This window comes from Pristiophorus japonicus, chromosome 24, assembly GCF_044704955.1.
Source record: "Pristiophorus japonicus isolate sPriJap1 chromosome 24, sPriJap1.hap1, whole genome shotgun sequence".
Classification (NCBI taxonomy): Eukaryota; Metazoa; Chordata; class Chondrichthyes; family Pristiophoridae; genus Pristiophorus; species Pristiophorus japonicus.
The window spans coordinates 826,971-897,642 of record NC_092000.1 but is presented as its reverse complement, the minus strand read 5'-3'; the positions used below and the strand labels follow the sequence as shown (position 1 = coordinate 897,642).

Genomic DNA, 70,672 nt, shown 5'->3' with positions numbered 1-70,672 from the left:
AGTATGTTAGTTGAGGAGGGAGAGAGTGTGACAGTTGAGGAGGGAGAGAGAGTGTGTTAGTTTAGGAGGGAGAGAGTGTGTTAGTGAGGAGGGAGAGAGTGTATTACTTGATGAGGGAGAGAGTGTGTTAGTTGAGGAGGGAGAGAGTGTGTTAGTTGAGGAGGGAGAGAGTGTGTTAGTTGAGCAGAGAGAGAGTGTGACAGTTGAGGAGGGAGAGAGTGTGTTAGTTGAGGAGAGAGAGAGTGCGTTAGTTGAGGAGGGAGATAGTGTGTTAGTTGAGGAGGGAGAGAGTGTGACAGTTGAGGAGAGAGAGAGTGTGTTAGTTGAGGAGGGAGAAAGTGTGTTAGTTGAGGAGGGAGAGAGTGTGACAGTTGAGGATGGAGAGAGTGTGTTAGTTCAGGAGGGAGAGAGTGTGACAGTTTAGGAGGGAGAGAGTGTGTTAGTTGAGGAGGGAGAGAGTGTGTTAGTTGAGGAGGGAGAGAGTGTGTTAGTTGAGGAGGGAGAGAGTGTGTTCGTTGAGGAGGGAGAGAATGTGTTAGTTGAGGTGGGAGAGAGTGTGTTAGTTGAGGAGGGAGAGAGTGTGACAGTTTAGGTGGGAGAGAGTGTGTTAGTTGAGGAGAGAGAGAGTGTGTTAGTTGAGGATGGAGAGAGTGTGTTAGTTGAGGAGGGAGAGAGTGTGTTAGTTGAGGAGGGAGAGAGTGTGTTCGTTGAGGAGGGAGAGAGTGTGTTATTTGAGGAGGGAGAGAGTGTGTAATTTGAGGAGGGAGGGAGTGTGTTAGTTGAGGATGGAGAGAGTGTGACAGTTGAGGAGGGAGAGAGTGTATTAGTTGAGGAGGGAGAGAGTGTGACAGTTGAGGAGGGAGAGAGTGTGTTAGTTGAGGAGGGAGAGAGTGTGTTATTTGAGGAGGGAGAGAGTGTGTTAGTTGAGGAGGGAGCGAGTGTGTTAGTTGTGGAGGGAGAGAGTGTATTAGTTGAGGAGGGAGAGAGTGTGTTAGTTGAGGAGGGAGAGATTGTGTTAGTTGAGGAGAGAGAGAGTGTGTGTCAGTTGAGGAGAGAGAGAGTGTGTTAGTTGAGGAGAGAGAGCGTGTGTTAGTTGAGGAGAGAGAGAGTGTATTAGTTGAGGAGGGAGAGAGTGTGTTAGTTGAGGCGGGAGAGAGTGTGTTAGTTGAGGAGGGAGAGAGTGTGTTAGTTGAGGAGGGAGAGAGAGTGTTAGTTGAGGATGAAGAGAGTGTGTTAGTTGAGGAGGGAGAGAGTGTGTTAGTTGAGGAGGGAGAGAGTGTGTTAGTTGAGGAGGGAGAGAGAGTGTTAGTTGAGGAGGAAGAGAGTGTGTTAGTTGAGGAGGGAGAGAGTGTGTTAGTTGAGGAGGGAGAGAGTGTGTTAGTTGAGGAGGGAGCGAGTGTGTTAGTTGAGGAGGGAGAGTGTGTATTAGTTGAGGGGGGAGAGATTGTGTTAGTTGAGGAGAGAGAGAGAGTGTGTTAGTTGAGGAGAGAGAGAGTGTGTTAGTTGAGGAGAGAGAGTGTGTGTTAGTTGAGGAGAGCGAGAGTGTATTAGTTGAGGAGGGAGAGAGTGTGTTAGTTGAGGAGGGAGAGAGTGTGTTAGTTGAGGAGGGAGAGAGTGTGTTAGTTGAGGAGAGAGAGAGACTGTTAGTTGAGGAGGAAGAGAGTGTGTTAGTTGAGGAGGGAGAGAGTGTGTTAGTTGAGGAGGGAAAGTGTGTGTTAGTTGAGGAGGGAGAGAGAGTGTTAGTTGAGGAGGAAGAGAGTGTGTTAGTTGAGGAGGGAGAGAGTGTGTTAGTTGAGGAGGGAGAGAGTGTGTTAGTTGAGGAGGGAGAGAGTGTGTTAGTTGAGGAGGGAGAGACTGTGTTAGTTGAGGAGGGAGAGAGTGTGTTAGTTGAGAAGGGAGAGAGTGTGTTAGTTGAGGAGGGAGAGAGAGTGACAGTTGAGGAGGGAGAGAGTGTGTTAGTTGAGGACGGAGAGAGTGTGACCGTTGAGGAGAGAGAGAGTGTGACAGTTGAGGAGAGAGAGAGTGTGTTAGTTGAGGAGGGAGAGAGTGTGACAGTTGAGGAAGGAGAGAGTGTGTTAGTTGAGGAGGGAGAGAGAGTGTTAGTTGATGAGGGAGAGAGTGTGTTAGTTGAGGAGGGAGAGAGAGTGTTAGTTGAGGAGGAAGAGAGTGTGTTAGTTGAGGAGGGAGAGAGTGTGACAGTTGAGGAGGGAGAGAGTGTGACAGTTGAGGAGGGAGAGAGTGTTAGTTGAGGAGGGAGAGAGTGTGTTAGTTGAGGAGGCAGAGAGTGTGTTAGTTGAGGATGGAGAGAGTGTGACAGTTGAGGAGGGAGAGAGTGTGACAGTTGAGGAAGGAGAGAGTGTGTTAATTGAAGAGGGAGAGAGTGTGACAGTTGAGGAGGGAGAGAGTGTGACAGTTGGAGGAAGGAGAGAGTGTGTTAATTGAAGGATGAGAGAGTGTGACAGTTGAGGAGGGAGAGAGTGTGTTAATTGAAGAGGGAGAGAGTGTGACAGTTGAGGAGGGAGAGAGTGTGTTAGTTGAAGAGGGAGAGTGTGTGTTAGTTGAGGAGGGAGAGAGTGTGACAGTTGAGGAAGGAGAGAGTGTGTTAATTGAAGAGGGAGAGAGTGTGACAGTTGAGGAGGGAGAGAGTGTGTTAGTTGAGGAAGGAGAGAGTGTGTTAGTTGAGGAGGGAGAGAGTGTGACAGTTGAGGAGGGAGAGAGTGTGTTAGTTGAAGTGGGAGAGAGTGTGACAGTTGAGGAGGGAGAGAGTGTGTTAGTTGAGGAGGGAGAGAGTGTGACAGTTGAGGAGGGAGAGAGTGTGTTAGTTGAGGAGGGAGAGAGTGTGTTAGTTGAGGAGGGAGAGAGTGTGTTAGTTGAGGAGGGAGAGAGTGTGTTAGTTGAGGAGGGAGAGAGTATGTTAGTTGAGGAGGGAGAGAGTGTGTTAGTTGAGGAGGGAGAGAGTGTGTTAGTTGAGGAGGGAGAGAGTGTGTTAGTTGAGGAGGGAGAGAGTGTGTTAGTTTAGGAGGGAGAGAGTGTGCCAGTTTAGGAGGGAGAGAGTGTGTTGGTTGAGGAGGGAGAGAGTGTGTTAGTTGAGGAGGGAGAGAATGTGTTAGTTGAGGAGGGAGAGAGTGTGACAGTTTAGGAGGGAGAGAGTGTGTTAGTTGAGGAGGGAGAGCGTGTGTTAGTTGAGGAGAGAGAGTGTGATAGTTGAGGAGGTACAGAGTGTGTTAGTTGAGGAGGGAGAGAGTGTGTTAGTTGAGGAGAGAGAGAGTGTGTTAGTTGAGGAGGGAGAGAGTGTGACAGTTGAGGAGAGAGAGAGTGTGTTAGTTGAGGAGGGAGAGAGTGTGTTAGTTGAGGAGGGAGAGAGTGTGTTAGTTGAGGAGGGAGAGAGTATGTTAGTTGAAGAGGGAGAGAGTGTGACAGTTGAGGAGAGAGAGAGTGTGACAGTTGAGGAGGGAGAGAGTGTGTTAGTTGAGGAGGGAGAGAGTGTGTTAGTTGAGGAGGGAGAGAGTGTGTTAGTTGAGGAGGGAAAGAGTGTGTTAGTTGAGGAGGGAGAGAGTGTGTTAGTTGAGGAGAGAGAGAGTGTGACAGTTGAGGAGGGAGAGAGTGTGTTAGTTGAGGAGGGAGGGAATGTGTTAGTTGAGGAGGGTGAGAGTGTGACAGTTTAGGAGGGAGAGAGTGTGTTAGTTGAGGAGAGAGAGAGTGTGTTAGTTGAGGAGGGAGAGAGTGTGTTAGTTGAGGAGGGAGAGAGTGTGTTAGTTGAGGAGGGAGAGAGTGTGACAGTTGAGGAGGGAGAGAGTGTGTTAGTTGAGGAGGGAGAGAGTGTGACAGTTGAGGAGGGAGAGAGTGTGTTAGTTGAGGAGGGAGAGAGTGTGACAGTTGAGGAGGGAGAGAGTGTGACAGTTGAGGAGGGAGAGAGTGTGTTAGTTGAGGAGAGAGAGTGTGTTAGTTGAGGAGGGAGAGAGTGTGTTAGTTGAGGAGGGAGAGAGTGTGACAGTTGAGGAGGGAGAGAGTGTGACAGTTGAGGAGGGAGAGAGTGTGACAGTTGAGGAGGGAGGGAGTGTGACAGTTGAGGAGGGAGAGAGTGTGACAGTTGAGGAGGGAGAGAGTGTGTTAGCTGAGGAGGGAGAGAGTGTGTTAGTTGAGGAGGGAGAGAGAGTGTTAGTTGAGGAGAGAGAGAGTGTGTTAGTTGAGGAGGGAGAGAGTGTGACAGTTGAGGAGGGTTAGAGTGTGTTAGTTGAGGAGGGTGAGAATGTGTTAGTTGAGGAGAGAGAGAGTGTGTTAGTTGAGGAGAGAGAGAGTGTGACAGTTGAGGAGGGAGAGAGTGTGACAGTTGAGGAGGGAGAAAGTGTGTTAGTTGAGGAGGGAGAGAGTCTGCTAGTTGAGGAGAGAGAGAGTGTGATAGTTGAGGAGGGAGAGAGTGTGACAGTTGAGGAGGGTTAGAGTGTGTTAGTTGAGGAGGGAGAAAGTGTGTTAGTTGAGGAGGAAGAGAGTGTGTTATTTGAGGAGGGAGAGAGTGTGACAGTTGAGGAGGGAGAGAGTGTGTTAGTTGAGGAGGGAGAGAGTGTGACAGTTGAGGAGGGAGAGAGAGTGTGTTAGTTTAGGAGGGAGAGAGTGTGTTCGTTGAGGAGGGAGAGAGTGTATTAGTTGAGGAGTGAGAGAGTGTGTTAGTTGAGGAGAGAGAGAGTGTGACAGTTGAGGAGGGAGAGAGTGTGACAGTTGAGGAGGGAGAGAGTGTGTTAGTTGAGGAGAGAGAGAGTGTGTTAGTTGAGGAGGGAGATAGTGTGTTAGTTGAGGAGGGAGCGAGTGTGACAGTTGAGGAGGGACAGAGTGTGTGATTTGAGGAGGGAGAGAGTGTGTTAGTTGAGGAGAGAGAGAGTGTGTTAGTTGAGGAGGGAGAAAGTGTGTTAGTTGAGGAGGGAGAGAGTGTGACAGTTGAGGAGGGAGAGAGTGTGTTAGTTCAGGAGGGAGAGAGTGTGACAGTTTAGGAGGGAGAGAGTGTGTTAGTTGAGGAGGGAGAGAGTGTGTTACTTGAGGAGGGAGAGAGTGTGTTAGTTGAGGAGGGAGAGAGTGTGTTCGTTGAGGAGGGAGAGAATGTGTTAGTTGAGGTGGGAGAGAGTGTGTTAGTTGAGGAGGGAGAGAGTGTGACAGTTTAGGTGGGAGAGAGTGTGTTAGTTGAGGAGAGAGAGAGTGTGTTAGTTGAGGATGGAGAGAGTGTGTTAGTTGAGGAGGGAGAGAGTGTGTTAGTTGAGGAGGGAGAGAGTGTGTTAGTTGAGGAGGGAGAGAGTGTGTTCGTTGAGGAGGGAGGGAGTGTGTTAGTTGAGGATGGAGAGAGTGTGACAGTTGAGGAGGGAGAGAGTGTATTAGTTGAGGAGGGAGAGAGTGTGACAGTTGAGGAGGGAGAGAGAGTGTTAGTTGAGGAGGAAGAGAGTGTGTTAGTTGAGGAGGGAGAGAGTGTGTTAGTTGAGGAGGGAGAGAGTTTGTTAGTTGAGGAGGGAGCGAGTGTGTTAGTTGAGGAGGGAGAGTGTGTATTAGTTGAGGGGGAGAGAGTGTGTTAGTTGAGGAGGGAGAGAGTGTGTTATTTGAGGAGGGAGAGAGTGTGTTCGTTGAGGATGGTGCGAGTGTGTTAGTTGTGGAGGGAGAGAGTGTATTAGTTGAGGAGGGAGAGAGTGTGTTAGTTGAGGAGGGAGAGATTGTGTTAGTTGAGGAGAGAGAGAGTGTGTGTCAGTTGAGGATGGAGAGAGTGTGTTAGTTGAGGAGGGAGAGAGTGTGTTAGTTGAGGCGGGAGAGAGTGTGTTAGTTGAGGAGGGAGAGAGTGTGTTAGTTGAGGAGGGAGAGAGAGTGTTAGTTGAGGAGGAAGAGAGTGTGTTAGTTGAGGAGGGAGAGAGTGTGTTAGTTGAGGAGGGAGAGAGTGTGTTAGTTGAGGAGGGAGAGAGAGTGTTAGTTGAGGAGGAAGAGAGTGTGTTAGTTGAGGAGGGAGAGAGTGTGTTAGTTGAGGAGGGAGAGAGTTTGTTAGTTGAGGAGGGAGCGAGTGTGTTAGTTGAGGAGGGAGAGTGTGTATTAGTTGAGGGGGGAGAGATTGTGTTAGTTGAGGAGAGAGAGAGAGTGTGTTAGTTGAGGAGAGAGAGAGTGTGTTAGTTGAGGAGAGAGAGAGTGTGTTAGTTGAGGAGAGCGAGAGTGTGTTAGTTGAGGAGGGAGAGAGTGTGTTAGTTGAGAAGGGAGAGAGTGTGTTAGTTGAGGAGGGAGAGAGAGTGACAGTTGAGGAGGGAGAGAGTGTGTTAGTTGAGGACGGAGAGAGTGTGACCGTTGAGGAGAGAGAGAGTGTGACAGTTGAGGAGAGAGAGAGTGTGTTAGTTGAGGAGGGAGAGAGTGTGACAGTTGAGGAGGGAGAGAGTGTGCTAGTTGAGGAGGGAGAGAGTGTGTTAGTTGATGAGGGAGAGAGTGTGTTAGTTGAGGAGGGAGAGAGAGTGTTAGTTGAGGAGGAAGAGAGTGTGTTAGTTGAGGAGGGAGAGAGTGTGACAGTTGAGGAGGGAGAGAGTGTGACAGTTGAGGAGGGAGAGAGTGTGTTAGTTGAGGAGGGAGAGAGTGTGTTAGTTGAGGAGGCAGAGAGTGTGTTAGTTGAGGATGGAGAGAATGTGACAGTTGAGGAGGGAGAGAGTGTGACAGTTGAGGAAGGAGAGAGTGTGTTAATTGAAGAGGGAGAGAGTGTGACAGTTGAGGAGGGAGAGAGTGTGACAGTTGAGGAAGGAGAGAGTGTTAATTGAAGGGGGAGAGAGTGTGACAGTTGAGGAGGGAGAGAGTGTGTTAATTGAAGAGGGAGAGAGTGTGACAGTTGAGGAGGGAGAGAGTGTGTTAGTTGAAGAGGGAGAGTGTGTGTTAGTTGAGGAGGGAGAGAGTGTGACAGTTGAGGAAGGAGATAGTGCGTTAATTGAAGAGGGAGAGAGTGTGACAGTTGAGGAGGGAGAGAGTGTGTTAGTTGAGGAACGAGAGAGTGTGTTAGTTGAGGAGGGAGAGAGTGTGACAGTTGAGGAGGGAGAGAGTGTGTTAGTTGAAGAGGGAGAGAGTGTGACAGTTGAGGAGGGAGAGAGTGTGTTAGTTGAGGAGGGAGAGAGTGTGTTAGTTGAGGAGGGAGAGAGTGTGTTAGTTGAGGAGGGAGAGAGTGTGTTAGTTGAGGAGGGAGAGAGTGTGTTAGTTGAGGAGGGAGAGAATGTGTTAGTTGAGGAGGGAGAGAGTGTGACAGTTTAGGAGGGAGAGAGTGTGTTAGTTGAGGAGGGAGAGCGTGTGTTAGTTGAGGAGAGAGAGTGTGATAGTTGAGGAGGGAGAGAGTGTGTTAGTTGAGGAGGTACAGAGTGTGTTAGTTGAGGAGGGAGAGAGTGTGTTAGTTGAGGAGAGAGATAGTGTGTTAGTTGAGGAGGGAGAGAGTGTGTTAGTTGAGGAGGGAGAGAGTGTGTTAGTTGAGGAGGTACAGAGTGTGTTAGTTGAGGAGGGAGAGAGTGTGTTAGTTGAGGAGAGAGAGAGTGTGTTAGTTGAGGAGGGAGAGAGTGTGTTAGTTGAGGAGGGAGAGAGTGTGTTAGTTGAGGAGCGAGAGAGTGTGTTAGTTGAGGAGGGAGAGAGTGTGTTAGTTGAGGAGGGAGAGAGTGTGTTAGTTGAGGAGGGAGAGAGTGTGTTAGTTGAGGAGGGAGAGAGTGTGTTAGTTGAGGAGGGAGAGAGTGTGTTAGTTGAGGAGGGAGAGAGTGTGTTAGTTGAGGAGGTACAGAGTGTGTTAGTTGAGGAGGGAGAGAGTGTGTTAGTTGAGGAGAGAGAGAGTGTGTTAGTTGAGGAGGGAGAGAGTGTGACAGTTGAGGAGGGAGAGAGTGTGTTAGTTGAGGAGGTACAGAGTGTGTTAGTTGAGGAGGGAGAGAGTGTGTTAGTTGAGGAAGGAGAGAGTGTGTTAGTTGAGGAGGGAGAGAGTGTGTTAGTTGAGGAGGTACAGAGTGTGTTAGTTGAGGAGGGAGAGAGTGTGTTAGTTGAGGAGAGAGAGAGTGTGTTAGTTGAGGAGGGAGAGAGTGTGACAGTTGAGGAGAGAGAGAGTGTGTTAGTTGAGGAGGGAGAGAGTGTGTTAGTTGAGGAGGGAGAGAGTGTGTTAGTTGAGGAGGGAGAGAGTATGTTAGTTGAAGAGGGAGAGAGTGTGACAGTTGAGGAGAGAGAGAGTGTGACAGTTGAGGAGGGAGAGAGTGTGTTAGTTGAGGAGGGAGAGAGTGTGTTAGTTGAGGAGGGAGAGAGTGTGTTAGTTGAGGAGGGAAAGAGAGTGTTAGTTGAGGAGGGTGAGAGTGTGTTAGTTGAGGAGAGAGAGAGTGTGACAGTTGAGGAGGGAGAGAGTGTGTTAGTTGAGGAGGGAGAGAATGTGTTAGTTGAGGAGGGTGAGAGTGTGACAGTTTAGGAGGGAGAGAGTGTGTTAGTTGAGGAGAGAGAGAGTGTGTTAGTTGAGGAGGGAGAGAGTGTGTTAGTTGAGGAGGGAGAGAGTGTGTTAGTTGAGGAGGGAGAGAGTGTGACAGTTGAGGAGGGAGAGAGTGTGTTAGTTGAGGAGGGAGAGAGTGTGACAGTTGAGGAGGGAGAGAGTGTGTTAGTTAAGGAGGGAGAGAGTGTGACAGTTGAGGAGGGAGAGAGTGTGACAGTTGAGGAGGGAGAGAGTGTGTTAGTTGAGGAGAGAGAGTGTGTTAGTTGAGGAGGGAGAGAGTGTGTTAGTTGAGGAGGGAGAGAGTGTGACAGTTGAGGAGGGAGAGAGTGTGACAGTTGAGGAGGGAGAGAGAGTGACAGTTGAGGAGGGAGGGAGTGTGACAGTTGAGGAGGGAGAGAGTGTGACAGTTGAGGAGGGAGAGAGTGTGTTAGCTGAGGAGGGAGAGAGTGTGTTAGTTGAGGAGGGAGAGAGTGTGTTAGTTGAGGAGAGAGAGTGTGTTAGTTGAGGAGAGAGAGAGTGTGACAGTTGAGGAGGGAGAGAGTGTGACAGTTGAGGAGGGAGAGAGTGTGTTAGTTGAGGAGGGAGAGAGTGTGCTAGTTGAGGAGAGAGAGAGTGTGATAGTTGAGGAGGGAGAGAGTGTGACAGTTGAGGAGGGTTAGAGTGTGTTAGTTGAGGAGGGAGAAAGTGTGTTAGTTGAGGAGGAAGAGAGTGTGTTATTTGAGGAGGGAGAGAGTGTGACAGTTGAGGAGGGAGAGAGTGTGTTAGTTGAGGAGGGAGAGAGTGTGACAGTTGAGGAGGGAGAGAGAGTGTGTTAGTTTAGGAGGGAGAGAGTGTGTTCGTTGAGGAGGGAGAGAGTGTATTCGTTGAGGAGTGAGAGAGTGTGTTAGTTGAGGAGAGAGCGAGTGTGACAGTTGAGGAGGGAGAGAGTGTGACAGTTGAGGAGGGAGAGAGTGTGTTAGTTGAGGAGAGAGATAGTGTGTTAGTTGAGGATGGAGAGAGTGTGACAGTTGAGGAGAGAGGGAGTGTGTTAATTGAGGATGGAGAGAGTGTGACAGTTGAGGAGAGAGAGAGTGTGTTAATTGAAGAGGGAGAGAGTGTGACAGTTGAGGAGGGAGAGAGTGTGTTAGTTGAGGAAGGAGAGAGTGTGTTAGTTGAGGAGGGAGAGAGTGTGACAGTTGAGGAGGGAGAGAGTGTGTTAGTTGAAGAGGGAGAGAGTGTGACAGTTGAGGAGGGAGAGAGTGTGTTAGTTGAGGAGGGAGAGAGTGTGACAGTTGAGGAGGGAGAGAGTGTGTTAGTTGAGGAGGGAGAGAGTGTGTTAGTTGAGGAGGGAGAGAGTGTGTTAGTTGAGGAGGGAGAGAGTGTGTTAGTTGAGGAGGGAGAGAGTGTGTTAGTTGAGGAGGGAGAGAGTGTGTTAGTTTAGGAGGGAGAGAGTGTGCCAGTTTAGGAGGGAGAGAGTGTGTTGGTTGAGGAGGGAGAGAGTGTGTTAGTTGAGGAGGGAGAGAATGTGTTAGTTGAGGAGGGAGAGAGTGTGACAGTTTAGGAGGGAGAGAGTGTGTTAGTTGAGGAGGGAGAGCGTGTGTTAGTTGAGGAGAGAGAGTGTGATAGTTGAGGAGGTACAGAGTGTGTTAGTTGAGGAGGGAGAGAGTGTGTTAGTTGAGGAGAGAGAGAGTGTGTTAGTTGAGGAGGGAGAGAGTGTGACAGTTGAGGAGAGAGAGAGTGTGTTCGTTGAGGAGGGAGAGAGTGTGTTAGTTGAGGAGGGAGAGAGTGTGTTAGTTGAGGAGGGAGAGAGTATGTTAGTTGAAGAGGGAGAGAGTGTGACAGTTGAGGAGAGAGAGAGTGTGACAGTTGAGGAGGGAGAGAGTGTGTTAGTTGAGGAGGGAGAGAGTGTGTTAGTTGAGGAGGGAGAGAGTGTGTTAGTTGAGGAGGGAAAGAGTGTGTTAGTTGAGGAGGGAGAGAGTGTGTTAGTTGAGGAGAGAGAGAGTGTGACAGTTGAGGAGGGAGAGAGTGTGTTAGTTGAGGAGGGAGAGAATGTGTTAGTTGAGGAGAGAGAGAGTGTGTTAGTTGAGGAGGGAGAGAGTGTGACAGTTGAGGAGGGAGAGAGTGTGTTAGTTGAGGAGGGAGAGAGTGTGACAGTTGAGGAGGGAGAGAGTGTGTTAGTTGAGGAGAGAGAGAGTGTGTTAGTTGAGGAGGGAGAGAGTGTGTTAGTTGAGGAGGGAGAGAGTGTGACAGTTTAGGAGGGAGAGAGTGTGTTAGTTGAGGAGAGAGAGAGTGTGTTAGTTGAGGAGGGAGAGAGTGTGTTAGTTGAGGAGGGAGAGAGTGTGTTAGTTGAGGAGGGAGAGAGTGTGACAGTTGAGGAGGGAGAGAGTGTGTTAGTTGAGGAGGGAGAGAGTGTGACAGTTGAGGAGGGAGAGAGTGTGTTAGTTGAGGAGGGAGAGAGTGTGGCAGTTGAGGAGGGAGAGAGTGTGACAGTTGAGGAGGGAGAGAGTGTGTTAGTTGAGGAGAGAGAGTGTGTTAGTTGAGGAGGGAGAGAGTGTGTTAGTTGAGGAGGGAGAGAATGTGACAGTTGAGGAGGGAGAGAGTGTGACAGTTGAGGAGGGAGGGAGTGTGACAGTTGAGGAGGGAGAGAGTGTGACAGTTGAGGAGGGAGAGAGTGTGTTAGCTGAGGAGGGAGAGAGTGTGTTAGTTGAGGAGGGAGAGAGTGTGTTAGTTGAGGAGAGAGAGAGTGTGTTAGTTGAGGAGGGAGAGAGAGTGTTAGTTGAGGAGAGAGAGAGTGTGTTAGTTGAGGAGGGAGAGAGTGTGACAGTTGAGGAGGGTTAGAGTGTGTTAGTTGAGGATGGAGAAAGTGTGTTAGTTGAGGAGGAAGAGAGTGTGTTATTTGAGGAGGGAGAGAGTGTGACAGTTGAGGAGGGAGAGAGTGTGTTAGTTGAGGAGGGAGAGAGTGTGACAGTTGAGGAGGGAGAGAGAGTGTGTTAGTTTAGGAGGGAGAGAGTGTGTTCGTTGAGGAGGGAGAGAGTGTATTAGTTGAGGAGTGAGAGAGTGTGTTAGTTGAGGAGAGAGAGAGTGTGACAGTTGAGGAGGGAGAGAGTGTGACAGTTGAGGAGGGAGAGAGTGTGTTAGTTGAGGAGAGAGATAGTGTGTTAGTTGAGGATGGAGAGAGTGTGACAGTTGAGGAGAGAGGGAGTGTGTTAGTTGAGGATGGAGAGAGTGTGACAGTTGAGGAGAGAGAGAGTGTGTTAGTTGAGGAGTGAGAAAGTGTGTTAGTTGAGGAGGGAGAGAGTGTGTTAGTTTAGGAGGGAGAGAGTGTGCCAGTTTAGGAGGGAGAGAGTGTGTTGGTTGAGGAGGGAGAGAGTGTGTTAGTTGAGGAGGGAGAGAATGTGTTAGTTGAGGAGGGAGAGAGTGTGACAGTTTAGGAGGGAGAGAGTGTGTTAGTTGAGGAGGGAGAGCGTGTGTTAGTTGAGGAGAGAGAGTGTGATAGTTGAGGAGGTACAGAGTGTGTTAGTTGAGGAGGGAGAGAGTGTGTTAGTTGAGGAGAGAGAGAGTGTGTTAGTTGAGGAGGGAGAGAGTGTGACAGTTGAGGAGAGAGAGAGTGTGTTCGTTGAGGAGGGAGAGAGTGTGTTAGTTGAGGAGGGAGAGAGTGTGTTAGTTGAGGAGGGAGAGAGTATGTTAGTTGAAGAGGGAGAGAGTGTGACAGTTGAGGAGAGAGAGAGTGTGACAGTTGAGGAGGGAGAGAGTGTGTTAGTTGAGGAGGGAGAGAGTGTGTTAGTTGAGGAGGGAGCGAGTGTGACAGTTGAGGAGGGAGAGAGTGTGTTAGTTGAGGAGGGTGAGAGTGTGACAGTTGAGGAGGGAGAGAGTGTGTTAGTTGAGGAGGGAGAGAGTGTGACAGTTGAGGAGGGAGAGAGTGTGACAGTGGAGGAGGGAGAGAGTGTGTTAGTTGAGGAGAGAGAGTGTGTTAGCTGAGGAGGGAGAGAGTGTGTTAGTTGAGGAGGGAGAGAATGTGACAGTTGAGGAGGGAGAGAGTGTGACAGTTGAGGAGGGAGAGAGTGTGACAGTTGAGGAGGGAGGGAGTGTGACAGTTGAGGAGGGAGAGAGTGTGACAGTTGAGGAGGGAGAGAGTGTGTTAGCTGAGGAGGGAGAGAGTGTGTTAGTTGTGGAGGGAGAGAGAGTGTTAGTTGAGGAGAGAGAGAGTGTGTTAGTTGAGGAGGGAGTAGTGTGACAGTTGAGGAGGGTTAGAGTGTGTTAGTTGAGGAGGGAGAAAGTGTGTTAGTTGAGGAGGAAGAGAGTGTGTTATTTGAGGAGGGAGAGAGTGTGACAGTTGAGGAGGGAGAGAGTGTGTTAGTTGAGGAGGGAGAGAGTGTGACAGTTGAGGAGGGAGAGAGAGTGTGTTAGTTTAGGAGGGAGAGAGTGTGTTCGTTGAGGAGGGAGAGAGTGTATTAGTTGAGGAGTGAGAGAGTGTGTTAGTTGAGGAGAGAGAGAGTGTGACAGTTGAGGAGGGAGAGAGTGTGACAGTTGAGGAGGGAGAGAGTGTGTTAGTTGAGGAGAGAGATAGTGTGTTAGTTGAGGAGGGAGAGAGTGTGACAGTTGAGGAGAGAGGGAGTGTGTTAGTTGAGGATGGAGAGAGTGTGACAGTTGAGGAGAGAGAGAGTGTGTTAGTTGAGGAGGGAGAAAGTGTGTTAGTTGAGGAGAGAGAGAGTGTGTTAGTTGAGGATGGAGAGAGTGTGACAGTTGAGGAGAGAGAGAGTGTGTTAGTTGAGGATGGAGAGAGTGTGTTAGTTGAGGAGAGAGAGAGTGTGTTAGTTGAGGATGGAGAGAGTGTGACAGTTGAGGGGAGAGAGAGTGTGTTAGTTGAGGAGAGAGAGATTGTGTTAGTTTAGGAGGGAGAGAGTGTGTTAGTTGAGGAGAGAGAGAGTGTGACAATTTAGGAGGGAGAGAGTGTGTTAGTTGAGGAGGGAGAGAGTGTGTTAGTTGAGTTGAGAGAGAGTGTGACAGTTTAGGAGGGAGAGAGTGTGTTAGTTGAGGAGGAAGAGAGTGTGTCAGTTGAGGAGGGAGAGAGTGTGTTAGTTGAGGAGGGAGAGAGTGTGTTAGTTGAGGAGGGAGAGAGTGTGACAGTTGAGGATGGAGAGAGTGTGTCAGTTGAGGAGGGAGAGAGTGTGTTAGTTGAGGAGGGAGAGAGTGTGTTAGTTGAGGAGGGAGAGAGTGTGTTAGTTGAGGAGGGAGAGAGTGTGTTAGTTGAGGAGGGAGAGAGTGTGACAGTTGAGGAGGGAGAGAGTGTGACAGTTTAGGAGGAAGAGAGTGTGTTAGTTGAGGAGGGAGAGCGTGATTTACTTGAGGAGGGAGAGAGTGTGACAGTTTAGGAGGGAGAGAGTGTATTAGTTGAGGAGTGAGAGCGTGTGTTAGTTGAGGAGGGAGAGAGTGTGTTAGTTGAGGAGGGAGAGAGTGTGACAGTTGAGGAGGGAGAGAGTGTGTTAGTTGAGGAGGGAGAGAGTGTGTTAGTTGATGAGGGAGAGAGTGTGTTAGTTGAGGAGGGAGAGAGAGTATTAGTTGAGGAGGAAGAGAGTGTGTTAGTTGAGGAGGGAGAGAGTGTGACAGTTGAGGACGGAGAGAGTGTGACAGTTGAGGAGGGAGAGAGTGTGTTAGTTGAGGAGGGAGAGAGTGTGTTAGTTGAGGAGGCAGAGAGTGTGTTAGTTGAGGATGGAGAGAGTGTGTTAGTTGAGGAGGGAGAGAGAGCGACAGTTGAGGAGGGAGAGAGTGTGTCAGTTGAGGACGGAGAGAGTGTGACCGTTGAGGAGAGAGAGAGTGTGACAGTTGAGGAGAGAGAGAGTGTGTTAGTTGAGGAGGGAGAGAGAGTGACAGTTGAGGAGGGAGAGAGTGTGTTAGTTGAGGAGGGAGAGAGTGTGTTAGTTGATGAGGGAGAGAGTGTGTTAGTTGAGGAGGGAGAGAGAGTGTTAGTTGACGAGGAAGAGAGTGTGTTAGTTGAGGAGGGAGAGAGTGTGACAGTTGAGGAGGGAGAGAGTGTGACAGTTGAGGAGGGAGAGAGTGTGTTAGTTGAGGAGGGAGAGAGTGTGTTAGTTGAGGAGGGAGAGAGTGTGTTAGTTGAGGAGGGAGAGAGTGTGTTAGTTGAGGAGGGAGAGAGTGTGTTAGTTGAGGAGGGAGAGAGTGTGTTAGTTGAGGAGGGAGAGAGTGTGTTGGTTGAGGAGGGAGAGAGTGTGTTAGTTGAGGAGGGAGAGAGTGTGTTAGTTGAGGAGGGAGAGAGTGTGTTAGTTGAGGAGGGAGAGAGTGTGTTAGTTTAGGAGGGAGAGAGTGTGCCAGTTTAGGAGGGAGAGAGTGTGTTAGTTGAGGAGGGAGAGAGTGTGTTAGTTGAGGAGGGAGAGAATGTGTTAGATGAGGAGGGAGAGCGTGTGACAGTTTAGGAGGGAGAGAGTGTGTTAGTTGAGGAGGGAGAGCGTGTGTTAGTTGAGGAGAGAGAGTGTGATAGTTGAGGAGGTACAGAGTGTGTTAGTTGAGGAGGGAGAGAGTGTGTTAGTTGAGGAGAGAGAGAGTGTGTTAGTTGAGGAGGGAGAGAGTGTGACAGTTGAGGAGAGAGAGAGTGTGTTAGTTGAGGAGGGAGAGAGTGTGTTAGTTGAGGAGGGAGAGAGTATGTTAGTTGAGGAGGGAGAGAGTATGTTAGTTGAAGAGGGAGAGAGTGTGACAGTTGAGGAGAGAGAGAGTGTGACAGTTGAGGAGGGAGAGAGTGTGTTAGTTGAGGAGGGAGAGAGTGTGTTAGTTGAGGAGGGAGAGAGTGTGTTAGTTGAGGAGGGAAAGAGTGTGTTAGTTGAGGAGGGAGAGAGTGTGTTAGTTGAGGAGAGAGAGAGTGTGACAGTTGAGGAGGGAGAGAGTGTGTTAGTTGAGGAGGGAGAGAGTGTGACAGTTGAGGAGGGAGAGAGTGTGTTAGTTGAGGAGGGAGAGAGTGTGACAGTTGAGGAGGGAGAGAGTGTGACAGTTGAGGAGGGAGAGAGTGTGTTAGTTGAGGAGAGAGAGAGTGTGACAGTTGAGGAGGGAGAGAGTGTGTTAGTTGAGGAGGGAGAGAATGTGTTAGTTGAGGAGGGTGAGAGTGTGACAGTTTAGGAGGGAGAGAGTGTGTTAGTTGAGGAGAGAGAGAGTGTGTTAGTTGAGGAGGGAGAGAGTGTGTCAGTTGAGGAGGGAGAGAGTGTGTTAGTTGAGGAGGGAGAGAGTGTGACAGTTGAGGAGGGAGAGAGTGTGTTAGTTGAGGAGGGAGAGAGTGTGACAGTTGAGGAGGGAGAGAGTGTTACAGTTGAGGAGGGAGAGAGTGTGACAGTTGAGGAGGGAGAGAGTGTGACAGTTGAGGAGGGAGAGAGTGTGACAGTTGAGGAGGAAGAGAGTGTGTTAGCTGAGGAGGCAGAGAATGTGTTAGTTGAGGAGGGAGAGAGAGTGTTAGTTGAGGAGAGAGAGAGTGTGTTAGTTGAGGTGGGAGAGAGTGTGACAGTTGAGGAGGGTTAGAGTGTGTTAGTTGAGGAGGGAGAGAATGTGTTAGTTGAGGAGAGAGAGAGTGTGTTAGTTGAGGAGAGAGAGAGTGTGACAGTTGAGGAGGGAGAGAGTGTGACAGTTGAGGAGGGAGAGAGTGTGTTAGTTGAGGCGGGAGAGAGTGTGCTAGTTGAGGAGAGAGAGAGTGTGTTAGTTGAGGAGGGAGAGAGTGTGTTAGTTGAGGAGGGAGAGAGTGTGACAGTTGAGGAGGGTTAGAGTGTGTTAGTTGAGGAGGGAGAAAGTGTGTTAGTTGAGGATGAAGAGAGTGTGTTATTTGAGGAGGGAGAGAGTGTGTTAGTTGCGGCGGGAGAGAGTGTGTTAGTTGAGGAGAGAGAGAGTGTGACAGTTGAGGAGGGAGAGAGTGTGTTAGTTGAGGAGGGAGAGAGTGTGACAGTTGAGGAGGGAGAGAGTGTGTTAGTTGAGGAGGGAGAGAGTGTGACAGTTGAGGAGGGAGAGAGTGTGACAGTTGAGGAGGGAGAGAGTGTGTTAGTTGAGGAGAGAGAGAGTGTGACAGTTGAGGAGGGAGAGAGTGTGTTAGTTGAGGAGGGAGAGAATGTGTTAGTTGAGGAGGGTGAGAGTGTGACAGTTTAGGAGGGAGAGAGTGTGTTAGTTGAGGAGAGAGAGAGTGTGTTAGTTGAGGAGGGAGAGAGTGTGTCAGTTGAGGAGGGAGAGAGTGTGTTAGTTGAGGAGGGAGAGAGTGTGACAGTTGAGGAGGGAGAGAGTGTGTTAGTTGAGGAGGGAGAGAGTGTGACAGTTGAGGAGGGAGAGAGTGTGTTAGTTGAGGAGGGAGAGAGTGTGACAGTTGAGGAGGGAGAGAGTGTGACAGTTGAGGAGGGAGAGAGTATGTTAGTTGAGGAGGGAGAGAGTATGTTAGTTGAAGAGGGAGAGAGTGTGACAGTTGAGGAGAGAGAGAGTGTGACAGTTGAGGAGGGAGAGAGTGTGTTAGTTGAGGAGGGAGAGAGTGTGTTAGTTGAGGAGGGAGAGAGTGTGTTAGTTGAGGAGGGAAAGAGTGTGTTAGTTGAGGAGGGAGAGAGTGTGTTAGTTGAGGAGAGAGAGAGTGTGACAGTTGAGGAGGGAGAGAGTGTGTTAGTTGAGGAGGGAGAGAGTGTGACAGTTGAGGAGGGAGAGAGTGTGTTAGTTGAGGAGGGAGAGAGTGTGACAGTTGAGGAGGGAGAGAGTGTGACAGTTGAGGAGGGAGAGAGTGTGTTAGTTGAGGAGAGAGAGAGTGTGACAGTTGAGGAGGGAGAGAGTGTGTTAGTTGAGGAGGGAGAGAATGTGTTAGTTGAGGAGGGTGAGAGTGTGACAGTTTAGGAGGGAGAGAGTGTGTTAGTTGAGGAGAGAGAGAGTGTGTTAGTTGAGGAGGGAGAGAGTGTGTCAGTTGAGGAGGGAGAGAGTGTGTTAGTTGAGGAGAGAGAGAGTGTGTTAGTGGAGGAGGGAGAGAGTGTGACAGTTGAGGAGGGAGAGAGTGTGTTAGTTGAGGAGGGAGAGAGTGTGACAGTTGAGGAGGGAGAGAGTGTGTTAGTTGAGGAGGGAGAGAGTGTGACAGTTGAGGAGGGAGAGAGTGTGTTAGTTGAGGAGGGAGAGAGTGTGACAGTTGAGGAGGGAGAGAGTGTGACAGTTGAGGAGGGAGAGAGTGTGTTAGTTGAGGAGGGAGAGAGTGTGACAGTTGAGGAGGGAGAGAGTGTGACAGTTGAGGAGGGAGAGAGTGTGTTGGTTGAGGAGAGAGAGTGTGTTAGTTGAGGAAGGAGAGAGTGTGTTAGTTGAGGAGGGAGAGAGTGTGACAGTTGAGGAGGGAGAGAGTGTTACAGTTGAGGAGGAAGAGAGTGTGACAGTTGAGGAGGGAGAGAGTGTGACAGTTGAGGAGGGAGAGAGTGTGACAGTTGAGGAGGAAGAGAGTGTGTTAGCTGAGGAGGCAGAGAGTGTGTTAGTTGAGGAGGGAGAGAGAGTGTTAGTTGAGGAGAGAGAGAGTGTGTTAGTTGAGGAGGGAGAGAGTGTGACAGTTGAGGAGAGTTAGAGTGTGTTAGTTGAGGAGGGAGAGAATGTGTTAGTTGAGGAGAGAGAGAGTGTGTTAGTTGAGGAGAGAGAGAGTGTGACAGTTGAGGAGGGAGAGAGTGTGACAGTTGAGGAGGGAGAGAGTGTGTTAGTTGAGGCGGGAGAGAGTGTGCTAGTTGAGGAGAGAGAGAGTGTGTTAGTTGAGGAGGGAGAGAGTGTGTTAGTTGAGGAGGGAGAGAGTGTGACAGTTGAGGAGGGTTAGAGTGTGTTAGTTGAGGAGGGAGAAAGTGTGTTAGTTGAGGAGGAAGAGAGTGTGTTATTTGAGGAGGGAGAGAGTGTGTTAGTTGAGGCGGGAGAGAGTGTGCTAGTTGAGGAGAGAGAGAGTGTGTTAGTTGAGGAGGGAGAGAGTGTGTTAGTTGAGGAGGGAGAGAGTGTGACAGTTGAGGAGGGAGAGAGTGTGTTAGTTGAGGAGGGAGAGAGTGTGACAGTTGAGGAGGGAGAGAGTGTGTTAGTTGAGGAGGGAGAGAGTGTGACAGTTGAGGAGGGAGAGAGTGTGACAGTTGAGGAGGGAGAGAGTGTGTTAGTTGAGGAGGGAGAGAGTGTGACAGTTGAGGAGGGAGAGAGTGTGACAGTTGAGGAGGGAGAGAGTGTGTTGGTTGAGGAGAGAGAGTGTGTTAGTTGAGGAAGGAGAGAGTGTGTTAGTTGAGGAGCGAGAGAGTGTGACAGTTGAGGAGGGAGAGAGTGTTACAGTTGAGGAGGGAGAGAGTGTGACAGTTGAGGAGGGAGAGAGTGTGACAGTTGAGGAGGGACAGAGTGTGACAGTTGAGGAGGAAGAGAGTGTGTTAGCTGAGGAGGCAGAGAGTGTGTTAGTTGAGGAGGGAGAGAGAGTGTTAGTTGAGGAGAGAGAGAGTGTGTTAGTTGAGGAGGGAGAGAGTGTGACAGTTGAGGAGGGTTAGAGTGTGTTAGTTGAGGAGGGAGAGAATGTGTTAGTTGAGGAGAGAGAGAGTGTGTTAGTTGAGGAGAGAGAGAGTGTGACAGTTGAGGAGGGAGAGAGTGTGACAGTTGAGGAGGGAGAGAGTGTGTTAGTTGAGGCGGGAGAGAGTGTGCTAGTTGAGGAGAGAGAGAGTGTGTTAGTTGAGGAGGGAGAGAGTGTGTTAGTTGAGGAGGGAGAGAGTGTGACAGTTGAGGAGGGTTAGAGTGTGTTAGTTGAGGAGGGAGAAAGTGTGTTAGTTGAGGAGGAAGAGAGTGTGTTATTTGAGGAGGGAGAGAGTGTGACAGTTGAGGAGGGAGAGAGTGTGTTAGTTGAGGAGGGAGAGAGTGTGACAGTTGAGGAGAGAGAGAGAGTGTGTTAGTTTAGGAGGGAGAGAGTGTATTAGTTGAGGAGGGAGAGAGTGTATTAGTTGAGGAGGGAGAGAGTGTGTTAGTTGAGGAGAGAGAGAGTGTGACAGTTGAGGAGGGAGAGAGTGTGACAGTTGAGGAGGGAGAGAGTGTGTTAGTTGAGGAGAGAGATAGTGTGTTCGTTGAGGATGGAGAGAGTGTGACAGTTGAGGAGAGAGGGAGTGTGTTAGTTGAGGATGGAGAGAGTGTGACAGTTGAGGAGAGAGAGAGTGTGTTAGTTGAGGATGGAGAGAGTGTGACAGTTGAGGAGAGAGAGAGTGTGTTAGTTGAGGATGGAGAGAGTGTGTTAGTTGAGGAGAGAGAGAGTGTGTTAGTTGAGGATGGAGAGAGTGTGACAGTTGAGGGGAGAGAGAGTGTGTTAGTTGAGGATGGAGAGAGTGTGACAGTTTGAGGGGAGAGAGAGTGTGTTAGTTGAGGAGAGAGAGATTGTGTTAGTTGAGGAGAGAGAGAGTGTGACAATTTAGGAGGGAGAGAGTATGTTAGTTGAGGAGGGAGAGCGTGTATTATTTGAGGAGGGAGAGAGTGTGTTAGTTGAGGAGGGAGAGAGTGTGTTAGTTGAGGAGAGAGAGAGTGTGACAGTTTAGGAGGGAGAGAGTGTGTTAGTTGAGGAGGGAGAGAGTGTGTTAGTTGAGGAGAGAGAGAGTGTGACAATTTAGGAGGGAGAGAGTATGTTAGTTGAGGAGGGAGAGCGTGTATTATTTGAGGAGGGAGAGAGTGTGTTAGTTGAGGAGGGAGAGAGTGTGTTAGTTGAGGAGAGAGAGAGTGTGACAGTTTAGGAGGGAGAGAGTGTGTTAGTTGAGGAGTGAGAGAGTGTGTCAGTTGAGGAGGGAGAGAGTGTGTTAGTTGAGGAGGGAGAGAGTGTGTTAGTTGAGGAGGGAGAGAGTGTGTTTGTTGAGGAGGGAGAGAGTGTGTTAGTTGAGGAGGGAGAGAGTGTGTTCGTTGAGGAGGGAGAGAGTGTGTTTGTTGAGGAGGGAGAGAGTGTGTTAGTTGAGGAGGGAGAGAGTGTGACAGTTGAGGAGGGAGAGAGTGTGACAGTTGAGGAGGGAGAGAGTGTGTTCGTTGAGGAGGGAGAGCGTGTGTTAGTTGAGGAGGGAGAGAGTGTGTTAGTTGAGGAGGGAGATGTTGCAGGGATGGTACCTGCCCGATACAGGCCCAGCACAGTGGTCAGTGTGAGAGACAGGACCTGTTTAGTTACTGTGGTACACTGTGTGGTACTCTGTATACTTCCTGATACTTCTGAGCTGCATATTCCTGCTCAATGATTGTGCAAAGCTTTCCGACTGATCGTGGTAAATTGGTGTGAGTGAGCAGTAATCAACTCACATTTCCACATAAACCCCAACCACAGGATTGAGTGTGGCACAGGCAGGCAGTTTAAAACATTGGCCTCAGGATGTGAAGGACACTACAATTACGTATCCTTATTAACCTTCTTTGCACAACTGAATATCTAGGTGACTTCAGACAGCAATAACAGTATAGTCTGGACTAGACCAGTCTAACATTCCCTTCCCTCAACGACATTAAGGAACCAGTGGATAATGGTCAGGAACTTATGAGATTTACAAAATTCAGTTTCAACCTTGCCGCGGTGGGACTTACCTCACGGTTACTCGTGCAGAACCATTCCAATATGTACCCAGGAAGAGCATGGTGCTCGGCAAAGTATCCAGGCAGCGTATATATGCATGACGTGTCAGGGATATGTGCTGATTGAACAGACGTTTTCTCAGCCTGAGAAACAGCTTGCTGCACTTCACAAGACGTGGGGAGCAGAGATTTACGAGAGACACATTCCGGAAGTGGACACCTCCACAGATAGAGAAACAGTAAGCAGCGGCAGGGAAGTGGGTGTATACAATTCTCAACGCCAATGATGAGGACAAGGAGAGAGACACTGGGACGCAAAGGATTACCCATGGGGAAAAGAGAGACACTCGCCATAAGAATAGGAGAGGACTGGTTGTGGGGATTCTTGATTCGGCGTGTTTGGCAACTATGACCTGAATGGTGCTAGGGGAAGAGACATAACAGAGCTCGTGGAAAAGCTTCTGAAAAACGAGGGAAACCAATCTCTGTATTTTTGTCCCTTCTATATCTCTGCCTCTCTTTTTCTCAGTTCCCTCGATCTCTCGGTCGCCTGTGTATCTCGGTCCCCTGTGTCTCTCCGTCCCCTCTAGCTCACCCTGTTTTCTCCTTTATTTCTGGGAGGCGGTGTTATGTTGAGAATAAATCCACAGGGCTATATCGCAAGCTCGAACTGTTGTGACCTTGGTCTCTTTATTCAGATACCAGAGTGAGGAAGCAGCATGGTGGGTCACCTTTTATACCTGCTTGCCCCAGGTGACCCTTAGGTCTCCCACAGGTGTGCCCCCTAGTGGCAAGTCTTACATTTTGGTAAGGTTTGCATACATACATAACATCACTTCCCCACAAAGTCTTATGTACAAGTTATTTGTAAATTGAGGCGATCTGACGCCCTGTGTCCCTGGGTCGATCGCCTGGGTTCATCCTCGTGGTTGATGGCGAGGTCGATCGTGTTAGTGGGTCGCTGGGGGCCAGGCCCTTTCACAGTGGTTCCTGATTATCTGTAGTTCGCAGTTTTGTTTGGTCCAAATGCTTTACACGTTAGCCCAGTACATGGTTTCACAATCAAATGCTCCATTTTCATCACATACACTCCATTCCCGCCCTTGGCTAATGTGGTGCTAGCGGCCCACTGAGGCCCTGAACATGCTCTACATCACTTATTGTGATGTTGTGTGAGGGAGACGTGCGATCATGGTGCATTCTCTGCTGATGGCCCATGGAAAGCTTGGTTCTGAGTGATTCTGGTGACTGCATAGCACCCAGGATAGCTGGGTCTATAGGGAGTCTACGTGACACGCATGGTGCTGGTTTAGTGATTTGGGCTGCCTGCTCTGGGCTATTGTCTCTGACCCTGAGGCCGAGCAAGCCCAGGATGGCCGCAATGGCCTTGAGACTTTCAGTCGTGGCGGGAGGCCTAGTGGTCCCCGTGGACACGGGCCGTAGTACGGGGGCCCCGGACCACCGACTGTGTGTAGTCGCCCTGCCTTACTTATTGACGGATAGGTTGTCACATCCCGTCTAGCAGTTCACCTTTGGCAGGTGGTAACGTGGGATCCTGGCTGATCCGGGTCCTAACCTGGGGGGCCACTACGGTTGACCCCTCACTCTTTAGCACTTCCACGACTGCGAGTGGGTGTGCAGACTGCGCCATTTACACCCTGGGGGTGGCCAACTGAAGGCATCAGTGCTGCTCTCAGGGCCTGGCCCGTGGCGGATCATGTTACAGGGCACAGTGTTAGACATTCTCGAAACAACACATCGATAATCATGCCTCTGCTCTCCCCAAACTGTGGGACGGGCAGCTTGTCTGACTCACACACACAGTGGGACACTCTTTGGTACGTCTCTTTAGACCCGTGAACACAGGCTGCTGCTTTGTTTAACTTATTGGATACACGTTCAATCCACTGAGGCTCACCTGCTACTTTTGCTTGCTGTACAACACACCCGACCCCGTGTGATAACACATCACTTGCTACAAGTACTTTGTCAGATACAGATATGACCGGTTGGGGTTCACCCGCTACTTTGGCTTGTTGTAAGGTCCCCCCGACCCCGTACATCATTGGCCGCGAAAGACCGCTCATATGGGTTACACAGTGCAAACAACTTGTTGGAACGTAGTGGGTTCCTGGCCTTCTCAGCAGCCGCCCCTTTATCTTTGCCCCAAACCCAGTCATCTTCTTTGCTGGGCGACACATTCCTCCGTTCTGTTGCGGCGACTTCCCGTGGTCTGGACACTCTCTCGTCCCGTGGTCTGGACGCTCTCTTGTCCCGTGGTCTGGACGCTCTCTCATCCTGTGGTCTGGACGCTCTCTCGTCCCGTGGTCTGGACGCTCTCTCGTCCCGTGATCTGGATGCCCTTCCATTCCGTGGTCTGGACGTACTCTCATTCTGTGGTCTGGATGCTCTCTTGTCCCGTGGTCTGGACGCTCTCTCGTCCCGTGGTCTGGATGCCCTTCCATTCCATGGTCTGGATGCTCTCTCGTCCCGTGGTCTGGATGCCCTTCCATTCCGTGGTCTGGACGCTCTCTCGTCCCGTGGTCTGGATGCCCTTCCATTCCGTGGTCTGGACGCTCTCTCGTCCCGTGATCTGGATGCCCTTCCATTCCGTGGTCTGGACGCTCTCTCGTCCCGTGATCTGGACGCTCTCTCGTCCTGTGGTCTGGACGCTCTCTCGTCCCGTGGTCTGGACGCTCTCTTTCCCGTGGTCTGGATGCCCTTCCATTCCGTGGTCTGGACGCTCTCTTGTCCGAGGTCTGTACGCTATCTTGTCCCGTGGTCTGGACGCTCTCTTGTCCTGTGGTCTGGACGCTCTCTCGTCCTGTGGTCTGGACGCTCTCTCGTCCCGTGGTCTGGACGCTCTCTTGTCCCGTGGTCTGGATGCCCTTCCATTCCGTGGTCTGGACGCTCTCTTGTCCCGTGGTCTGGACGCTCTCTCGTCCCGTGATCTGGATGCCCTTCCATTCCATGGTCTGGACGCTCTCTCGTCCCATGGACTGGATGCCCTTCCATTCCATGGTCTGGACGCTCTCTCGTCCCGTGGTCTGGATGCCCTTCCATTCCGTGGTCTGGACGCTCTCTCGTCCCGTGGTCTGGATGCCCTTCCATTCCGTGGTCTGGACGCTCTCTCGTCCCGTGGTCTGGATGCCCTTCCATTCCGTGGTCTGGACGCTCTCTCGTCCCGTGATCTGGATGCCCTTCCATTCCGTGGTCTGGACGCTCTCTCGTCCCGTGATCTGGACGCCCTTCCATTCCGTGGTCTGGACGCCCTCTCATCCGTGTCCGTGATGCCGACTGCTGCAATCTTCCTCCCCAGGGATTTTGCCTCTGGCGTTGGGAAGACGCATGCGGATCGTTCCGGCCGGAGTCCCACTCCGCATGGTTTACCTGGAGCCTCTTCCATCGTCGCGAAGAGGTCATCGGCTTTGTGTGGTGGGTACCATGCCTGTACCACTGCTCGGTTGATCTTCACCTCCTCGTGGTCGTGATGAGCGGCCTGTGCCTCGGGGATCTGCAAATGGATCTGCACTTCGATGCCTGGTTCAGCTGAAGGTGGGGGTTGGCTCAACCTTTGGGAAGGGGAGACATCGTTCGCCGGAGAAGGTACACAGAGGTCTTCCCAGTTCCATCGAATCTTCCCCATCCACCTTCTACCAAGCAGCGTTGGCCCATCACCTGAAACAATCCACAGCGGTAAATCGTGCACTGCTCCCTCGTGGAATACTCTTATGTTCGCACTACCAAACACGGGTATCAGTTTCTTGGTGTCGGTATGCAGCTTTGCCTGAATCGGGATCAACTTGGGTCGCTGTGCTTCATCGCCCTACAGTCTCTCGAAAACTTTCTGGCTCATAACGAATTGACTCGCCCCCGTGTCTAGTTCCATGGAGACTGGGGTGCTGTTAAGTTCAACTTTTAACATTATCGGAGGGCTTTTGGTGGTGAAGGTGTGTATCCCATATACTTCCTCTTCATCCTCAGTTGAGCTGCCTCTCCTGCTCGTTCCTCGTGATCCTCGCTGGATCGGTCGTCCTCTCCTGACTCTGCCACGTGGTGAGTCAGAGATTGTTTGCACATTTGCTGGAGGTGCCCCATTGTTCCACATAGGGCTTGAATCGACATTGATGAGCTCTACGGCTGACCGCTGCAGCACCAACATGGTGCTAATGAATACACATTCACGCCCCATGACAGACTCTGAGTCACTCTAGGCCTAGGTCTGGCCTCTGCAATCGGGTGGGCCCTGCCCTGTCCCGTTCTGCCTGCTGAAAACATTATTTTATGCTCAGTACTTGCCGGTGAGCTTCGATTCTGTGAAGATATCTGTTTCGTGTTATCGCTCGTGGATATAAAAGCTTGGGCTATCGTGATCAGATCTAGAGATTCGAAGGATGACCTCATGGCCAATTCCAAGCACAAAAAAGTCCCGCAACATTTCCCCCAAGGATCTTGCAAAGTCGCACTGTCCCGCAAGGCGTCTTAGGTCGGTGACAAAACTCGCCACCTTCTGGCCCTCGGAGCGATGGTGCGTGTAAAAGCAATACCTGGCCATCAGGATGCTCTGCTTTGGCTTGAGGTGTTCCCGAACCAGTGTGCACAGCTCTGTGTAAGACTTGTCTGTTGGTTTGACTGGTGCCAGCAAATTTTTGAGGAGGTCATATACCGATGACCCACATACGGTGAGGAGAATCGCCATCTCAGCTTTGTCCAATTCGTTGGCCACAAAGTACTGGTCGAGGCGCTCAACAAAGGCTTCCCAATCATCACCCTCAACAAATCTCTCAAGAATACCAACGGCAGCCATTACCGCATGAAAGTTTGTGATCCGTTATTCGTCGCCAATTTGTTATGTTCAGAATAAATCCACAGGACTATATCGCAAGCTCAAACTATTGTTACCTTGGTCTCTTTATTCAGACTCCAGAGTGGGGAAGCAGCATGGTGAATCACCTTTTATACCTGCTTGCCCCAGTGTGCACAAGTGACCCTTAGGTCTCCCACAGGTGTGCCCCCTAGTGGCAAGTCTTACATTTTGGTAAGGTTTACATACATACATAACAGGCGGAATATTTTTCTAGGCTCTCTGCATCTTCCTCCCGAAATCACTGGTCTCTCAGACCACAGCTTCTATTTATGTAGCTCACTATCACATTGTCAAAGCATAGTGACATGCTTCATACATTGAGATTAGGTACAGTTAGCAGATAAAACTGCAGAATGTCCAATCTTAAAAATGTTAAACAAATAAGTAACTAAACAGTTGAGTTTACAGCAGTTTGAAGGAAAAGCATTCTTCCCTCAGCACAATGCCTCTCCTGCAACATTAATTCTGATGTGCCTTCCAACATTGCTGACTACTCTTGACAGGTTCAGTATTTTACACTTTATTAGCCTCTTGTGGCCGCAGTTTTAAAAAAATTTTTCAACTATGGTTTAATTCAAATTGAAAACTTTGTCAAATTTGCATAGTGCACGCACCTCTTATCATCTTCTGTAACTTTTATTTGATGAGAGTGAGGATTAAAGTGTGGCGAGAGTCACTTTGCATTCAACCAGCAGAATCATTTCTGGAACTGCAGTGCATCCTGTGACATTTGTCCCAACACTCCCAGGGCAGATATAGCACGGGTTAGATACAGAGTAAAGCTCCCTCTACACTGTCCCATCAAACACTCCCAGGGCAGGTACAGCACGGGTTAGATACAGAGTAAAGCTCCCTCTACACTGTCGCATCAAACACTCACAGGGCAGGTACAGCACGGGTTAGATACAGAGTAAAGCTCCCTCTACACTGTCCCATCAAACACTCCCAGGGCAGGTACAGCACGGGTTAGATACAGAATAAAGCTCCCTCTACACTGTCCCATCAAACACTCCCAGGGCAGGTTCATCACGGGGTTAGATACAGGGTAAAGCTCCCTCTACACTGTCCCATCAAACACTCCCAGGGCAGGTACAGCACGGGGTTAGATACAGAGTAAAGCTCCCTCTACACTGACCCATCAAACACTCCCGGGGCAGGTACAGCACGGGTTAGATACAGAGTAAAGCTCCCTCTACACTGTCCCATCAAACACTCCCAGGGCAGGTACAGCACGGGTTAGATACAAAGTAAAGCTCCCTCTACACTGTCCCATCAAACACTCCCAGGGCAGGTACAGCACGGGTTAGATACAGAGTAAAGCTCCCTCTACACTGTCCCATCAAACACTCTCAGGGCAGGTACAGCACGGGGTTAGATACAGAGTAAAGCTCCCTCTACACTGTCCCATCAAACACTCCCAGGGCAGGTACAGCATGGGGTTAGATACAGAGTAAAGCTCCCTCTACACTGTCCCATCAAACACTCCCAGGGCAGGTACAGCACGGGCTTAGATACAGAGTAATGCTCCCTCTACACTGTCCCATCAAACACTCCCAGGGCAGGCACAGCATGGATTAGATAGAGTAAAGCTCCCTCTACACTGTCCCATCAAACACTCCCAGGGCAGGTACAGCACGGGCTTAGATACAGAGTAAAGCTCCCTCTACACTGTCCCATCAAACACTCCCAGGGCAGGTACAGCACGGGCTTAGATACAGAGTAAAGCTCCCTCTACACTGTCCCATCAAACACTCCCAGGGCAGGTACAGCACGGGGTTAGATACAGAGTAAAGCTCCCTCTACACTGTCCCATCAAACACTCCCAGGGCAGGTACAGGGAGTTAGATACAGAGTAAAGCTCCCTCTACACTGTCCCATCAAACACTCCCAAGTCAGATTCAGCACGGGGTTAGATACAGAGTAAAGCTCCCTCTGCACTGCCCCTGACACCCTGGAGCTCTGACACATTGGGGCACTGGGACACTGACACAGTGGCAACAATCCTATGCCCTTTCTGGATGGGATCGGTAATTGGTGACAAATAGCAGGCTGTTTTGTGCTGTAAAGCTGTGCTTGTTTGGGTGTTGAGACTGCCGATTCACACTGGACATCAGATAGAGGGAATATTTGTCCCAGTCGTCTGTCAGGAATCAAACCCATGTCACTGATAAGGAGCAGGTGGAAAATTGCACTGTAACAAAAGTATAGTTAAAATTAAATTAGCCTCCAGCTATATGCCAGTGAAAGTTTCAATGGTTGGATTTGACTCATTCTTCTCGAAATATTGAAACTCAGAACTAGCAAAGAGCTTGTTTCCGAAACTTACCCGATTTCTTCACGTCTTGAAATTGGTCGCACGGCAGTGCAGCACGGTGCCTGACATTGAAAACTCCAGCCACACTCTACCCCCTCCCGCACACATTCTTTCTGTAAAATGTTATGTTTTCTGCCTTTAAAATTGTTTGATCCTTGGAGAAACTCTATCAAAGCATGCTCTTGGACCCGGTGATACATACAGCCCCCACGAAAGCCGACAAGGTAAACTCATAAATGTGGGAATTCAGGGTGAATTTTGGAAATCGGTAAGAAAATGGCTGATGGGTAGAAAACAATAGGGACTTGTTATAGAGGAGTTATTTTGGGGTGTAGGGGAGCACTGAGTAAGGTTTTCCAGGGATTAGTGTTGGGATCACAATTGTTTCTAATTTACATCAAGAACAGCAACACCAAAGGGAGTCAAGGGTTATGGGGAGCGGGCAGGGAAGTGGAGCTGAGACCAAGATCAGATCAGCCATAATCTTATTGAATGGTGAAGTAGGTTCAATGACCTACTCCTGCTCCTATTTCTTATGTTCTTAAGTTCTTGTATTTATATAGTGCCTTTAACATAGAAAATGTCCTCATGTGCTACAATCAGACAGAAGTGGACACCAAGATAAAAGAGGTGAAGGAGTGTATGTGTAACTTGCAACATTTTCTGGAGGTGCAGGGAGTAAAGAAACAATATACAATCATGTATTTGTAATAAGGATGTGGACTCCATTTAAATGTATGGTTTACTTGACCAAAAAACTACACAGCAAGCCTTGTGCACAGGCAGTGCAAACTATTGCAGCTAACACGGAGAATAGCTTTAGCTGTTGATTAGATCTTATGCTCCTCTTTGTAATAAGTGCCTTGGAACCACAAAGGCCTAATCAATTCATAGACTCTTCGATAAGAAAGCTATGGAACTCCAAAGTGTCTTTGATTATGTGTCTTATATTTAATCACTGCTATTGATTGAGTTTGCTCACACTGAATCCTGTGGGCATGTGTTGAAAGACGATTTAATTGTATTTCAAACCTTGAAACATCTTGTTGAGATTTGGTCAAAACCTTAATTGCAAGGAAGGCTGGTACGGCATGACACACCAAGAGTGACAAAGAGGAAAACATCAGGTAAAGGACAGATAGATATCAGCCTGGTCATATGACTGACCCAGGCGATATAAAGGATGGTGAGACTAAGCACAGAGATCAATCGTTTGGACTTGTACCAAGGAAGTGTATGTATTGCTTGCTCACTGTTGACTAATCAAGTAAAATAGATGAACTAAGACTACCTGTTGTTGTGTCTTTCCTTAAGCTTCTCAATTGAAGAAGCAGAATCCTATAGAGGGGCAACAAAAAGTTTGGTCAAAGAGGTGGGTTTTAAGGAGGGTCTTAAAGGAGGAGAGGGAGGTTGGGGGAAGGGGGATTTAGGGAGAGAATTACAGAGCTTGGAGCCTCGGCAGCTGAAGATTATGGAAGAGTTTGATAGGGCAGATGCAGAGAAGCTGTTTTCACTTGCGCGGTCAAACTAGGGGCCATAAATATAAGACAGTCACTAATAAATCCAAGAGGGAATTCAGGACTAACTTCTTTACCCAGAGAGTGGTTAGAATGTGGAACTCGCTAGCACAGGGAGTTGAGGCAAATAACATAGATGCATGTAAGTGGAGGCTAGATAAACCCATGAGGGAGAAAGGAATATGCTGATAGGGTTCGATGAATAAGGGCGAGAGGAGGCTCATATGGAGCATAAACACTAGCATAGACCAGTTGGGCCAAATGGCTTGTTCTGTGAGTGTGTTTGTGAGACTGTGCGTAACTGTAAGAGTGCGTGTGATTGTCTCTATAACTGTATTTGGGTATGCATAACTGTTTAACATGTACGGAAATGTGAGTGTGTTGTGTGACTGTGTATTTCACTGTAGAGGAATCTCCCTGTTATCAGCCACTGGGAAAGTTGTTGCTAGAGTCCTTCTCAGTTGTCTTCTCCCTGTGGCTGAGGAGCTTCTCCCAGAGTTACAGTACGGATTCCGTCCCCTACGGGGCACAACGGACATGGTTTTTGCAGCGCGACAGCTGCAGGAAAATTGCAGGGAGCAGCACCAGCCCTTATTCATGGCCTTCTTCGACCTTACAAAGGCCTTCGACACTGTCAACCACGAGGGTCTATGGAGCGTCCTCCTCCGTTTCGGATGCCCCCAAAAATTCATCACCATCCTTCGCCTGCTCCACGACGACATGCAGGCCGTGATCCTGACCAACGGATCCATCACAGACCCAATCCACGTCCGGACCGGGGTCAAACAGGGCTGTGTCATCGCCCCAACCCTCTTCTAAATCTTCCTCACTGCCATGCTCCACCTCACAGTCGACAAGCTCCCCGCTGGAGTGGAACTAAACTACAGAACCAGTGGGAGCTAGTGCCACATAAAAGGTTACTGCACAAGATAAAAGTTCACGGGGTTGGAGATAATATATTAGCATGGATAGAGGATTGGCTAAATAACAGAGAACAGAGAGTCGGGATAAATGGTTCATTCTCTGGTTGGCAACCAGTAACTAGTGGGGTGCCGCAGGGATCAGTGCTGGGACCCCAACTATTTACAATCTATATTAACGACTTGGAAGAAGGGACTGAGTGTAACGTAGCCAAGTTTGCTGATGATACAAAGATGGGAGGAAAAGCAATGTGTGAGGAGGACACAAAAAATCTGCAAAAGGACATAGACAGGCTAAGTGAGTGTGCAAAAATTTGGCAGATGAATTGTGTGAGGTCATGCACTTTGGCAGAAAAAAATCAAAGAGCAAGTTATTATTTAAATGGAGAAAGATTGCAAAGTGCTGCAGTACAGCAAGACCTGGGGGTACTTGTGCATGAAACACAAAAGGATAGTATGCAGGTACAGCAAGTAATCAGCAAGGCCAATGGTATCTTGGCCTTTATTGCAAAGGGGATGGAGTATAAAAGCAGGGAAGTCTTCCTACAACTATATAAGGTATTGGTGAGGCCACATCTGGAATACTGCGTGCAGTTTTGGTTTCCATATTTACGAAAGGATACACTTGCTTTGGAGGCAGTTCAGAGAAGGTACACTAGGTTGATTTCGGGGATGAGGGGGTTGACATGAGGAAAGGTTGAGTAGGTTGGGCCTCTACTCATTGGAATTCAGAAGAATGAGAGGTGATTTTATCGAAACGTATAAGATTATGAGGGGGCTTGACAAGGTGGATGCAGAGAGGATGTTTCCACTGATGGGAGAGACTAGAACTAGGGGGCATAATCTTACAATAAGGGGCCGCCCATTTAAAACTGAGATGAGGAAAAATGTCTTCTCCCAGAGGGTTGTAAATCTGTGGAATTCGCTGCCTCAGAGAGCTGTGGATGCTGAGACATTGAATAAATTTAAGACCGAAATAGACAGTTTCTTAAACGATAAGGGGTTATGGGGAGCGGACGGGGAAGTGGAGCTGAGTCCATGATCAGATCAGCCATGATCTTATTGAATGGCGGAGCAGACTCGAGGGGTCGTTTGGCCTACTCCTGTTCCTATTTCTTATGTTCTTATATTCAAACTTCACCGTCTCCAGGCCAGGTCCAAGACCACCCCAACCTCTGTTGTTGAGCTACAGTACACGGACGACGCCTGCGTCTGCGCACATACAGAGGCTGAACTCCAGGACATAGTCAATGTATTTACTGAGGCGTACGAAAACATGGGCCTTACACTAAACATCAGCAAGACAAAGGTCCTTTACCAGCCTGTCCTTACCACACAGCACTGTCCCCCAGTCATCAAGATCCACGGCGCGGCCCTGGACAACGCGGACCACTTCCCATACCTTGGGAGCCTCTTATCAACAAGAGCAGGCATCAAAGACGAGATCCAACACCGCCTCCAGTGCGCCAGTGCAGCCTTTGGCCACCAAGCTCATGGTCTACAGGGCTGTAGTAATACCCACCCCTCCTGTATGGCTCAGAAACATGGACCATGTACAGTAGACACCTCAAGTCACTGGAGAAATACCACCAACGATGTCTCCGCAAGATCCTACAAATCCTCTGGGAGGACAGACGCACCAACATTAGTGTCCTCGACCAGGCCAACATACCCAGCATTGAAGCACTGACCACACTCGACCAGCTCCGCTGGGCAGGCCACATTGTCCGCATGGCCCAGACATGTGACTCCCAAAGCAAGCGCTCTACTTGGAACTCCTTCACAGCAAACGAGCCAAAGGTGGGCAGCAGAAATGTTACAAGGACATCCTCAAAACCTCCCTGATAAAGTGCAACATCCCCACTGACACCTGGGAGTCCCTGGCCAAAGACTGCCCTAAGTGGAGGAAGTGCATCTGGGAGGGCGCTGAGCACCTCAAGTCTCATCGCCGAGAGTATGCAGAAATCAAGCGCAGGCAGTGGAAGGAGCGTGTGGCAAACCTGTCCCACCCACCCCTTCCCTCAATGACTGTCTGTCCCACCTGTGACAGAGACTGTAAGTATCGGACTGTTCAGTCACCTGAGAACTCACTTTAGAGTGGAAGCAAGTCTTCCTCGACTCCGAGGGACTGCCTCTGATGATTTCACTGTGTAATCTGGGCTGTAATATAGGCTGTTGGATTGTGCACAGTGTATGTCATTGAGAATGCTAAACACAATAAAAGGTGAAAACGTCACATGGAAATGCTGCAGAGGAATTACTGCTAAAAAGGGATGTGTTTACAGGAAATAAGAATAGGCCTGATAGAAAAGTGCTGGGTATAGTTTGCTTTATGTAAATTATTGTTTTAAATCCTCTCCTAAATTGGAGAGGATTATGATAACAGAATAGTAAAGAATTGTTCCTTAAATTTGTACACAGAGCAAAATATCCCCTGAGCAAGCTGCAACAAATGGAAGTGATGTATCGCTGCAGAGAAAATTATATGACAAACCTGATAAAAGCTATCAGAAATATGGCGAAAGTTATTGAGTTTGTTGTGTGAGCCAATAATCTCTACACATCCTGCAGGTGTGGTTAGTGTTGGAACAAGCCTCTATTCTTGCTGTTGTGTCATTTCGACAAGCTGCAGGAAGCCCATTGGTTTCAAATTGACAAAAGGCACTGGGGTGGGTGTTTCATGATGATATAAAGCACGATGCCGCCAGGCTTGCCCCCTACTGAGTGAATGATGTGCTCTTGGGACCGGCGGTGGTCTTAAATTGATAAATGTGCTGGACATCACTTTGCTTTTAAATCCAGTTTTACCAGCAAGTTCTTGCCTTTGTTGAATTATTTGCACTCAGACGCCAAAGATGGGGGATAACTATGTTTATCCTTCAGTTTTCGTTGTGGATGGACAGGCAGACACTGTCCCTTTTGCAACTTCGAGTAAACGGAAAGGTTTGACTTTGACACACAAGTTCCTCCTGATGCTGGTGCTGTTGGCTCTGATTGGAGATGGACTAGGAGCGTTTTATCTGTGGAAACTGCAATCTGATGTTCAGGATTTCAGCTCCAAGTTACCCGAGGTAAACCATGTACAACTTATCCTTCTCGTATACTAAGTTGTCTTGTTCAGTGAGACACATGTAGACAAATTGCAGTGCACATACAGAGGAAAATTTGGGGTACTAGTAACTGTTCTGTCCCTGTACACCCGAGCCTTCAGCTCATTACCTCCTTTGATTAAATCATGTTTCCTATCCGTCTGACCGATGGCTCTAACAGAACCAGATCAATAAAGTGCCGATACTTTCAATTCTGCACAGAATCTTCCAAAGGTGAAAATGGCTATGGTATTGAATGTAAATTATTCTGAGTGGTGAACGGGCCAAGTGCATGTCAGCAGAGATAAATCCAACCCAGGGATCGAATCAATGAAAGTCAAAGAAACTCTGAGTTACTGTGTTAATAACCCAATCATTACAGGTCCCTGACACGCTCTCCCGCTGGCAGGTCTGTAAATGAATGAACAAGGCTGTCATATTATTGGGGTAAATGTGGGACTCTGATGTTGAAGACTGTGAGATTAATCAAAGCCAATAAATATGGCTAGTGTTTAATAATTAGTGTAACTCTCACAGAGGTGGATGATCGGAATATGCTGTGCCACCATGTGAGGGAGCCCCAGGTGCTGTACCATGGAGTGTACATGGGTGTACATGTCCTATGCAATGAGCCCATCATGGGGAGGGGAGACTATACAGGTTGGCCTGTCACTGTTAAGCATTCAATGTTGACTTTATGATTCAATATGGAAATGGAAGGAAATTGTAGGGATGAACCATAAGCTGTTCTACAAATCATTTTCCCAGTGACCATTTAAGAGCAGCACTGTCATACACCTGACAGTGGCAGTGATTCTACCAGGGGACCTAAAGACAATGAGAAGGGGCGAATCTCTGCAGTAACTTTATTTGTATAAAAGGATGTTCTGGGATGTGACTTTGATCATGTCAAGATTTAGTAAATAGAGGAAACAAAAATTGATCAAATTGCAGCACATTAAGTTGTGAAAAAGCAGAGTTAGAAATGAGCTGCAATCTGCACAAAGCAAATTGTCCGATTGACCATAAACTGCAGCACAGTGTGTAATCGGGAGCAATCGAGGGGCTGTAGTGGGTGTTAAATGGGACAGGCAGGAGATCTGGGGGTTACAATAGAGGAGACAACAAAGGTAGTTCGAGCTGTGTCAAAAATTGGGGGCTATTTAAGGAGCAATAGCTGTTCAAATCTTAAAGTCAGTTTGGAACTTGCAAGAGATATTGTTCAGACTTTTACAGCTCTCAGAGTGGTAAGTTATAGAAGATATTGTATAAAACTTATTTTCAAAATAGTAGCTTGGCATTTAGAGTTACGATTTATTAGTTATCGTTCAATGAATTATAGAATAGTTTTACTGTAAATATATATGCATATTACCGTTATTTATTCTTTGTTAAAGTCACAGTAGTTTAACCCTAAAACAAGGTCCAATGTGATGCTCTATCACTGATCAACACTGGGAGACTCTACAGTGACACAGGACTATTCCCATAGCCATGTGGAATTACCACAAGTCATAAGAACATAAGAAATAGGAGCAGGAGTCGGCCATTTGGCCCCTCGAGCCTGCTCTGCCATTCAATAAGATCATGGCTGATCTGATCATGGACTCAGCTCCACTTCCCCGCCCGCTCCCCATAACCCTTTATTCCCTTATCGCTCAAAAGTCTGTCTATCTCCACCTTAAATATATTCAGTGACCCAGCCTCCACAGCTCTCTGGGGCAGAGAATTCCAAAAGATTTACAGCCCTCCGTGAGAAGAAATTTCTCCTCATCTCGGTTAGGGTTAGGGTTTAAATAGGCGGCCCCTTATTCTGAGACTATGTCCCCTAGTTTTAGTTTCCCCTATGAGTGGAAACATCCTCTCTGCATCCACCTTACCGAGCTCCCTCATTATCTTAAAGTTTCAATAAGATCACCTCTCATTCTTCTGAACTCCAATGTGTATAGGCCCAACCTACTCAACTATCCTCATAAGTCAGCCCCCTCATCTCCAGAATCAACCCAGTGAACCTTCTCTGAACAGCCTCCAATGCAAGTATATCCTTCCTTAAATACGGAGACCAAAACTGTACACAGTATTCCAGGTGTGGTCTCACCAATACCCTGTACAGTTGTAGCAGGACTTCTCTGCTTTTATACTCTATCCCCCTTGCAATAAAGGCCAACATTCCATTTGCCTTCCTGATTACTTGCTGTACCTGCATACTCACTTTTTGTGTTTCATGCACAAGGACCCCCAGATCCCTCTGTAGTGCAGCACTTTGCAATTTTTCTCCATTTAAATTATAATTTGCTTTTCTATTATTTCTGCCAAAGTGGATAATCTCACATTTCCCACATTATACTCCATCTGCCAAATGTTTGCCCACTCACTTAGCCTGTCTATGTCCTTTTGCAGATTTTTTGTGTCCTCCTCACAATTTGCTTTCCCGCCTGTCTTTGTATCATCAGCAAACTTGGCTACATTACACTCAGTCCCTTCATCCAAGTCATTAATATAGATTGTAAATAGTTGAGGCCCCAGCACCCCCCACTAATCATTATTTGCCAACCGGAAAATACCGATTTCTCCTGACTTTCTATTTTCTGTTAGTTAGCCAATCCTCTATCTATGCTAATATATTATCCCCAACCCCGTGAACTTTTATCTTGTGCAGTAACCTTTTATATGGCACCTTATCGAATGCTTTCTGTAAACCCAAATACACCACATCCACTGGTTCCCCCTTATCCACCGTGATCGTTACATCCTCAAAGAACTCCAACAAATTTGTCAAACATGATTTCCCTTTCATAAAACTGTTGTGTATGCAATAACTGTTAGACTGATTACTGTTTAACTCCAAGAGGTATAACCTTGGCTCTGCTTTATTAAGGCCCAAAGTGACTAATGCGTGCGTGCAGCCCAATTGCCTCCAACAGTGATGCCATCTAGTGGCTAGTAATCACAAAAGTACATACATGCCAATACTCCCCTCTGAGATATTAACACAGTCTTTTACAAATTGAGACGGTCCGGTGTTTTACGCTCCTGGGTTGACCGTCTGTAAGGGGGAGATGGGAAGGCTTCCTTTCCCACGAGCGGGCCCATTGATATTGAGGGTCGCCGCTCGCCCCAGCCCACGTAGCAATTCTCGAAGTTAGCAGACAGAGACGGATGGCATAGTATAACGATCTTTATTATGAACGTCTGGGAACATCCCTTATCACAGCCGCCTGTGAGTGGGGATGCTCTCCGAACAGCACAATCATGCAACTTTTATACATTTCAAAACCCCTCTGTTCCCGGACAAGACCTCCCTAGATCTCTAATTGAACTACCTTATTAGTGCTACTTTGGATTGACAGGCCAAGACCCTCGTGACCACCTTAGACCGTGACTAGAATGACTTCATTAGGTCAGAATTTGTTGATTCTCCTTGATGCCCGTGAGTCTGCCGCGAGCCTCTTCGCAAGGTCTTATCAATGTCTGTTTAGGTTCTCACATCGTATCCTGTCGGAATATTATTGAATTGATAACTTCTGGAGCCTTGGTACAAGGCCGAAGAGAGGCCTTTTACCTCCTTATAGGTCGGTGCAGGAACCAACACTTTAACCCTTGTCCCGCTGGTACCCCTAATGCCAAATTTCTCTTACACCGTCTCAGTTCAACTCCAGCCTTGGGTGAGTGTTGAGTCTGTTGTGACTGGTGGCTGGGTGGCTGACCTGGTGGGAGTGGCAATGGCCATGTCAGGGATTGAAAGTCCATTTTCATTGAACATGTCAGTGATTGAAAGTCCCGATTCACTGATGACCACTGAGTCCTCTGATGACTGAGGGTAGGTTGGTTGGTCGTTGACTGTCTCTTCCTCCGACTGTTCCGATTTGTCTGTGTGCCACAGCTTTGTCTGATCCATATGTTTCCTGCATGTTTGCCCATTTTTGAGCTTGACAATAAATACTCTGTTGCCCTCCTTGGCCATGACAGTACCAGCGATCCACTTGGGACCCTGACCATAATTCAGAACATATACAGGATCATTTACAGAAATATCGTGTGACACAGCTGTGCGATTGTGATACCTTTGCTGACTTTGTCTTCTATATTCAACATGATTATTCAAGTCAGGGTGTACAAGAGATAGCTTGGTCTTAAGACCTCTCTTCATCATTAGTTCAGCAAGCGAGACCCCGGTAAGCGTGTGTGGTCTTGTCCTGTAACTAAGCAGTATGCATGACAGGCAGGTCTGCAGTGATCCTTGAGTTACTCGCTTCATACTCTGCTTTATGATTTGGACAGCATGTTCTGCTTGCCCATTGGATGCAGGTTTGAACGGTACTGACCTTACATGTTTGATACCATTGAGTTTCATGAACTCTTGAAACTCCTGACTGGTGAAGCACGATCCGTTGTCACTAACAATGATGTCAGGCAGACCATGTGTTGCGAACATGACACTGAGATTCTCAATGGTAGCTGTGGATGTACTGGGTGACATGATTATACACTCTATCCACTTCGAATATGCATCCACCACAACTGAAAAGGAAGGGACCTGCAAAGTCGATGTGGATCCTGGACCATGGTTTGGACGGCCACGACCACAGGCCCAGTGGCGATTCCGCTGGTGCTTTACTAAGCTGCATGCAAGTGTTGCACTGATGCACACATGATTCCAGCTCAGAGTCAATTCCCAGCCGCCATACATGAGACCTGGCAATGGCTTTCATCATTATAATGCTGGGATGTGTGCTATGTAGCTCACGTACAAATTTCTCTCTCCCTTTCTTGGGCATAACAACACGATTGCCCCACAGTATACAATCCGACTGAATAGACAGTTCATCTTTGCGACGAATGTAAGGTTTGGTCTCCTCGCACATTTGCTTGGGAATGGCAGACCAATCAACTCTTCACCACCGATAAAATCGGGTCCTGGCTGGTCCAGGTCTTAACTTGTTGAACTGTGACAGGGGTTCCTTTACTCTCAAAAGCATCCATAGCTAACAATAGGTCCGCCTGTTGTGGCGTTTCCACCTCCGGTGTGGGCAACGGCAGACGGCTCAATGCATCGGCACAATTCTCGGTGCCAGGTCTATGGTGAATGACATAATCATAAGCAGATAATGTCAGCGCCCACCTCTTGATGCGGGATGAAGCATTGGTATTGATACCTTTATTTTCAGAGAACAATGAAATGAGTGGCTTGTGATCTGTCTCCAGTTCAAACCAAACAGGTACTGATGCATCTTTTTAACCCATACACACAGGCTAGTGCTTCTTTCTCTCCCATGCTGTAGGCTCTTTCCGCTTTAAAAACTTTTTGAAGCATGCACGACTGGTTGAAGAATAACCGACTCATTAGCTTGTTGGAGCACGCAACCAATTCCATATGACGATGCATCACAGGCCAATACTAAACGTTTACATGGGTCATAATGTACCAGCAGCTTGTTAGAGCAAAACAGATTAGTGGCTTCCTCAAAAGCTCTGACTTGAGACGCACCCCACACCCAGTTGTCGCCTTTTCTCAGCACCATGTGCAGTGGTTCTAATAAGGTGCTCAGTCTAGGTAGGAAGTTACCGAAGTAGTTGAGTAGACCCAGGAACGAACACAGCTCCGTCACATTCTGCGGCTTGGGTGCATTCTGGATGGCCTTGGTTTTCGTGTCCGTGGGCCTGATGCCGTCAGCAGCAATTTTCCTCCCCAGGAATTCGACCTCTGGTGCCATGAAGTCGCACTTCGAGCATTTCAGTCTGAGTCCCACTTTGTCCAGACGATGTAGAACCTCTTCCAGGTTGTTCAGATGTTCTTCGGAGTCATAACCTGGGATCAGGATGTCATCTTGGAACACAACAGTTCTGGGAACGGACTTCAGTAGATTCTCCACGTTCCTCTGAAATATTGCTGCAGCCGAGTGAATTCCAAAAGGGCACCAGTGATAAATAAACAGTCCTTTATGCGTGTTAATGCACGTATGTCTCTTCGACGTCTCGACCAACTCCTGTGTCATGTAGGCCACGTCAAGTCCAGTTTGGTGAACGACTTTCCCCCCGGCTACATTGCAAACAAGTCATCAGCCTTCGGTAACAGGTACTGATCCTGTTTCGAAACCCTGTTGATCGTAGCCTTGTAGTCTCCACAGATTCTGACTGTGCCACCACTTTTCAGCACAGGAACAATGGGGCTGGCCCATTCATTAAATTCGACTGGTGATATGATCCCTTCACGCTGGAGTCTGTCCAGTTCAATTGCGACCTCCCTCATCATATACGGCACTGCCCGAGCTTTATGATGGACGGTCTTGCATCCGGGTCCACGTGGATCTGCACCTTGGCTCCCGTGAAGTTGCCGATGCCTGGTTCGAACAGCGAGGGGAACTTGCTCAGTACTCGGCACATGTATCTTCCTCCGACAACAACGCCTTGATGTTGTTCCAGTCACATCTGATTTTTTTCAAGCCAGTTCCTGCCGAACAGCGTTGGGCCATTGCCTGGAACAATCCATAGTGGTAACTCGTGAACCGCACCGTCATACGACACTTTAATTGTGGCACTGCCAAGCACTGTTATGAGTTCTTTGCGTGTACGTGCACAACTTGGCATTGACTGGACTCAGCCTGGTCCTCACAGCCTTAGTATCCCACAGCTTGTCGAATGCCCTTTGGCTCATTATCGATTGACTCTCCCCCGTGTCCAGATCCATCGATACCGGCATCTCATTAAATTTCACGGTGATCATTATCGGTTTGCTCTAAGTTAGGAACGAGTACAGTCCATACACTTCCTCCTCTGGTATCTCGGATTGCGTATCCGGATCCGCGCTAGTCTGACCATCATCCTCCATGTGATGTGTTGCAGCACACTTGCTCATCTGCAGACACTTGCTCTGGAGATGCCTCACTCTCGGACTGCCTTTGCAACTATATTGCTTAAATCGGCACTGCTGGTGCCGGTGATTTCCCCACAACGCCAACACGGAGAAATCGGATGCATTCCCACTGGCGGACTTTGGGCCTATGCAGTCGGGTAGGCCCTGCCATGTGCCGCTCTACCGAACGCCGAATCAATTATATTTACAGCACTTGCCGAGTTTCGATTTTTCACTGATACCTGCTTTAGACTTCTATCCGTCGTGATGCATGACTGAGCGATCGTGATGGCCCTGTTCAAGTCCAACGTCTCCACCGCCAGTAGTTTACGCAGGATCACCTCGTGGGTGATGCCGATTACAAAGAAGTCCCGCAGCATGTCTGCCAATACAACCCCGAACTTACACAGTCCCGCTAGATGTCTCAGGTTGGCAACGAATTCTGCCGCATTCTGGCCCTCTGAGCGAACGTGCGTGTAAAACCTGTATCTCGAGATGATGATGCCTTCGTCTGGATTAAGGTTGTCCTGTACCAGTGTACACAATTCTTCATACATCCTCTCTGTTGGACTCACAGGCAGGAGTAGATTCTTTGTCAGGCTATAAATATTTGGACCACAAACCGTGAGGAACAGCGCCCGGCGCCGATCTGTGTCGCCGACCTCCTCCATTTTGTTGGCCACAAAGAACTAGCTCAAACGGCTCACAAAGTCTGCCCAATCTTCTCCTTCCACAAATCGCTCCAACAATCCAATTGTGCTCAGTTTTGCTTGCAAAGGTTCGTGTTGCCTAGTTGCCAAATGTTGTGTATGCAATAACTGTTAGATTGAGTACTGTTTAACTCCAAGAGGTATGACCTTGGCTCTGGTTTATTAAGGCCCAAAGTGACTAATATACAAAATGGCTGGCCTTTTATACTTGGGCTGCACACACGTGTGTGCAGCCCAATGGCCTCCAACAGTGACGCCATCTAGTGGCTAGTGATCCCAAAGATGACAAAGATGACAAAAACCATGCTGACTCTGCTTGATTGAATCATGCTTTTCCAAATGTCCCGCTACTGCTTCCTTAATAATGGACTCCATTCCGTTCATTATCCTAGGCATGTTACCAAAAACTTACTGAGATATCAAGATAATCTGGAAGGCACAAAGAATTGAGATTGGCCTATGAAAGTGATCTAAGATACGTTAGCTAAACAATGTAGAGTAAGAACAGTAGGACAGGCCCAGATACATAATATTAGGAATTTAAATTTTAAAGGAAGATTAAAAAGTTGGGCTATTTTTGGAAAAGAGGTTTCGAGGTCGAACTTTTCAAGACTGAAAGGGATTGGCAAACTGATCCCAGCAATTCTTTCCCCTGTGGTGAAGGATTCAAAATCCCATAAATTAAAAATGAGGAAGTTATAAGTAAGGAAGTCATGGGGGACTTTTCACTGAAGTTGCGGAATAAATTACGAGAGAAATACATAGGAGTGGGATTATAAATAGAAGGAAGAACTTGCATTCATATCGTGTTTTGTACTTCAAGATGTCCCAAAATATGTAATGTAATGTAAGAAATGTTTGTAATGTATGTTATAGTGTTAGAAACACAGCACACATCAAGGTCCCGCAAACAGCAATTAAATAAATGACCAGATAATCTGTTTTTGGTGGTGTTGGATAAGATATAATCATCAGCCAAGATTCCTCTGTTCTTCAAATAGTGCCATGGGATCTTTTACAGCCACCTGAGAGGGTAGCTTAATGTCTCATCCAAAAGGCAGCATTTCCAACAGTGGTGCGGTCCCTCTCCGGCATCATGACCTTCTGACTCAGAGATGAGCGAGTGCTAACACTAAGCCACATCTGACATTGTGAGTAGAATGAATAACGAGGAAAGTTTATTTTTGCTAGCTGGAGAGTTAGTGATTTAACATTGTCACTAAGAGAGTGAGAAGAAACGTTAGCAGAATGTTTTTTAGAGAGATTTGTTGGAGCATAGAACGCTTTGCTACAGGGAGTGACCATTGCCTCTTTAACAGGAAAATTTGATAAATATTTTAAACAGGAGGAGGTACAGTGCTCTAGGAAGAGAATATGGCATTACGATTAGTTTTGGATTGCTCTCACCAAGATTTATAGCACAGAGCCAATAGGCCAAATGACATAATTCTGTGCTATAAACTTCAATAGTTGTAACCCAACATGTGACCCAGAATGACCACATAAATATTGGACGGATTAACTTAACTCTGGGAGCATCACAGAGACAGGGTGACATCACTTCAAACACTTTCCCTGTGATTTGAGTTCCATACCTTCTTCCATTTTATATATTTCTATTTTTAAAATATTGGCTTTATTTTGCCAGACTAATCTGAAAACCACAGAGAAATGAGTGTGGTGAAAAGAAGTCACTGCAGACTCAACCTTCTGCTCTCTACTTCTCATCAAATGTAATAAGAAACTATGGGGTGGAATTAGATGCCATGTGGCACCAAATTCAGCTAATCTATTCACTAAAAAGTAACACGAAGGTGTTGCTGGGTGTCATAGTGAGCTGGCACCATGTGTGAGTGTGAGGTGTCACGGTGTGTGACATGTGACAGTCAGGTGTCACGGTGTGTGACATGTGACAGTAAGATATCACGGTATGTGACAATGTGAGGTGTCACGGAGTGTGAGGTGTCACGGTGTGTGACATGTGACAGTCAGGTGTCACGGTGTGTGACATGTGACAGTAAGATGTCACGGTGTGTGACAATGTGAGGTGTCACGGAGTGTGAGGTGTCACGGTGTGTGACATGTGACAGTCAGGTGTCACGGTGTGTGACAATGTGAGGTGTCACGGAGTGTGAGGTGTCACGGTGTGTGACATGTGACAGTAAGGTGTCACGGTGTGTGACATGTGACAGTAAGATATCACGGTATGTGACAATGTGAGGTGTCACGGAGTGTGAGGTGTCACGGTGTGTGACATGTGACAGTAAGATGTCACGGTATGTGACAATGTGAGGTGTCACGGAGTGTGAGGTGTCACAGTGTGTGACAATGTGAGGTGTCACGGAGTGAGGTGTCACGGTGTGTGACATGTGACAGTAAGATGTCACGGTGTGTGAAGTGTCACGGTGTGTGACATGTGACAGTAAGATGTCACGGTGTGTGAAGTGTCACCGTATGTGACATGTGACAGTAAGGTGTCACGGTATGTGACAATGTGATGTCACGATGTGTGACAGTGAGATGTCATAATGTGGTATAACTCCTACAAGAATCTCATCCTATCAACCAGCACTAGATTTAAACTCAACCCCTGGTGGTAAATGCAGTTTTGCTAAACCAGTTCACTAACCAATCCTCCCTCAATCAAATTTTAAAAATAAATAGCAAGGAATTCTGCAGCAATAAGGCAATATGCTTTCTATGCTTTAACAGCCAAGTTGTTAAACTAACAGAGCTGGGGCTCTCAGAGTCTGGCAGTGGGACACATGATGAAAAGCATTAAAAACAGAAAATACTGGAACTACTCAGCACCTAAAAGAGAAACAGCAATTGAACATTTCAGGTGGTGAGCCTGAGTGAGAATGGAATTACTGACAGTAAATAGAGCAAGGCAACGAATGCGACTGAGGTTTGGATGAATTCATGATGCTCTTCTTTGACAATGGAGCCAGGGCCTCTTGATGAGTATACTGATATTGATGCACATTTTAATTGATTGTTTCCCATTTTTTTTCCAGAATTCTTCTCTTGCTGGAAGATCCCAGGGTGAGTGATGATTTTGTTAAATTAAACCTGGCATTTACAAGGGCAGTAATGTGTTTCTGTAAGAAGAATTATTCATTCATATTTATAGAACTGTATTCAGTTATACATAATTATTATCTGAAAACATGTGTGATTCATAGAGTTAGTCAACGATCTTTTACCTGGAGATTTGAACTGATATCCAGCCCAGTGTGATCAGATTAAAGTGACTATTGTGAGGGTCTGACATGAATTGGAACAGTATGAACCCAGTTTCTAGTGGATCAGGGCCCACAACACAACACTGGCCCCAATTCATCTCAAAATATCAGTCTCACTCAGAAAGACAATAACGATGGTTGGTGTGGAATATAGAAAAATTCAGGCATGTTCTCGTCTGAGGCTATCACACAGACACATTGTTAGAACAGCGATACTGGGCACATGTCCCATGCTGTATCAGATTTAGGATGGGTAGTTGCAGAGGGAGCTTTACTCTGCATCTAACCTATGCTGTAAACTGAATTGGGAGTGTTTGATGGGGACGCTTGGAGAAAATGATGTTGATATTTGAAAAGATTAGTGTTGACATTGGGAGGGATTGGAGCAGATACTAGGACGGATCAATAGTGACACTGGGAGGGATTGGAGCAGATACTAGGACAGATCAATAGTGACACTGGGAGGGATTGGAGCAGATACTAGGACAGATCATTAGTGACACTGGGAGGGATTGGAGCAGATACTAGGACGGATCAATAGTGACACTGGGAGGGATTGGAGTAGATACTAGGACAGATCAATAGTGACACTGGGAGGGATTGGAGTAGATACTAGGACGGATCAATAGTGACACTTGGAAGGATTGGAGCAGATACTAGGACGGATCAATAGTGACACTGGGAGGGATTGGAGCAGATACTAGGACAGATCAATAGTGACACTGGGAGGGATTGGAGCAGATACTAGGACAGATCATTAGTGACACTGGGAGGGATTGGAGCAGATACTAGGACGGATCAATAGTGACACTGGGAGGGATTGGAGTAGATACTAGGACAGATCAATAGTGACACTGGGAGGGATTGGAGTAGATACTAGGACGGATCAATAGTGACACTGGGAGGGATTGGAGTAGATACTAGGACGGATCAATAGTGACATTGGGAGGGATTGGAGCAGATACTAGGATAGATCAATAGTGACATTGGGAGGGATTGGAGTAGATACTAGGACAGATCAATAGTGACACTGGGAGGGATTGGAGTAGATACTAGGACGGGTCAATAGTGACACTGGGAGGGATTGGAGTAGATACTAGAATAGATCAATAGTGACACTGGGAGGGATTGGAGCAGATACTAGGACAGATCAATAGTGACACTGGGAGGGATTGGAGCAGATACTAGGACAGATCAATAGTGACACTGGGAGGGATTGGAGCAGATACTAGGATGGATCAATAGTGACATTGGGAGGGATTGGAATAGATACTCGGACGGATCATTAGTGACACTGGGAGGGATTGGAGTAGATACTAGGATGGATCAATAGTGACATTGGGAGGGATTGGAGTAGATACTAGAATAGATCAATAGTGACACTGGGAGGGATTGGAGCAGATACTAGGACAGATCAATAGTGACACTGGGAGGGATTGGAGCAGATACTAGGACAGATCAATAGTGACACTGGGAGGGATTGGAGCAGATACTAGGATGGATCAATAGTGACATTGGGAGGGATTGGAATAGATACTCGGACGGATCATTAGTGACACTGGGAGGGATTGGAATAGATACTAGTACAGATCAATAGTGACACTGGGAGGAATTGGAGTAGATACTAGGACAGATCAATAGTCACTGGGAGGGATTGGAGCAGATACTAGGACAGATCAATAGTGACACTGGGAGGGATTGGAGCAGATACTAGGACGGATCAATAGTGACATTGGGAGGGATTGGAATAGATACTCGGACGGATCATTAGTGACACTGGGAGGGATTGGAGCAGATACTAGGACAGACCAATAGTGACACTGGGAGGGATTGGAGTAGATATTAGGACAGATCAATAGTGACACTTGGAAGGATTGGAGCAGATACTAGGACAGATCAATAGTGACACTGGGAGGGATTGGAGTAGATACTAGGACGGATCAATAGTGACACTGGGAGGGATTGGAGTAGATACTAGGACAGATCAATAGTGACACTGGGAGGGATTGGAGCAGATACTAGGGCGGATCAATAGTGACACTGGGAGGGATCGGAGTAGATACTAGGACAGATCAATAGTGACACTGGGAGGGATTGGAGTAGATACTAGGACAGATCAATAGTGACACTGGGAGGGATTGGAGCAGATACTAGGGCGGATCAATAGTGACACTGGGAGGGATCGGAGTAGATACTAGGACAGATCAATAGTGACACTGGGAGGGATTGGAGCAGATACTAGGACAGATCAATAGTGACACTGGGAGGGATTGGAGCAGATACTCGAACGGATCAATAGTGACACTGGGAGGGATTGGAGTAGATACTAGGACAGATCAATAGTGACACTGGGAGGGATTGGAGTAGATACTAGGACGGATCAATAGTGACACTGGGAGGGATTGGAGTAGATACTAGGACAGATCAATAGTGACACTGGGAGGGATTTGAGCAGATACTAGGACGGATCAATAGTGACACTGGGAGGGATTGGAGCAGATACTAGGACAGATCAATAGTGACACTGGGAGGGATTGGAGTAGATACTAGGACAGATCAATAGTGACACTGGGAGGGATTGGAGCAGATACTCGGACAGGTCAATAGTGACACTGGGAGGGATTGGAGCAGATACTAGGACAGATCAATAGTGACACTGGGAGGGATTGGAGCAGATACTAGGACAGATCAATAGTGACACTGGGAGGGATTGGAGCAGATACTAGGACAGATCAATAGTGACACTGGGAGGGATTGGAGCAGATACTAGGACAGATCAATAGTGACACTGGGAGGGATTGGAGCAGATACTAGGACAGATCATTAGTGACACTGGGAGGGATTGGAGTAGATACTAGGACAGATCAATAGTGACACTGGGAGGGATTGGAATAGATACTAGGACAGATCAATAGTGACACTGGGAGGGATTGGAGTAGATACTAGGACAGATCAATAGTGACATTGGGAGGGATTGGAGCAGATACTAGGATAGATCAATAGTGACACTGGGAGGGATTGGAACAGATACTAGGACAGATCAATAGTGACACTGGGAGGGATTGGAGTAGATACTAGGACAGATCAATAGTGACATTGGGAGGGATTGGAGCAGATACTCGGACAGATCAATAGTGAGACTGGGAGGGATTGGAGCAGATACTAGGACAGATCAATAGTGACACTGGGAGGGATTGGAACAGATACTTGGATGGATCAATAGTGACATTGGGAGGGATTGGAATAGATACTCGGACGGATCATTAGTGACACTGGGAGGGATTGGAATAGATACTAGTACAGATCAATAGTGACACTGGGAGGGATTGGAGTAGATACTAGGACAGATCAATAGTCACTGGGAGGGATTGGAGCAGATACTAGGACAGATCAATAGTGACACTGGGAGGGATTGGAGCAGATACTAGGACGGGTCAATAGTGACATTGGGAGATATTGGAACAGATACTAGGACAGATCAATAGTGACACTGGGAGGGATTGGAACAGATACTAGGATGGATCAATAGTGACATTGGGAGGGATTGGAATAGATACTCGGACGGATCATTAGTGACACTGGGAGGGATTGGAGCAGATACTAGGACAGATCAATAGTGACACTGGGAGGGATTGGAGCAGATACTAGGACAGATCAATAGTGACATTAGGAGGAATTACAGCAGATACTAGGATGGATCAATAGTGACATTGGGAGGGATTGGAATAGATACTCGGACGGACCATTAGTGACACTGGGAGGGATTGGAGCAGATACTAGGACGGGTCAATAGTGACATTAGGAGGAATTACAGCAGATACTAGGACGGATCAATAGTGACACTGGGAGGGATTGGAGTAGATACTAGGACGGATCAATAGTGACACTGGGAGGGATTGGACCCACAATCAACGGACCAGATGAAAGCTCTGCAGTCCTACCACATCCAGTCGTGAATGGTGGTGGACCATTAAACTAAAGGGAGGAGGAGGCTCCATGAATATCTCCAAACTTAATGATGGTGGAGCCCAGCACGTGAGTGCAAAAGACAAGGCTGAAACGTTTGCAACCATCTTCCGCCAAAAGTGCCAAGTGGATGATCTATATCGGCTTTTCCTGAGGTCCTCAGCACCACAGAATCCAGTCTTCAGCCAATTCGATTCACTCCACGTGATATTAAGAAACGGCTGAGCACACTGGATACAACAAAGGCTCTGGGCCCTGACAACATCTTGTGTCGCGCTGAAGACTTGTACTCCAGAACTAGCCGTGCCTCTAGCCAATCTGTTCCAGTACAGCCAGAACACTGGCATCTATCCGACAATGTGGAAAATTGCCCAGGTATGTCCTGTCCACAAAAAGCAGAACAAATCCAATCTGGCCAATTACTGCCCCATCAGTCTACTGTCAATCATCAGCAAAGTGATGGAAGGTGTCGTCGACGGTGCTATCAAGCGACACTTACTCACCAATAACCTGCTCACCGATGTCCAGTTTGGGTCCGCCAGGACCACTCGGCTCCAGACCTCATCACAGCCTTGGTCCAAACATGGACAAAAGAGCTGAATTCCAGAGGTGAGGTGAGAGTGACTGCCCTCGACATCGGCAGCATTTGACTGAGTGTGGCATCGGGGGAAATCTGCACTGGCTGGAGTCATACCTAGCATGGTTGTGGTTGTTGGTCCCAGCCCCGGACATCGCTGCAGGAGTTCCTCAGGGCATTGCCCTAGGCCCAACCATCTTCAGCTGCTTCATCAATGACCTTCCCTCCATCATAAGGTCAGAAGTGGGGATGTTCGCTGATGATTGCACAGTGTTCAGTGCCATTCACAACTCCTCAGATAATGAAGCAGTCCGTGCAGCAAGACCTGGACGACATTCAGGCTTGAGCTGATAAGTGGCAAGTAACATTTGCGCCACACAAGTTCCAGGTAATAACTATCTCCAACAAGCGAGAGTCTAACCACCGCCCCATGACATTCAATGGCATTCCCATCGCCGAATCCCCCACCATCAACATTCTGGGGGTCACCATTGATCAGAAACTTAACTGGACCAGCCACATAAATACTGTGGCAACAAGAGCAGGTCAGAGGCTGGGTATTCTGCGACGAGTGTCTCACCTCCTGACTCCCCAAAGCCTTTCCACCATCTACAAGTCGCAAGTCAGGAGTGTGATATAATACTCTCCACTTGCCTGGAGGAGTGCAGCTCCAACAACACTCAAAAAAGCTCAGCACCATCCAGGACAGCCCGTTTGATTGGGAAATAAATCCCAGTGCTTTGTTATTGCTTTGCTGACCTGTAATGCTGTTTTTAATAAATTGTTCACTTGTGTCCCTAGATCTCTTTGCTCTTCTACCCCATTCAGTATCTTATTTTCTAAGGTATAGGTAATATTTCTATTTTTCTTACCAAAGTGCATCATCTCACATAGTAAATTTGCCATTTAACGGCCCAGTCAAGTTTTCTAATGTATTATGTTGAATTCTTCCTCAGTTTGGTATCATCTACAAATTTTGATATTGAGTTACTTGTTCCTAAGTCCAAATCATTAATGTAACCTATGAATACAGTGGTCCCAGCACTGATCCTTGTGGAACAATACTTTCTACGAATCTGAATAACTACTCTATACCCCTACTCTCTGCTTCCTATTTTTTAGCCAATTTGCTATCCATTCAGCTATTTGTCCACTGGCTCCACATGCCCTAACCTTTGTCATGAGCCGACCGTGTCATACCTCATTGAAGCCTTCTTGAAAATCCAAGGATATGATATCTACTGTGTTACTTTGTAATCTCAGCTATCCCACAACTTACCCTAACTGGAAATGTTCTCCTCTCTCAGGAACCTGTCCAGCTCCATTTTGAAGGGTTCTGGGGAACCCATACCCACCACTGCTCCAGTTATTGCTTTCCTAGGGCAATGACTCAGAAAATAAATACTTCACAACCTCTAACCTAACTCTTTGCCTGTGGATTTTTCACTTATGCTGACTAGTCCTACCATGCCCATCCATCCAAAACAACCTAGCTAACGGGACAGAATCCAATCCTTTCATAATTTAAAAAACCTCAATCATATTCCATCTGAGCCTGTATTTCGCCAATGAAAATAGCCTCAGTGCCTGGTGCCCTCCTGATAACCAAGAGCCCTAAAAATGGGGACCATCCTCCTGTACATCTTCTATCAAAGCTCCATACCTTCCACCCTGTGTGATGACCAAAGCTGGACACAGTAGTCATGTGCAGCTTAAGTAAAGTGCTCTTAGTTTTATATTGTATTCTTATAGCAATTCAACCTAAAATGCTATTTGCTTTTTCAATGGTATTGTCACACTTCTTTTGAACCTTTAATACTTTATCAACTGAAACCCCCCGGTCCCTCTCTTGATGACTAACCTTTAACAGGAACCCTGCATGGTACACACCACTGGAGAGTCCCCATTTCAACTGCATAATGCTACACTTATCAATATCGAAAGACTTCTATCACACTCAGGGCCAGTCCCCTAACTTAATTAAATTGCAACCTATTTATTTGGTCTAAATTCGCAACTACTGTGCACATTTTTGTATTATCTGCAGGTTTATGAATTGTTGCATCAATATCCTCATGGAAATCATTTATCAAGATAATAAACATAAACGCTCCCAAGAGGCAGTCCTGTGGGATTCCACTTGTGACCTGGCCCCATGGAGATCTACAACCATTGATGTAATTGAACCTTTCCCGTCCCCCCTCAGTAAATTAAAGATCTCACAGTTGATGATAGTCGCTCCTGGAGACAACAACCACAACAACTTGTATTTATATAGCGCCTTTAACGTAGTGAAACGACCCAAGGCGCTTCACAGGAGTGTTATGAGACAAAAGATTTGACACCGAGCTGCATAAGTAGCAATTAGCACAGGTGACCAAAAGCTGGGTCAAAGAGGTAAGTTTTAAGGAGCGTCTTGAAGGAGCAAAGAGAGGTAGAGAGGTGGAAAGTTTTAGACAGGGAGTTCCAGAGCTTGGGGCCTAGGCAACAGAAGGCACGGCCACTTACTGTTGCTGGGCTACGCTTCTGTGGGACTCATTCAGCCTGCAATAACTAACCCAACTAAAGATGAACCTATTGGTGACATCATAGCCAAGCCCAATCTTGTCCTCATTCAATATCTACATGTGCACTTTCCAGCGATTAAAGGTAGGAACCCTATCTGATGGTTTCTCCTTTTCCAGCCTAGGGATGCAAAGGCAATTGGAATAATCTAATTGCAACATAGTTGTGCTCTTCCCCACAAGTGGAAACACTCTCTCTGTGCCCACTCTATTGAAACCTTCCATAATTTTAAAGACCTCTATTAGATCACCCCTCAGCCTTCTTTTTTCAAGAGAAAAGAGACCCAGCCTGTTCATCCTTTCCTGATAGGTATACCCTCACAGTTATGGTATCATCCTGGTAAATCTTCCCAGCACCTTCTCCAGTGCCTCTATATCCTTTTAATAACATGGCGCCCAGAACTGCACACAGTACTCCAAGTGTGATCTAACTAAGATTTGATACAAGTTTAGCATTCTATTCCTTTAGAAGTAAACCCTAGTGTTTGGCTTGCCTTTTTATGGCCTTATTAAATTGTGTCACTACTTGTAGTGATTTATGCATTAGTACTCCCAAGATTCCTTTGCTCCTCTGTCTTGCAGCCAGCTAACTATCCATTCTGCTACTTGTGCTCTGACTCCGCCTTCTCTTACCGTATTCATTAGTCTATTACATGGTACCTCATCGAAGGCATTTTGAAAATGTAGATATAGTACATCTACCACATTTCCCTTATCTACTCGCTCTGTTACCTCTTTAAATAGTTCAATGAGGTTGGTCAAGCAAGACTTTCCATTTTGAAATCCATGCTGACTGTTTACTATTACATTGTTGGTTTCTATGGGCTAGAACCTTCCCTTTCTTTGCCTGCTTAACGCCCACTTAACGCCTATTTTACCGCTGAAATGACGCATAACGCCCAGATATCGCCCATTTTGGCACAAAATAGAAACCGACGGGCTTTTTTAGGAGACTTATCGATGAGCGTTATTTTCTCCACGGGCTTAACACCGAGAAAAAATATTACCGGCCGCTCACTTTTTTGGGGCGGAATCAGCAGAATGGGTGATTTCAACGCCCATAATATCGGCCAGTGTTACTTTCCTCACGGAATTAACGCCGAGATTCAATGATAACGCCTTGGCGACTGTTTTTTGTCGTAAAGAGCACATTTACCTAAACTAGCAGCCATGGAGATCGCCCACTGACAATTTCACCACCTCCCACACGTATCGCCCAGAATATCGCCCACTCAAAAAAACGCCCACAAAAAGTGGAACTAACCGGGACGGACGCCAGCAGTGTGGCTGGTATTTGTTAAATCCCACTCTTATGTGAGGAGCTGATATTGGAAAAATTTGCCTGAAAGAGCGCTGATGTGAGTGACAACACTGACAAACTGCTGTGTGTGTGCAGCTCAGAAATCAATGGTGCCCATCACCTTCGTGCCAGTTAAAGTTTACATTGATTGATGTTAAGTTGTATTTAACCCTTTCATGGTAAGGAATCACCAGTGTGTAACGGTCCAGCTATCTGAGACAATGCGCAACAAGGTTATATTCAATAACAAAAGTTTAATACCAACATTGGTCTGAAATCATAAGTATCACAACCAGTAACACACAACCCCCGCTGAAATCCCACCTTTTCCACCATTGACATCAAACACAAGTTCAACATGTCCAGCAACGCAGACTACAAAGGTAAAGCAAGAGCGTGGTCCCCAGCCCCCATACATTGCAACAAATTGCATACACCCAGATGGAGATATAACACAGCCATCACCTGCGGACATGCACCTCACTTTCCTTCCCCCCTCTCCTTCTTCTCCCCACCTCTACCCCTTCCCCTCCTTGCTCTATGGTGCCTGGCCGAGGAGCTCCTCAGGCGGTGCCTCATTGGGGGTATGAAGGCAGATGCGTTGGTTGGATGGGTACGAGAGCAGGATGTGCTGAGGGAGCAGCATTCTCTGATGCAGAAGCAGAATCTTGGTCCTTGCTCGCATCTCTCGTTCGCATTGGTGGTGCGGAACCTAGGGGTGGAGTGCCGCACTCAGGGACCACTGGGAGGCCTGTGGCAGCAGTGTTCTGGCTATCGCATCCAGGGCCTCTGCCATCCACGGAATGTACTCGGTCATGGTGGCCAGGTGTAAGGATATGCCCCCCAAAGCCTCGATGAGCTGGTCACCAATGACTACAGTCCTCCTGGACAACTGAACCATCTCTCCGCTGTCATGTCGCGCTCGTGGAACAGACCTGCCGCGTCCACGAGGCCTCCGCGGGGTCGGCGCCATCCTGGGGACAAATTGGGTTCCCTGTGGAGAGGTGCTTGGGGCCGGTACCTCCAGAGTGGAGGCGGGAATGACCGGAGGACCAATAGATGGCCTTGGGGTGGAATGGGTTCTGGAGCGTGGTGATGCAGGTTCTTCGAAGTCCGCGCTCTCATCCGTTGAGAGCAGATCCAGCAGATTGACGGGTGACAATCGGAGCTCCTCAGCATTAATGTAGTAGGATCGTCCACCGACACCTGCCCTGCCTCCCCACCTTCTGGCCTCTGTGGCCTTGCCTGGGGCCGCGCTGCTGGCTGAGCTGCAAGACACAAATGAGGTTGTTAGAGGAGAAGGGGGCGCTACGGTGACAAGGTGAGTCCAGCGCTACACACAGCATATGCACAACAAAAGCACCACCGCTCTCAAAATCATCGCAGACATCACATTTCATCACCATCAACATATTGTGCATTGCAATGATTTTCATTAGGCCAGCATTATTTCTATGACACTTTTAGAAATCATCTATCATATATGATTGGTCTGATATGAGTTGGTGTGGCATCTATTGACTTTACATCACGCAATGGTGTAAGCTTTACTCACGTGGCATCACTTCAGGATCTGCAAATGCGTCCATGGCTGTCCGGGGGTGCTCCCCACGAGTGTGAGCACTCGCTCCTCCATCTCAGTGATGTCGCTGGGGACCAGTGGCCCCCCACCCATTCGCCTCTGCATGGACCTCATCGTCGAGAGCTTCTTCTGTAAAAGGTGACAGGACGACATGGCATGAGATCATTGCGTGATATCATTGCTAGGTCCTGTCACAGACACTGATACAACACATAACCAACAGATGTAATCATGATTATTATGATTATCATTCTTTTCGTAAAGATGTACACCGTTACCGCAGACTTTGAATAAAACATTCCCGGTAAAAGTGCAAGACCTCACATCTGATGATAGTCACTCATGACTGTTACAAATCACATTATATAAATACATAAGTACATGTAAATCAATGTAATACTTACTCTTGCAGATCGCACAAGGTCGTTCCATCGTTTGCGGCATTGGTTACCCTCACGCACCTCGTTGGTCGCCGACGAGACCATCTCTGCTATCTCGGTCCATATCGTCTGGTAGGCCTTTGGGGTGGGCTTCCCACGCCCTCCCTGTGGCAAATCACCCCAGCGTGACTCGACCTCCTGCAGGAGGGAGGCATTTGCCTCGTCCAAGAACCTCCTGGCTCTTTTACGGCCTCCAATGTGCTCCTCTCCCACCTCACTGCTCTCTCCAGCGTCAGTCTCCACAGCGTACTGTGATGCCTCCTCCTCTCTCTCCATTATAGGTCAAATTCGGGCAAATATGTGGCTGTTAACACCTACTTTTTGTTTGCCTATTTGCTTCCTCCCAAAGCAGCCACACCACACCCACACACGCCTTCAGTCCCTCTGAGCTCCCTCTCTCTCTGTCTCCTCTTCTGCGCTTGTCATGGTGACCCTTGACCTCCAGAATCGCAGAAATTGAGCGTTGCCATGCCGTTGCTAAGGACGGCCACACTTTACGACACGAGGTCAAAAAAATTTAACTCTACCAACTATTTGATATCGCTCGCGGTAACGCCCATTTTCAAAAATGTGAATTAGGTTTTTTGAGAATGGGCGAGAAGCCAGCGATCTGAAAACCCTTTTTTACCGCCCATGCCGGAAATAACGCCCGTTTTTGGGCGATAAGCACAAAAGTGGAGGTTCTAGCCCTATATGTTTTTCTATTTTCTCCTTTAGTAGAGATTCCATTACCTTTCATACCACCGATGATAAAGCTGACTGGTCTATAGTTCCTGGACATATTCTTTCTCCCTTCTTAACTACTGGAATGACTTTAGCTATCTGCCAGTTTTGGTACTGCACCTTTTTCTAACGAATTGTTAAATATGTGTAATAGTGAACATAGTGAAAGTCTTTGGAATATTTACAGAACTTTGTTTTTATACATTATCTGTCAGAGAATGTTCAAATGTCATTTTATGGAGAATTTTTCTTTTATTATTTGCACCAAGATTCCATGATTGTCCAAGATTTAACAAAGCCTGCAGCTCATGTTACTGGTAAGAATATATCTCGTGAGTGCCATAATTTAAAATAAATTAAGCACAGTTTGAGATTATTACAGTAAGGTGAATTATATTATCAGTATGACAGTATGATTTAAAGTAAGTGGTGGGAGGTTTAGAGGGGATTTAAGGGGAACTGTTTTCACCCAGAGGGTGGTGGGGGTCTGGAACTCACGGCCTGAAAGGGTGGTAGAGGCAGAAACCCTCACCACATTTAAAAAGTACTTGGATGTGCACTTGAAGTGCCGTAACCTGCAGGGCTACGGACCGAGAGCGGGAAAGTGGGATTAGGCTGGATAGCCTCTTGGTCGGCCGGCGTGGACACGATTGGCCGAAATGGCCTCCTTCCGTGCTGTAAATTTCTATGGTTCTATGATCAGTGAAGTTTGGCCCTACATGTGATTGGGGTCCCAGACTATACGGTTGACTCTTAATGCCCAGAGCAAGCCACCAAGTTTTATATAACTGCTACAAAGATCAATTAGAAGATTAGGTGGACCTATCGACAAATTGTAAAGGGGTGCAGTATTTCTTACCATGGCCCCTATTTTCCACTTTCCTGATTTTGGTGCCCGCGAACAATAACGTACGATTTTCTTTTGCTCAGTTGCGGCAAAAAAAAATCGCAACTCTCCCTAAAGTAAATTACATTTTGCTGCCATGCTACCCAAAGTTAATTCTGGGAGCGGAGCTTCAAGTGTGCGCCAAAAACTCTGTGGGCATGCGCGAAAAGCTGAGGTTGCCAGGACAACCAGAGACACACTGACAGTCAAAGCCCGCTCCCTCGCTGCAACCCCAGGCCGAATGCCCCCCCCCCCTGCACCTTGCGAGTTGAAATTCCACGGCACAAGCACAACAACTCGACGCTCAGCTTCAAAAGCAGCCCGGGCCGACCGAGCTTGCGATTCTGCCTGGCCGGCACTCCTTCGACCCATGCCTGGAGCCTGGTCAGCAACGATTCTGTTGGGGTGGACAGTTGCAATTTGGGTGAAAAAGAACCCAGCCGGATAGAGTTATTTCAGTTCCCTCCGAAAAAATTATACATTTGTTTTTTACATTGTCTCGCTCCAAAAACTCGGAAATTACTTTCCGAGTTATTTTCCGAGTATTCTGTCAAAAGAATCCATGCATTTGTACTTTATTTTGTCTTCTTTTGCCTGGCCCCAATGTCCTTTTGTACGCTGCGCCGATTTGCTTAAGTTCACGGAAGGTTTTTTTTGGGGGGCTTTTGAGCTTCACGCTGAAAAAAATCGTGGACGGCCAAAATCACTTAACTGCACAAAAACAGCGGCCAATCCCGTTTTCACTCATGTCTGCGCCTAAAATATTTAAATTGGTGCACATGGTCGGCGCCGGAAAACAAACATTGGTGGAAGTTGGAAACGGAGGATTTCCCGCCAAATATTGGCGCACAATCGTGGCGAAAATATTACCAGAATATGCATTATTAGGGGTTGTTAGCATGTGGGGGAGGGGATATGAACTTAAAACTGAAAAATTAAATTCCGGCCTTGCAGCATTCTAATACCCCCACCAATTTAAATTACCTGAGTATAATCCCAAAAGAGAGATTGGGCAGATTGATCACATGAGGGTAATTGTTGACAGGATGTTAGAGGAGCGGGACCTGGAGAACAGACAAAGGTGGGCGACAGTGAGAAATGATAATACTGGAATGTGAGATATACAGGGAATGTGAGATATACGGGGAATGTGGGAGATATACGGGGAATGTGGGAGATATACAGGGAATGTGAGATATACAGGGAATCATAGAAGTAGCAGGCAAATGGTATGTTGGCCTTCATAGCGAGAAGATTTGAGTATAAGAGCAGGGAGGTCTTACTGCAGTTGTACAGGGCCTTGGTGAGGCCTCACCTGGAATATTGTGTTCAGTTTTGGTCTCTTAATCTAAGGAAGGACGTTCTTGCTACTGAGGGAGTGCAGCGAAGGTTCACCAGACTGATTCCCGGGATGGCAGGACTGACATATGAAGAAAGACTTTGATCGACTAGGCTTATATTCACTGGAATTTAGAAAATTTAGAAGAATGAGATGGGATCTCATAGAAACATATAAGATTCTGACGGGACTGGACAAGTTAGATGCTGGAAGAATGTTCCCGATGTTGGGGAAGTCCAGAACCAGGGGTCACAGCCTAAGGATAAGCGGTAAGCCATTTACGACCGAGATGAGGAGAAACTTCTTCCCTCAGAGAGTTGTGAACCTGTGGAATTCTCTACCGCAGAGAGTTGTTGAGGCCAGTTCGTTAGATATATTCAGAAGGGAGTTAGATGTGGCCCTTACGGCTAAAGGGATCAGGGGTATGGAGAGAAAGCAGGAATGGGGTACTGAGGGAATGATCAGCCAGGATCATATTGAATGGTGGTGCAGGCTCGAAGGGCCGAATGGCCTACTCCTGCACCTATTTTCTATGTTTCTATGTTTAGCTCAGAAGGAGGCCATTTCGGCCCATCGTGTCCGTACCAGCCAACAAGAGGCTATCCAGCCTAATCCCACTTTCCAGCTCTCGGTCCGAAGCACAGCAGGTTACGGCACTTCAAGTGCTCATTCAAGTACTTTTTAAATGTGGTGAGGGTTTCTGCCTCTACCACCCTTTCAGGCAGTGAGTTCCAGACCCCCACCACCCTCTGGGTGAAGAAATTTCCCCTCAAATCTCCTCTAAACCTTCTACCAATTACTTTAACTTAATACCCCTGGTTGTTGACTCCTCTGCTAAGGGAAATAGGCCCTTTCTATTAACTATATCTAGGCCCCTCATAATTTTATACACCTCAATGAGGTCTCTCTTCAGCCTCCTCTGTTCCAAGGAAAACAAACCCAGCCTATCCAATCTATCCTCATAGCTTAGATTCTCCACTCCCGGCAACATCCTCGTAAATCTCCTCTGTACCCTCCCCAATGCAATCACATCCTTCCTGTAATGTAGTGACCAGAACTGCACGCAGTACTCCAGCTGTGGCCTAACCAGTGTTTTATACAGTTCAAGCATAACCTCCTTATATTCTATGCCTCGGCTAATAAAGGCAAGTATCCCGTATGCTTTCTTAACCACCTGATCTACCAGGCCTGCTACCTTCAGGGATCTGTGGACCTGCACTCCCAGGTCCCTCTGTTCCTCGACACTTCTCAGTGTCATACCATTTAATGTGTATTTTTGGAGAAATACAGGGAATGTGGGAGAAAAATAGGGAATGTGAGAGATATACAGGGAATGGGGAGATATACAGAGAATGGGGAGATATACAGGGAATAGGGAGATATAGGAGATATACAGGGAATATGAGAAATATACAGGGAATGTGAGAGATATACAGGGAATGTGAGAGATATACAGGGAATGTGAGGGTAAAAGCATTTGGAAGTATGGAAGCTTTGTTCAGTACATAAAAGAAGTTAATCAGTAACCCAATAACAGCTCCGGAATGTGTTACCTAGACTTTGATTTAGAAATGATGCTGTAAATCATCTCACTGAAATCTTCATGTTCCACAAAAATCTATCAATCTCAGTTTTGAATTGACCCCTCACCTCTGCCACCTTTTTGGGGGGAGCGAGTTCCAGATTTCCTCTACCCTTTGTGTGAAGAAGTGCTTCCTGGCATCACCCCTGAACGGCCTGGCTCTAAATTTAAGGTTATGCCCCTTGTTCTTGATTCTCCCACTGGAGGAAATAGTTTATCTCTATCTACACTATCAAATCCTTTAATCATCTTAAAACATTTCAATTAGGTCATTCCTTAATCTTCTATATTCAAGGGAATACAAGCCTTGTTTTGGTCAGAGAGGTTGGTTTTAAGGAGTGTCTTAAAAGAGAAGAGAGAGGCGAAGAGGTTTGGTGAGGGGATTCCAGATCTTAAGGCCAAGATGGCTGAAGGCACAGCCACCAATGGTTGGGCAAAGGAAGTGGGGTATCCACAATAGCCCAGAATTGCAGGAATGTAGAGTGCTCGGAGAATTGTAGGCAATGTTCCCTTTAATTTTTTTGTTTGGCTGAGAGCACATTCAAAACATTACGCATGCGCGGATTTTCCTGTTTAAAAGCGGGAGCTGCAAAGCACTGCGCGGCCTTGAAGCTTAAAGGGAACATTGGTTATAGGGCTGGAGAAGATTACAGATAGGGAGGGATTTGAAAACGAGGATGAGAATTTTAAATTGAAAGCGTTGCTAGACTGGGAACCAATGTAAGTCAGCGAGCACAGGGGGTGATGGGTGAATGGATCTTGATGCGAATTAGAAAAGGGGCAGCAGAGTTTTGGTTGAGCTCAAGTTTACGGAAGGTGAAAGAGAGGAGGCTGGCCAGGACAGTATTGGAATAGTGGAGGTAATGAAAGTATGAATGATCACCACAGATAATTTGTAATGATGGAACGTGTCTGATTGGAACAATATTGATAGATGTTCTTATTCCTGCAGGATGTAACTGCAGTGTTTCTGGGTATGACCGACTGCAGTGGGAGCACAACAGAGGGATTGCTTTCCTGCGTGGAATTGATTATAAGGAAGGAGCTTTGGTGATTAAAAAATCTGGTCATTACTTCATTTATTCCAAGATCCTATTGGGAGAAATAAGTTGTGATGTTGAAAAAAATGGGTTTCTGAAGCAGACCGTATTCAAAAAGGGAGCCGCTTATCCAGAACCTATCGAATTAATGGCTGTTCGGAAATTTTTCTGCACCGGAGAGAACGTGGACCAGTGGCTGGACAATAGTTATTTGGGCGCAATATTTGACTTTAATGAAGGTGATCAGGTGTTCATTAAAATAACGGATAAAAAACTTTTGAGAATCTCCAATGATGCAGAGACATTCTTTGGCGCTTTTATGATTTAATTTGTCTGTCAGACTTTCTATCTATTTGTCTCATTCAGTAAGTGAACACCTATTTCAAACCTATGTGCTCATTTCCTGCTTTGCTGATGTGAGGGGTCTGAATGTACCACGCGATAGTGATCAACTAGGTATGTAGTTTTGATTTTACAATGGAAGCATTTACACTGAAACATGGCTTGCAAAGCTGACGTTCACATGATACCACCTGTGTGTGCCACCATTATGTGTGGTATTTGCCCCCCGCTAGTCACCCTCTCAGCAAATGGGCACATGCTTGATTTAACATTAGTCATTCTTTTATAAATCTTTATTTATTTCTTGCTACTTCTCTGGAGTTCCCAGGCATTTTATTTTTATATTACAGATTACAATTCCCAATTGGTCAAAGACTGAGAAAATTGTTCAGTTTACTTTGGGATTTGTGTAACTAGGGAAGAGATATATACCTACTGATGATGAGATTAAAGCCCTTTTTCAAATTAATTCTATGGAAATGAGCATCACTGGCAAGGCCAGCATTTATTGGCCATCCCTAGTTGTTTTGAGAAGGTGATGGTGAGTCGCCTTCATGAACCGCTGCAGTCCGTGTGGTGAAGGTGCTCCCACAGTGCTGTTAGGGAGGGAGTTCCAGGATTGTGACCCAGAGTTGATGAAGGAACGGCCGATATATTTCCAAGTCAGGATGGTGTGTGACTGGGAGGGGAACGTGGAGGTGGTGGTGTTCCCATGCGCCTGCTGCCCTTGTCCTTCTAGGTGGTAGAGGTCGCGGGTTTGGGAGGTGCTTCTATAGAAGCCTTGGCGAGTTGCTGCAGTGCATCTTGTAGATGGTACACACTGCAGCCACGGTGTGCCGGTGGTGGAGGGAGTGAATGTTGAAGGTGGTGGGTTGTCTGCTGATCAAGCGGCTGCTTTGTCCTGGATGGTGTCGAGCTTCTCGAGTGTTGTTGGAGCTGCACTCATCCAGGCAAGTGGAGAGTGTTCCATCACACTCCTGACTTGTGCCTTGTAGATGGTGGAAAGGTTTTGGGGAGTCAGGAGGTGAGACACTTGTCACAGAATACCCAGCCTCTGACTTGCTCTTGTAGCCACGGTATTTATTTACTGCTGGTTTCATATTTGTCACACACTTTGTCTCAGTCTATGCATCCAAACTCCCCCCCGTTTGTGCTATCCCAATGAAATTATCCCCCTTCATATGTAATTTCCCAGAAACGCTACTTTAAAAAAATCTATGCTGTCCCTAAAGGACTCCCTACCTTAGCCTGCCCAGTCCCAACAAGATAGCCTACCTCAGGCTGCCTTACTCTGCACTGTTCCATTCGGACTGGTTACTTTAGTCTATTCCATCCTGACAGGACTGCCTATTTTAGCTGCACCCTCAGTTGCTTACATGATGCTAATGAGTTACCTGGTCCCTGTATGCGATAGTAATGTTAGGTTCTGCATGTTACTGACTGACGGTTTATAGTTTCTTGGTTTAATCTTGTATTAACTAGCAAACATGAAATAACTTTTAAAATATATTTTGTTGACTGTATTAGCTTTTTTAGTTTTAAATGAAATGACTGTTTGCACCAGGAAAGTTCTGTATGTCCGTTTAAAAGTTGGTCAGTATCTGATATTCAGAATCTTATTAAATGTTTATTGTAGTTTGAGGTGTAACTGCAGAGCATTTCATGTAAAGTTGGCAAGCAGGATTGAAAGGAGCTGCTTGCATAAGACGTTACTTACACACTCCTCCGCCAGAAATATCGCACTCAGGGTAAAACCGTGTGTACTGGTTTCTACTGAACATTGATCCTATGCAATCAGTGTGTTTGTTCCTGACCAGGGTGCTGTCACCATATTGAAGATTTTACAGGCCGGTTGAGTACCCAGAAAAATCCATGGAGCAGCCGTGTTGGCGACTGAGACCTGGTCCATCTGCTCCTCACCAGGCTCGGGTTTCCCTTTAGATCACATCATTCTCCAATTTGTGTTAATGTTTCTTGCAGGATGCAATTACTATGGTGGCAATGTCTTTAACCTGTGTCGACAATCCCTCCTGGCCAGTTAGGATTTGGGAATGTGTTAGATTGTGTAATCATTCACATTTTACAAAGTCAATGCAATGTAAATGTTTGGTTTGAATTATTTGAATAAAGTTTTGTCCAGAAATGTAATATAAGTTAATGAGTTACTGTCTTCAGATTTTTAATAAATTTTCATTATGAAAGCTCACAGTCTCTTAATTTCATCAGTAAATCTGTCAAAGCAAAATGGTTCCATTTCCATCAAAATGCACCAGATCCACAACAAACACCAGTCAATTCCACATCTCATCACGTAAATCAAACAGGCCAATCAGACAACAGAAAGCAGTTGTTGAAGTAACATGTAAAATTACAAAGAGCAGAGATCAATGAGAGTCTGGTGGTGTAGCTCACAGCTTAACAACAGACTACTGCAGTCCCAGCTCACAGCAGTACAAACCGAACGGTCTGCACCTGGGCAGGACCGGAACCAATGTCCGAGGGGGAGTGTTTGCAAGTGTTGTTGGGGGAGGGATTAAACTATTATGACAGGGGGATTGGAACCTATGCAGGGAGATAGAGGGAAGTAGAATGGGGGCAGAAGCAAAAGATAGAAAGAAGAAAAGTAAAAGTGGAGGGCAGAGAAACCCAAGGCAAAAAGCAAAAAGGGCCTCATTACAGCAAAATTCTGAAGGGGCAAAGTGTGTTAAAAAGACAAGCCTGAAGGCTCTGTGCCTCAATGCGAGGAGTATTCGGAATAAGGTGGACGAATTAACTGCAGATAGCAGTTAACGGATATGATGTAATTGGCATCACGGAGACATGGCTCCAGGGTGACCAAGGCTGGGAACTCAACATCCAGGAGTATTCAACATTTAGGAAGGATAGACAGAAAGGAAAAGGAGGTGGGGTAGCGTTGCTGGTTAAAAAGGAAATTAATGCAATAGTAAGGAGGGACATTAGCTTGATGATGTGGAATCGGTATGGGTGGAGCTACGGAATACCAAAGGGCAGAAAACGCTAGTGGGAGTTGTTTACAGACCATCAAACAGTAGTAGTGAGGTTGGGGAGGGCATCAAACAAGAAATTAGGGATGCGTGCAATAAAGGTACAGCAGTTATCATGGGCGACTTTAATCTAGATATTGACTGGCTAACCAAACTGGTAGCAATGTGGTGGAGGAGGATTTCCTGGAGTGTATTAGGGATGGTTTTCTAGACCAATATGTTGAGGGACCAACCAGGGAGCTGGCCATCCTAGACTGGGTGATGTGTAAAGAGAAAGGACTAATTAGCAATCTTGTTATGCGAGGCCCCTTGGGGAAGAGTGACCATAATATGGTAGAATTCTTTATTAAGATGGAGAATGACACAGTTAATTCAGAGACTAGAACTTAAGGAAAGGTAACTTCGATGGTATGAGACGTGAATTGGCTAGAATAGACTGGCAAGTGATACTTAAAGGGTTGACGGTGGATAGGCAATGGCAAACATTTAAAGATCACATGGATGAACTTCAACAATTGTACATTCCTGTCTGAAGTTGTAATGAATGAAAGCTTGTAATGTTTGTAGCTCCACACTGTGGATGTGGACATATTGTGTACTGCAAGTGCAGGGTTAATAATGAACAGAACCGGCAGATTTCCGGAGATTTCCGAGAGAGCTGCCTGCCACGTTAGGAAGCTGTGTGTGTTATGCTCTGTGAAGATATCACATTTGGCGATGGAAGATGGGATTTTTCGGATGATTTAAAGCTTAAATTTTGTTGGTGAAGGATTCAGCCAGCCGACAGAGAGACTTTGGAAATTTCTGTCTTTGGAAAAAAGCTACAAAATCCGAGGTAAAATACAGCACACTGTGTGAACAGCTAGAGATTAAAATGGCAAGTGTATTGGGATATTTGGGAGAATATAGACACGACCGGGAACGTTTTAAAGCATATGTGGATTGGCTAGAATTGTATTTTATTGCAAATAACATAATCGAAGTTCCAGACAATGCAGTCCAGAACTGGGCTGTGTTGGAACGTAAGAAAGTGATCTTCTTATCGGAGGCAGGTCCGGCATTATATGACACTCTTGTAAATCTGCTTGTGCCTGACGAGCCAAAGGACACAACGCTTAAAAAGAGTTTAACGAAGCTGGAGCAGCACTATAACCCCAAACCGTTAGAAATTGCTGAAAGCTATCGTTTCGGGATTTGGAATCAAAAGGCTGATGAAAGTATCAGTGATTACATTGTGGCATTAAAAAAGCTATCGATGCACTATAATTTTGGAAACTTTCAAAACTGAGCATTATGGGATCATTTTGTTTGTGGGGTGAAAAATGATGCAATCAGAAGGAAGTTATTGACGACGGCTGACTTGACTTTTGAGATTGCTTGTCAGACAGCGAGGTCAATGGGCATGGCCAAACAATATTCCCGAGAATTAAATAACGATTACGGTCGTCAGTCAACCGAGGTAAATCACCTGCAGGTCCAAAATAAAAGACGGCCATGGCCAAAAGTCTCAGAAACTGGAAATTCTACCAGAGCATCGAAGTCGTGCTACAGGTGTCTGGGACAACACATTGCTCAAAGTTGTCCATACGTGAAGGCAGAGTGTTTCTTCTGCAGGAAGACTGGGCAGCTTGCGAAGGCATGCCGACTGAAGGGTAAACCAGCTTTTAAAGGTATGAGTCCAGCGTTCAAAGCTATGAGTAGAAATCCAAAGAGACTACATAGCATGGAAGAACAACAACAGGACGAGGAGATGTTAGAATTACATGTCATCAGGAGCACGAGGTAAACGGACAGCGATTTGGAAAACATCAAAATCCACATAGATGTTGCGGGATTCAAGATACCAATGGAAATTGACACGGGTGCCTCTGTGAGTGTAGTACCGGAGTCACTGTACCGTGACAAATTGCGTGATTTCCAACGGGAGAAATCCAAGATAGAGCTGCGGGACTACTCGGGAGAGAAAATTCCTGTAGTAGGTCGTATCACCGTACCGGTGAAATATAAAGATCAATTTCAGAACTTGCCTCTATTGTAGTGAAAGGAGACAAGTCTGCCTTACTAGGAAGAAATTGGTTGAGCTCACTGAAGCTGGATTGGAGTAAGATTTTCTGTGTGGAAACGAGATTTCCATCAACGGATGAGGTTATCAAGAAGTATCCAAAGGTGTTCTGTGAAATGGGCAGTCCGATCCAAGGCTTCAAGGCAAGTGTCAGGGTACAGAAGGACGCTAGATCGGTTTACTACAAGCCACGTTCCGTACCATATGCACTCAAGGAGAAAGTTGAGCGAGAACTCAAAAGACTAGAGACTGAGAACATTATTTGTAAGATAGATCGATGTAATTGGGCTACACCCATTGTTGTTGTACCTAAGTCTGATGGTAAGGTAAGATTGTGTGGTGATTATAAGGTAACTGTAAACCAGGTTCTAGAGGGTAATGTCCCCAATACATTGCCGAATATAGAAGATTTGTTCACAACACTGACAGGTGGTCAGATCTTCTCAAAACTGGATCTTACAAATGCCTACTTACAGCTTGAACTAGATGAGGAGTCCAAGTCATGTTTGACTATAATTACTCATCTCGGCCTATACCAATTTAATAGGCTACCGTTTGGAGTGTCTTCCACCCCTGCCATATTCCAAGGGGTGATGACCCAGATTTTGCAAGGTATTGAAGGGGTAGTATGTTATTTAGATGACATACTAATTTCAGCACCAAATAGGCAAATTCATAATAACATATTGAATTAAGTCCTCAAACGGCTAGAGTACGAGTGTCTGCTCATAAGTGTGAGTTATTTAAAAACTCAGTGGAGTACTTAGGGTATAGAATAGACAAAGATGGTTTACATCCAACCATAGAAAAATTGGATGCACCCACTCCCAAGAATGTCACTGAACTTCGTTCATTCTTGGGAAGTTCCTACCAAATTTGGCTACAGTATTACATCCACTGAATGAACTTTTGAAAAAACAGGTCCATTGGAAGTGGTCAAAAGAATGCAATACAGCATTCAAGGAGTGTAAAAGCAAATTGGTAGAGAGCACCATGTTAGTTCACTATGACATATCTAAGGAGATTAAGCTAGCATGTGATGCCTCTCCGTATGGAATTGGGGCAGTAATCTCTCATGTATTAAGTCGTGGGGAGGAGAGACCAATTGCTTTTGCTTCACGCACTCTCAGTGCCAGTGAGAGTAATTATGAACAAATTGAAAGGGAAGCTTTGGTATTAATTTTTGGGGTCAAGAAGTTTCACAAATACTTGTATGGTTGTAAGTTTACCATCGTTATGGACCATAAGCCCCTAACAGCAATCCTCCATCCAAAGTCCCCAGTTCCAACATTAGCTGCAGCCCGAATGCAGAGATGGGCTTTGATTTTGTCAGCATATACATATGATATTGAATACAGATGATCAGCTGATCACAGTAATGCTGATGCAATGTCTAGATTGCCTTCCACATCACAAGTTACATCCAATAGGGAAGAAGTGTTTTTTTTTCATACATTGATGAACTGCCAGTCACAGCTGAAGAGATTGGTAGAGCAACCAAACGTGACCCAGTGATGTCAAAGGTGTATGATTATATTGCAAATGGATGGCCAAACCAGGTAACAGACAAAGATACACATCCATTCTTCATTCGTAGGAATGAATTATCTGTAGATAAAGATTGTATCATGTGGGGTGCAAAAGTGGTTACCAGGAAGAGTGGTGAAGATATGTGGTCCTCGCACATATTTGGTAAAGATGTTTGATAATGGACAGGTTAGGTTTGTTCATATTGATCATATTTTACCTACAGACATGGAAGGAGTTGAAGGTGGAAATGATTCAATTATTTCTGTCTCTTCAGATAGTTTTGATACACCAGTAGCAAATCCAAAATCCAATGTACTGGAAACAAATCCAGAAGAGAATCAGAATGAAAGTCTGAGTCCGAGTCAGGAAAACAAAGAGCCTGAAGTTAGAGTGAGTTCAAATGAAAAGCAAGGAAATTCCGTGGAGGAAAACGTTCCTCAGGATGAGCCTCGAATGAGTGTGAAATCGACACCATGTTTGGAAGGTTCTGTTCGAGAGTGAAGGTATCCTCTTCAAAACAGAAAACAAGTGGTAAAGTTAAATTTGTAAATATGGAAAAAAAAAGTTTATATCCTGTGTTATGTATAAACATGAAAGTTATGCATGATGTTTGTTATGATGGCTTCTTCATTTAAGGAGGGAGAAGTGTAATGTCTGTAAGCTTGTAATGTTTGTAGCTCCACACTGTGGATGTGGACGTATTGTGTACTGCAAGTGCAGGGATAATAATAAACAGAACCGGCAGATTTCCGGAGACGTCCGAGAGAGCTGCCTGCCATGTTAGGAAGCTGTGCTCTGTGAAGATATCACAGGAGTAAAAATAAAAGGGGAAGGTGGCTCAACTGTGGCTAACAAGGGAAATTAAGGATAGTGTTAAATCCAAGGAAGAGGCATATAAATTGGCCAGAAAAAGCAGCAAACCTGAGGACTGGGAGAATTTTGTAATACAGCAGAGGAGGACAAAGGGTTTAATTAGGAGGGGGAAAATAGATATGAGAGGAAGCTTGCTGGGAACATCAAAACTGACTGCAAAAGCTTCTATAGATATGTGAAGAGAAAAAGATTAGTGAAAACAAATGTAGGTCCCTTGCAGTCAGATTTAGGTGAATTTATAATGGGGAACAAAGAAATGGCAGACCAGTTAAACAAATACTTTGGTTCTGTTTTCACGAAGGAAGACACAAATAACCTTCCGGAAATACTAGGGGACCGAGGGTCTAGTGAGAAGGAGGCACTGAAGGATATCCTTATAAAGCGGGAAATTGTGTTCGGGAAATTGATGGGATTGAAGGCCGATAAATCCCCGGGGCCTGATAGTTTGTATCCAGAGTATTTAAAGAAGTGGCCATAGAAATAGTGGATGCATTGGTGATCATTTTCCAACAGTCTATCGACTCTGGAGCAGTTCCTATGGACTGGAGGGTAGCTAATGTAATGCCACTGTTTAAAAAAGGAGGGAGAGAGAAAGCGGGTAATTATAGACCGGTTAGCCTGACATCAGTAGTGGGGAAAATGTTGGAATCAATTATTAAAGATGAAATAACAGCGCATTTGGAAAGCAGTGACAGGATCGGTCCAAGTCAGCATGGATTTATGAAAGGGAAATCATGCTTGACAAATCTTCTGGAATTTTTTGAGGATGTAACTAGCAGAGTGGACAAGGGAGAACTAGTGGATGTGGTGTATTTGGACTTTCAAAAGGCTTTTGACAAGGTCCCACACAAGAGATTGGTGTGCAAAATTAAAGCGCATGGTATTGGGGGTAATGTACTGACGTGGATAGAGAACTGGTTGGCAGACAGGAAGCAGAGAGTTGGGATAAACGGGTCCTTTTCAGAATGGCAGGCAGTGACTAGTGGGGTGCCGCAGGGCTCAGTGCTGGGACCCCAGCTATTTACAATATACATCAATGATTTAGATGAAGGGATTAAGTGTAATATCTCCAAGTTTGCGGATGACACTAAACTGGGTGGCGGTGTGAGCTGTGAGGAGATCGCTAAGAGGCTGCAGGGTGACTTGGACAGGTTAGGTGAGTGGGCAAATGAATGGCAGATGCAGTATAATGTGGATAAATGTGAGGTTATCCACTTTGGGGGCAAAAACACGAAGGCAGAATATTATCTGAATGGTGACAGATTAGGAAATGGGGAGGTGCAACGAGACCTGGGTGTCATGGTTCATCAGTCATTGAAAGTTGGCATGCAGGTACAGCAGGTGGTGAAAAAGGCAAATGGTATCTTGGGCTTCATAGCTAGGGGATTTGAGTATAGGAGCAGGGAGGTCTTACTGCAGTTGTACAGGGCCTTGGTGAGGCCTCACCTGGAATATTGTGTTCAGTTTTGGTCTCCTAATCTGAGGAAACATAGAAACATAGAAAATAGGTGCAGGAGTAGGCCATTCGGCTCTTCGAGCCTGCACCGTCATTCAATGAGTTCATGGCTGATCATTCCCTCAGTACCCCTTTCCTGCTTTCTCTCCATACCCCTTGATCCCCTTAGCTGTAAGGGCCATATCTAACTCTCTCTTGAATATATCCAATGAACTGGCATCAACAACTCTCTGCGGCAGGGAATTCCACAGGTCAACAACTCTCTGAGTGAAGAAGTTTCTCCTCATCTCAGTCCTAAATGGCCTACCCCTTATCCTAAGACTATGTCCCCTGGTTCTGGACATCCTCAACATCGGGAAAATTCTTCCCGCATCTAACCTGTCCAGTCCCGTCAGAATTTTAGATGATTCTATGAGATCCCCTCTCATCCTTCTAAACTCCAGTGAATAAAGGCCCAGTTGATCCAGTCTCTCCTCATATGACAGTCCAGCCATCCCAGGAATCAGTCTGGTGAATCGTCGCTGCACTCCCTCAATAGCAAGAACGTCCTTCCTCAGATTAGGAGATCAAAACTGGACACATTGGGCCCAAGTTTCGGCCTGAGTTGCTCCTGATTTTTTGGAGCAACTGGTTTAGAACGGAGTATCTTAGAAATTCGAATTCTCGGCATTTAGTTTGCTCCAGTTCTAGTCAGTTAGAACAGTTTCATTTTCGAACAGAATTTTTTTCTCAAAAGGGGGCGTGTCCAGCCTGTTTTCAAAGTTTCCACAGTGAAAACTTACTCCCAACTAACTTAGAATGGAGTAAGTGAAGACTTTTGTACGCTCGAAAAAACCTTGTCTACACTTTAGAAAATCAGGCGCAGGTTACAAATTAGGCGTCGGGAACGAGGTGGGAGGGGGGAAGTCATTAAATTCTACAATCAATCCTTAGTTATACTTCTACAAATATTATACAA

At 46.8% G+C, this 70,672-nt stretch overlaps 1 protein-coding gene across 1 annotated transcript; it reads left to right on the top strand.

The window, feature by feature from the left end:
• Positions 1-33,405: 33,405 nt before the first annotated feature.
• LOC139238003 (tumor necrosis factor ligand superfamily member 14-like) lies at positions 33,406-61,053 on the top strand. Its single transcript, XM_070867401.1, has 4 exons — positions 33,406-33,621; positions 44,220-44,247; positions 55,869-55,916; positions 60,359-61,053. The coding sequence occupies exons 1-4, from the start codon at positions 33,406-33,408 to the stop codon at positions 60,772-60,774; spliced, it is 708 nt and encodes a 235-aa protein (XP_070723502.1). The 3' UTR covers positions 60,775-61,053.
• Positions 61,054-70,672: the final 9,619 nt, after the last annotated feature.

Coding starts and splice junctions, on each gene's coding strand:
- LOC139238003 (XM_070867401.1), top strand. CDS start 33,406: ATGGGGGATAACTATGTTTATCCTTCAGTTTTCGTTGTGGATGGACAG. Junction 33,622..44,219: donor TCAGCTCCAAGTTACCCGAG/GTAAACCATGTA, acceptor TTTTTTTTCCAG/AATTCTTCTCTTGCTGGAAG. Junction 55,917..60,358: donor GCCTGCAGCTCATGTTACTG/GTAAGAATATAT, acceptor TTATTCCTGCAG/GATGTAACTGCAGTGTTTCT.